Source organism: Anastrepha obliqua, chromosome 1 (assembly GCF_027943255.1).
Source record: "Anastrepha obliqua isolate idAnaObli1 chromosome 1, idAnaObli1_1.0, whole genome shotgun sequence".
Lineage (NCBI taxonomy): Eukaryota > Metazoa > Arthropoda > Insecta > Diptera > Tephritidae > Anastrepha > Anastrepha obliqua.
In genome coordinates this window covers 130,992,481-131,064,212 of record NC_072892.1, presented here as the reverse complement: position 1 = coordinate 131,064,212, position 71,732 = coordinate 130,992,481, and the positions used below count along the sequence as shown (strand labels likewise).

Here is a 71,732-nt window from a genome sequence, read left to right as displayed (position 1 = left end):
TATTTCACCCCAAAAGCCTAACTACAAATTTTGAAGGGCACATCAACTAACCTATAATATATATACATATATAATATATATATATGTAATATACCTGAGACTTTAAGAAGCTCTTCAGAAAAGAATAACGAGTTTATCAGCATGAAAAAGTGAACTATTATGCTAAAGGTTAGTTGAAAACCCCTGTATGTTTGGCCCAAGACCCATATGAGTACTATGAACTCTTCAAGTGGATTTTCCTTTGGAATAACAAAGTTGCATTAAATTTAATTACTAGGTTGTTCAATAAGTTTTGCGATTCGATAAGGGAGGGCGTTAGGTTAGGTTAGGTTGAAGCGATTGTCTTTTGGCACACAATCAGGCTCATAGCCCATTATTGACGTTGTATGAGGAACTTGTCCTTATCTCTCCTCAGTGTGTAATTTTAAAAGATCCCTGATTTGCGCAGAACTGAGATATTCCAATTCATTAAAAATTGGCACCGAAAATGGTTTACCTACGTCTGGATAGAGCAGGACTATGGCACAGAATGTGCAAGATCTTCTCTTTCTCTTCCATATATAGGTAGCTGCTGCAGAAGTCATGTGTTTGCACACCCATCCTCTCTTCGTGTCCACCTATTAAGCAGTGCCCCGTAAAAACTGAAATCAGTGTGCTAAGACTGTGCTTATTTTGGCTTAGCAGAGATTCTATGCGTTTAGCATTGAGAGTCGGCCTCAACTGACGTGCGATTTTGCAGGTGTTTTCATTACGCCATCTTTCGTTCGCTGTTCTTTCGAATAAGGATAAGTAGCTCATATGTTTGTAAGGGTACGCCTATATCATTGTCTATGTACTCAGAGAGGGCGTTGCTACTTTTTTTGTTATGGTCGTACACTCTTCATATGAACGCATGTGAAGTTTCGTTTCAATCTGTCAATTCATTATTCGGTTGCAAACCGACGTGTCTCAGTATTTTCTACAATGGAAAAAGTTAATTAGCGTGCAGTAATCGAATTTGTATTTTTGGAAGGTTTAAAAGCAAAGGAAATTTATGGACGAATGTTGAAAGTGTATAAAGACTATTCGCCATCATTTAGTACACTAGAAAGATGGGTTGCTGAATTTAAACGTGGTCGTACAAGCCTTGAAGACGATCCACGTCAAGAACATCCAAAAACAGTAACAACACCAGAAATCATAGAAAAAATATAGGGTATCGTATCGGGTGACTGAAACAGATTTGCGTCTTATTGGGCAGTGTAAGCAATATTTTGACTGAAGTATTGAGTTTTAGAAAGCTGTGTGCGCAATGGGTGCCGCATTTGCTATCAAAGGAACAAAAACACATTCGAATGCGACAGTGAGACTTTGTCAGCAACATTTAGAACGTTTTCTAAGGCATAAAGTGGATTTTGTGCATCGATTCATCAATATAGATAAGACTTGGGTCAATCACCACGGTCCTAAAGCAAAGCAAGTAGGAAACGTGTGATGTGAACCTGGTTCTTCGGCTCCGAAACGGCTTTGTGACCAGAAATCGGCCAAGAAGGTGTTATTTCAGTTTTTGGAATGCGAAAGGAATTTTGTTTGTGGATTTCTTGCAAACTGGTAAAACAACGAATTCTGAATATTATTGTAACCTTTTAGTCCAGCTAAAGGAAAATATTCGTGAAGAAAGACCCAGTTTACAAAAGAAAAAAAATATTTTTCATCATGACAATGCACCGTGTCGCAAGTGCATTTTGGCAATGGCTGAAATCCTTACATAAAACTTCGAATGGTTGGAGTATTCACCATATTTAGTCGCCGCTAGCGACGTCCATGAGTTTCCAGACCTACAAAAATGCATGCGTGAAAAGCATTTTACATCAAATGGTGAGGTCATAACAGCTGTGGAAGCGTATTTTGCAGCTCTTCCAGATTCTCACTTTAGGGATCTTAATCATAAATTGGAATCTCGTTGGAGTGAGTGTACTTTGTTTTTCTTATCGAACCGAAAAACTTATTGAACAACTAATAGTAGTGTAGTGCGGATATGCGTGCCGTAGAAACATAGTAATAGACAGATTTTTGCTTGCTTAATGTAGAATCCAGAAATCTATTTTATGCACTGGTTACGCATGCGTCAAACTCTAACGACCGCCAACTGTTTATTCTTGCTAGAATGCAGGCGGCCACCTGCGAATTGGCATCCAGAACATGCTTAAGTTATAGAAAGTTCTATTCACCATTCCTTGACCTCATTTCGATACCCGTACGAACGGACTGTGGGGAAGCGGTAAGGTGCATGCATTAGTTAAAAATATATAGACGAATAAATGCACTCCTGTTAGGATTTAAGTTATTAATCGAATAAAAGGTTGATCCTGTAATCTGCACCAACTATTGGATTTCCGATGATGAGAAAACCCCAAAAACGACTTGGTCAGATCCAGTTTAGGCAGCCATTCAAAGGAACTGCTGCTTAAGAATTCACGGAAATGAGACCTTTCAAAATATAGTAAAAATATTTGTTTTCTTTTTCGGCGCATTTATATGTCAATCTGTACGGTGATGCGTACAACTTTGAAATCAGGTAATAGGTTCGCGCGTGACCACCATTGGGGAGTGCGTAGTTTCGAATCTCCGTACATAAAACACTGATATGATAGAAAAAGTTTTTTCTAATAGCTGTCCCCCGTCGGCAGGCAATGGTAAACCTCTGCCATGAAAAAGTCCTCATAAAAAACATCTGCCGTTCGGAGTCGGCGTGCGAGAGAGTCTATTTGTGAGCCAACATGAAGACGCACTCCACAAATAGGAGGAGGAGTTTGGCCAAGCACCTAATTAAAGTGTACGCGCCAATTATTATTTTTATTTTTTCTTAGAAAGGTGGATGAATGGATGGATATCAATAGGCCGAGAGAGTATAAATGAAAATAAAAGAACTTCAGGATAGCTGCTCATTGTAGTATTTGGATATATTACAAGATTAACTCCAACTTTCTGACTCCTTAAAGAATTCAAGATATTTTATGATAGAAAATGTTGACACCCCAGTTCGTTGCGCTGAACAATACAATTTCACAGTTTCAGTATGTAGCGACAACTTAGGTAGTAGGTGAAAGGGTTGAAGTGCCAGTCTGGCACTCCTCAAATAGCACTGAAGCGCCATTCTGATACCATTATGAGACCTCCAACAGGCAGATATTTACAGCCAGCCAGAGCTATGGATATAAGAGAGAAGATTCATGTTAATTAGGCTGGCGCACTGCCTCAGGCTGTCGAAGAAAGGAGCACCCAGTGCCTTAATCGACTAGCTGGCAAACCTGGACATTTACAGAGAAAGTGGTCAACACTCTTCTTTTCTGAGGGGTGAGCCGATTGTTCAATGGCCGGTAAACACAGCTACGAGTTTACAAATTGAATGGCGTGGAGTCTCCAGGACTTTCTGAGTCCTCCGCATATTGTAATGAGGGCACAGGATTTTCGAAATAGGACATAAAGAAATGGAGCTCCCTCTTTTCTGCACTTTCCTCATAAATAATTTGTGTAGTTTCCCTTTAACAAAAGTTCGGGGGATGCTGATGCCCCGGTAGGAGGTCTCTGAGACTAATTCCGTCCCCTTCATCGCAAGCCCATCAACAAATTCATTTCCCTCTATGTTCCAATATCCTGGAACCCAGATCAGAGAAATGTCACCCAAGAGATTTGATCTCCTCCTTACAGGAGTTCACTAGTTTCGTTCTGCACCATAAGGTAGTCAGAGCATTGATGGCGGCTTGACTATCGGAGAAAATGTTAATATCTCCCTCGCTCCCGCATTCCCTAAGCATTTTACATGCCTGCAGGATCGCAAAGACTTCTGCTTGAAAAACACTAGCAGTATTCGGCAGTCTGGAGGAGATAGATTAATTGCCTGATTTAGAGAAAATCCCTGATCCAACTCCCGATTCCTTCTTCGAATCGTCAGTAAAGGCAGAGGTGCAAGCTTCGATGCAGATTTTCCCCTCGATCGAACACCAATATGACAGACAAAGTTTTTTCTAATATATAGCTGTCGCCTGTCGATAGGCAATGGCAAGCATCCGAGTGTATTTCTGCCATGAAGAAGCTTCTCATAAAAAATATCAGTAATTTGAAGTGGGCTTGAAACTGTAGGTCCCTCCATTTGTGGAACAACATCAAGGTGCTCCCCACACATAGGAGGAGGAGCTCGGCCAAACACCCAACAGAAGCGTAAGCGCCAATTCTTTTTTTTTTTTTTTAATTCGATCTACCGTTATATATTGTCTCTAAGCGTTTACAACGAATAACGTTATTTTCTAGCCTTAGAAATTAATTGTGGCACACGCAAAGAGAGAAGCGGCGATACCCCATTAGACATGCGTGACATAACAAGCAGGCACTTCAAGTTGTCCTAATTATTTCGGGAAAATTATTTGTGGTTATTTTTATCTTTTCTATATACAAATACACACAAAACGCATTAATATGACTCATATTTTTTAAGCCAAACTTGAATTTGGTAAATGAAGGCATACGTATGAAGGCATATGTATGTGTATATAAATATAGCATTAAATCATATACAGAGATAGCCATCGTTTTTGATAAAACAAAAAACTTCACACGAATGCCTGGAAAGTTTCTTTGTTATGCGCCCTCAAAGGTAAAGCTGTGAAGAACTGCTCTTTTTATTTATTTACGTACTCATTTACACTCTCTTGACGGCGTAGCCGACACGTCTCTCACACATTGAGTGTGAAAGCAAAAGAGTTACGGCACAAACTTAATGCTCATTGTTCACATGGAAATGAATAATGAAAAGTGTAGAAAAAACCACCAACGCCTGTACATATATAAGTTTTTACATACATACATACATAGGTTCAAGGCGGAAACACACATTTGCCTCAGTGCATATGAAAATGTGTTTCTTGTATAAATACATATTTGCTCATGCATTTGCTTTGGATTTAGTTTAATTCTAATTTCAAAATCCGGCCTAAATTTATTTTAATACTATTTGCAACGTCGTACGGCATTGGCAAATAAAAGTGGGCAGCATTGTTTGGTATTTTTCTTGTGCACATACATACATACACGCACATGTTTATCAAGCATCAAAACGTTTTTCGTTCCACGCCACCAGTTTCACAGGTTTTGCATTGAAAGTGAATTGGAATTTCGCTTCTGTTACAGTTACTTATCTTGCTTGGTTTCGTGTCTGCTAAGCACTGTCTAATTATTAGCAAAGAAATAAAGCTTGAAAGCGAAAACGGCTGAAGCAGTCGAAAAGAAATGCACAGAAGTTAACGCATACATATAGACATATTGTATATACAGTGCTGGACAAAAGTATACGTACACCCACAATTTTCGTTCGTTTGAAAGCCAAAACGGTTTATTGAAAATTGTGTTGATGCAGTTTTATTTGAAACATTTTTCGAATCACAATAAACTAAAACAATCAAATAATTTAATATAAAATAACGCAGTTATGAGGGAAATATGCCAAAATAGCGCTGACAAAATATAGTGGAAAAAATGTCCTTAATTCTAGATATTTTTGCTTTTTAGTATTTGGTTAGTCCACCGTTAACGTCAATTACCGCTAAAAGCCGACATGGCGTCGAGGCAATTAAATTTGTCGGCTCTGCAGGCTTCTATTACACGCTCTTTGAGTATTGATAATCCGGGCTTTACGGTGGTTTGTTTAAACTTCGGTAGACCCCCAGTGGGAGTGATGTCACCCCACAAAATATTTGACGGGTTATTAATTTCTAATATCTGGAAATATACCGTTAGCTGTACTTTAGCAACGTTAATTTTACTCTTCGTAATCATGTAGTAAGTCCTCAGTATTTAGTTGGTGCCCACCGTATTTGTTTATATACAAAATAAACAAAACAGAGCTAAAATTGAATGGCAGAAAATTGCATTGACGGTTTGGCCCGTTGCCACGAACTCCTTGTGGACGATTCTCTTGGAATCTTGATTGGATTTCTTAGAAACATGATTTTTGACTTTTCCAAACGCGACTTTTCGGGTGGTGACTCGTCTGAGGCCTTCCATTCGGCACTTTGACGCTTAGTTTCAGGTTAAAGTTGGAAACACCACGTTTCATCACCAGTTACAATGTTGTCAAGGAAGTTCTCGTCTTTTCTCGCCTCTTTAATGAGGTCTTACGAATGTTGAGTTTTGAGCAATTTTTGGTCCTCAGTGAACGTGTGCGGAATGAAATGTGCGCAGACCTTTCGTAAGCCCAAATGATCAGTAAGACAGCGATAAATCGATATTTTGGAGATACTCCAGTCTGATTCCATGAATTTCAACGAATTTCTGGAGGTTGCTTTGAAGCCGTGGGCAGACAAGCATTTTGGTGGAAGACCATGGGATCAACAAAACTCAACACCTTTTCGCAAAGGTCGAGTGAACCTTCACACACGTTCACACAATGGCTCTCAAATTCACCAGACGCGAATCCGATGAATTATTCTCTTTAGGCCATTTTGGAGACCAAGGTTCGAACTAAAAGATTCAACAGGCTCGAGGCGCTGAAAAGAGTCATTGTCCTCGAGTGGGCCAAAATACCTGCCAGTCACATTCGGGCAGGTTGCGATTCGTTTCTGAACTGTCTCAAGGCCATAGACAAGACAAAAGGTGGTCATATCGAGCAAAAGTAAATATAATTTATATTATTTTTACACATTTTTTACTTCGATTTGAATAAAAGGAATTTTCCAAACTAAATGTATGGCCTTTTTAATTGGTTACACTTCGAATGCCGGACCCTGCATATACTTTTCTGAAGTTTTTTATATTAGCTGATATCTTTGAATAAATTAAATTAAACAATTCATCTTGAATTTATTTTATCTAAAATAAAAGTGTAATTAAAAACTTTAGCTCTATTAATGGAAAACAGTTTATGAATTGGGGAGAAATTTACCGCACGGTGTCGTTTACGACAAAAAATGGGGGTGTCTACCTAAGGTTAACTGTCTTGATACCTGAAATTTGAAAGGTCGAGCTAAGAAGCACCGAGAGACTTGGCAACTCCTAAAACAGTCAGGCTAAAAAGACCATTGGATTTAAAGCTCTGGAAAGTGCCTTCCGTTACTGCCAAATATATTAAACTTTCACTCGAATACAACTTTTTACCAAAAATTCCATATCCTTTTCTTTACGTGCTTTGGTGAACTCCAAGCGAAGTTTCTTATTTTTATTTTTTTTTTTTAGTTATTTTTAGTTTTTTTTATGCTTTTTTTTTGTTCAGAAATTAGAAGCTTTTTGTGAGGTGTACTACTATGGAAGTAGTTATTGTTCAGATTTGTTCGAATCGTTCTGATGTATTCACTAGACTTTCGCCTAATTTTGAAGCATTAAATTTTAGATTTTCGTCTACTTCTTTGAGAATCAAACTGAAACGTCTACTTCTTTGAGAATCAAACGCTGGCATAGTTTCAACGCGCGGCCACTGCGCGGCTTATTTTCGGTGGAATCAGTATTTTTAAGGTTTTTTTTTTACAATGGTCTTTACTATTTCACCACATAACTTTTTTTCCTTTCTGTGTTCTACGAGGGTCGTTTAAAAAGTCCGTGCAAAAATTAAACTTTTCTTATTTTTCGACATTGTCTCATTTTAGGCTTACACACTTCGTCCAACGCTGTTCTAGTTTATTGATCCCTTCCGAATTGTCCAGGTCTGAAAAATAGCCATTCGCTTCTGCAATCAGCTCCTCGTTTGAATAAACTATTATATTTTTTCGCGCCAGCCATTTCTTCATTTTGGGGAACAATCAGTAGTCCGAGAAATCCCAGGATGGAACAATGAGTTTAGTAAAGGGAACATTTATTTATTTTTTTTTTTTTTTTTTTGTTGAAAGGCCTCATCGAATCACCTTTAACACAGAAACCTCATCGAAATAGTAGTCACTTTTATACGCGTGTTCTCTTATACCGCGCTCTCTGTTTCTAACGCTTAAGGTCAGAGCACACTCTGAGGGACTCTGTTCCTCGTGTGATACCGAGATTAAGTCTTCGGTTAGATCTTGTATCCGAAGACACTACCAGTTGAGCTTCCATACTGCTCAGTGAATGGTCACCCTAGTCGCTTACCTTAGTCGCCTTTTACGACAGGCAAACCTTATCTCGGGCAAATTCTAACCTCTGACCCGCTGGGGTCACTAAACTTAACCCCGATTTGCTCCAGTAGGTGCATCTCTCTGAATTTGCACAGACTTTTCAAACGATTCTCGTATAACCAAACTTCTTACGTCAACTGATATTATTTTTCGTGGAGCCATTTTTCATGCTTAGGTGTCCAAAACACGACTGAATTCAATATTAATGATGCTGCAATACTAAATACAGTGTTAATAATAAAAGGAATGAAAAAGGTGCTTACTTTACCCGCCCTATCACAGCATATATGCTTTTGGCAACGCTGGTCTTGTGTTTTCCATCCCATAACTTTGTATGTTGCGTAATTTAAAGAAAGAATTAAGGAATGGATGTTTTTAGTCTATTGAGATTCGCAAAAGGTTTGAAATAAAACTGAATCAACACAATTTTCAATAAATTGTTTCGGCTTTCAAACGAACGAAAATAGTGGGTGTATGTAGACTTTTGCCCATCACTGTATGTACATATTTTCATTGAAACATGCATGCGTACACAGACACTTACACTCGTACATATCCAGAGTAATTTACTAATGCTGTAGGTACTTACGGCCAAATTGGAGTAAACATGCCACCAGTAGTAGGAGTGTGAGCAAAATTTTCTCGCATAATTGCTGATTCCCATAGAAATTTCTTGCATGGCCGCCATAAGCTTTGCAATTGCGTGGCCTCGCCAGTTTGCAGTCGTCACAATTTCCGTTTTTGCGCGCTTTCAATGAAGACATATCACCAGCGTATCAAATCACTGTGTATTTGTATATTTGTATTGAGCCAAATAGTTTCGAAAACTATTGCGATTTTTATATAAAAATACAATATACTAAAATATATACATAAATATTTTTCTAAATGGTTATACTATTTCACTTTTTCGGTTTCTACACATTTTTGCATACATTTTAAAGAAATGAATCACTTTCACATACAAACTTATATGTATGGCGTACACTACAAGAGCAAAATTAGCCAACAAACAGCGCAAAGAAAACGAGCTCTATGGTCGTCGCCGAAAGCAACACTCTACCATTGCTGTTGTCCGCACAACCGCCCTACGCAACACATACGAACATGTGCATGCCTATGTGTGCGAGTACAGAGTAAGATCAGCGGCGCATGCGCGTATGTCTCTATATTGGCTGTGTGTATGTACGCGCGCGTGGATGTGTATGTATGCCCCACCACAAATCGTATCAGCAACAATACCGTTAACACACAACCTCGTCAAAGTTTCCGCAACGACTGAGTGACCACTCTTTGGGCTTTTTCATTTCAACCTGTTGATTGCGTTGGCTATGAGCGAAGGCAGCAACTGAGCTGCTTTGTGTTCGGCACTTTACAGAGCGAATTTTTATAAAAACAACAAAAATAACGTTGCTTAACAGCTAGACGTGCGTGAGTATTTTTTGAGCCATAGCCAATGGTCATAGATGCAAAAGGTGAAAGAGATAAAAGAGAATTGTTTTTAACAAATTTAGTTATCATAACAAAACAAAACTTGATAAACAAAACCAGCGACAACGAAAGAGTATCCGGAAGTAACTCTATTTATTTAATAGACTATTGTCTTAAACTATATATTTAAGGGCTGAAGAAAAGTGTATGGGTGGCCGCTATAGCCGAATGGGTTGGTGCGTGACTACCATTCGGGAGTGCGAAGGTTCAAATATCGGTGCATGAACATCAAATAATAGCTAAAACAAGTTTTTTTCTAATAGCGATCGCACCTCGGTAGACAATGGCAAACCTCCGAGTGTATTTCTACCATGAAAAAGCTCTTCATAAAAAAAAAACAAAGCCGTTCGGAGTCGGCGTGATACTCCCTCCCTCCATTTGTCTAACAATATCAAGACGCACAGGACCACAAATAGGAGGAGCTTGGCCAAACACCTCACTTCGATTTTTATTTTTTTTTAGAAAGATGATTTAGATGAATGGATGAATATCAATAGGCCGAGAGAGCATAATTGAAAATAAAAGAACTTCAGCATTGCTGCTCATTGTAGTATTTGGATATATCAAAAAATTTACTCCAACTTTCTGACTCCTTAAAGAATTCAAGATATTTCATGATAGAAAATGTAGCCAATTAAACACCCAGTTCGTTGCGCTGAACAACACAATTTCACAGTTTACTTATCCACAGTTTACTTTATCCACTTCGCGTCAGAATGTAGCCACAAATTACACTTCTGTGTAATTTTTAAGTAGACTCATAAATGCAAAGCAACAGTCACTTGTAAAAGTCATTTGAAAAGTCCGTGCAAGGTCAGAGAGATCGCACTATTGACGCGTATCGAGGCTAGGTTTAGTTAGTAGCATTTCTTGGAAGTATACACACCAAGTTTCAGCCAGTTCGGTATATTTCTTTGTGTTTGGCATTTGTTTGAGGAATTCTAATTTTCCCATTTTCCCATTTAATTTGCGCAAATACCTTCGCCATTGCAGATTTTAAGGCTGGAACTCTCTTGATTTTAGCACCAGCACCTTTTTTCGACCTTGGAAGAGTTCGTAATATAATTTTTTAGTTTAAAAGCGATTCTGGATTTTTCCAATGCTCTCTCGAAGGCCGACTAACGATATACAGTTGCGAAGACGAAAATAACAGTACGAAAAATATATTAGATTTAAAAATAAAAAATGCTAATCTATAATGCCATTGGTAAAGTTTTTATTATTATTTTGAAATATTTCTCTATTCTTTGACTGAGCACATAATTAAATCGATTCTATAACGAAAAACAATATTTTTATAACAAAAGATAGAAATTCAGATTTAACATTAAAATAGCAGTGGTCATATAAACAACGCATTCTGACAAAGTTAATAAAAAAATTTAAGAAAAACTGCATTGACAGAGTTTTTATTTTTAAGGGGTTATATACAGTTAGAAGACCGAAAAAAGCGAATTTTTCGGAACTTTTTCTGAGAAAACTTTTAAATTTATTGATCCAAAAATTTGTACACAAATTTGTTACCTTTTAACTGTAATTTAAGACTTAGTCTTAGTAAAAATATTTATTTGGAAAGGAGCTACAGCTGATCTCTGGGAGCTCCTCTCAAAAAAGATGTTTTTCGGTGACTACTATATCTCTGATCTGGATCGTCTGAAGTTAAAAAACCAAACAGATTTCCTTAAAGTAAAGTTCAATCTAGTAATTAACCGAACGAATAAGCAAAATACATTTTTTTGACAAAATGGCGGTTTCTTAAGAAAAAAATCGACCAAAAAGTCGGCCTCAAATTGTTTATAAAAAACAAAATATTTATCGGTGAGAAAAAATCTTCGATTAATTACTAAAAATATATTTAGGAAGCTCGTACAAAAATTTGAGACTAATCGGTTGAGCCCTTTTCGAGTAATGTTGGTCACCGACGCACTCTGAAACGCCTTTTAAAATTTGCGTGTAATTTCGAAAATATTCACCGGAACGATACTAAATTGTCTGTGTGTATTCTTAAATATACATTAAGAATATAAAATTAAAAAAAAAATCGTTTTTTTTTTTTGAAAATTCTAACTGTATACAACCCCTTAATGGATTCAAACGGCCAATCTTCTGCGGCTATGAACCCAGGAATATTGTTTTTCAGCCACTGCTGTGTGGTTTTTGCTTTATGGGCTGGAACGGAATCTTGCTGACAGATCCAACGCTCTCCATTGAAGCGAGTACTGCTCAACTGCTTCACCACGCCCCCTAACATATCCTCCTGGTACACTTTTAACTCGGTCTTACTCATTTTTCGCAAAAATGAAGAGATGTAACGCCTTTACAAGACACTCCCCTCCAAACCATTACGGAGGTGTGGTGGCCACGCTGAACTCTTGGAACAACATTCTTTGCGTTTTTAGAAGTTTTAGCATAGATTTTGTCATTTTGCTTATTAAAAACTTCTTCAACAGTGAAACTTTTCTTATCTGTGAAAAGAATATTTTGATGGCGGTTGACCCCGTGCCACAGAAAAGCTGCCCTGTCTCATTTTCTTCAAGCGTGTTGTCAAAAGATGACAAGTTGAGCGACGGAAGGCTTTCATGTGGAGATCATCTCTAATTAGTCTTTCATTCATTTACCTGGACATGATTTGCTGCTTTCTAAGTAGATTTCAGTGAATTCTTTCCCGAACGGCATTTATGGCTGCACTAGCTCTAACCACGCGAGGATGACCACAAATTTTTCTGTCTGCCACTTCAGACGTTTGGAAAAAACGATTGATCCTGCGGTAAACAAACATTCTCGAAATATTAAGTTTTTTCAGCAACTCGTAAATCTCACTTGCACTTTTACCACACTTTTGTAATGCAATCCCCGCAATGCGGTCTTCCTTAGCTCCTCACTCCATTGTTAACAAGCGAAATTTGTGACGAAGCTGAGTATAATTTATGAGTAGACAATGCATACGAACCAAAGCAAACGTAACTTTTTTCTGCGAAATTCCTTCTCGGCGAATGCATTGTAAAATGAGTCGCAGAATTTATGGCAAGACTAATTGTGTATCTATTTCTGCAGTTTATTTTCATCAATAAGTTGTTATTGTTGTGTTGCTGGAGTTGCAGTTCTTGGCCGACTCGTGCCGATAGGATAGGCTCAACGGCCGTGGGGAAAGCCTCAATATAGTTAACAAAAACACTTTTTACATTAAGTTTTCTGTTAATTAGTTTCTGTTTATTAATACAATATTTATAACGGTGAGTTCAAATGAGAGTGTACGTAAGTGTTATTACTGCATATATGCAAATATGAACTACGATATTTTATTACCGCTACGTATGCTTGATCAATTGGGATGAATTTTAAATATTATATATATGTATGTATGTATGTATGTATGTATGTATATAATTATGTATATCCTTATGTATTGTACAATAGTACTGAAAATTTCAATCACCCACATTTAAATAGTGACTTCTAAAATTATCGTTATTTAACTTATTTGAAAATCTTAATTAATTTCATGTGTTTAAAAATTATGAAAATTACTGCCTTTTTACTCAATTCTAATGATTTATTATCTTTACTACCATTTACAAAGCATTCAAATTAAATTATATATCACTAGTCAGCTTTTTCTTTGCATTTTCATTCCTTTAAATCGCATACTACTTAGGTTTGTTCATGGACATATTAATTGCGTTCGAAACAAAAATTGTATCAGATATTTTGCTTTGGCATGTACGTATACTTTCAAGGCTCATGTTGTTTAACGAAATCTTCGAGCAATTTTGGTATTTGATTACGATACGGAATTTTGTATTTACTTATTATTGTAGCAGTTAGACACTTGAGATTCACATAGTTCATTAAGGGTATCGTATTGGCTGGATTGCTTACAATCAAATTAAATGGGCGCTCATCGGACTTATTGGGCTGGTCTAAATCTGCACCGTGTTCTAACAACAATAGTATAATCTGGTAAAGAAAACGAAATATGATTACTTTTCAACGCACATATGAAAAGCTAAACAGTCTCAAACTCACAGCATTGCTATAATTATACGGTTGCACAGCAACATGCAACGGCGTTGATTTAGCCTCATTTTTGGCATTCACATTCATACCGCAATCGAGTAGCAATTTAATCACATCTGCGTTTGGAAACACAATCTGCGATAAAAAAAAGTTAGAAGTAGTTTCACTACGACAAAAATTATCACTACGTTAACTTACCGTTAAATTGTTCTCATCGCTAAGGTAGCCACTCTTTATGACATTCAGTCGTGAAACGCATAGATGCAGCAAAGTGTCGGATGTGCATGCACTACGCACAGTCGCTCGCACCAAATCACGCACAGCACAGAACACAGACTTTTTTTGCTCATGCGTATTCGCCGTGCTTATTAACAAGTAAATTAGATGCGCTATGCACTTCAAAATGCGATCAAAATTTTCTTGCTGTTTTCGATAGACTGGTCGCACTTGCAGCAGTTCTTGTGAGTCAGCGATGGTTTCAGTTAGCAGGCGAAATACGCCGAATACATCTTCGAATAGCGGTATGTGATCTTCCTTTATTTCATCGATATTGTCCTCGTCGTCGTCCAGTGCGGCGGGGCCCTCTGCGTTAGCTCGTTGATTCCTGTTGCGTTCGTGCAAGTCAATCATTAAGCGTACCAATGCTTGAGCGGCATAACAAGTATCGAAATGTAGTATTGAAAAATGCGTTACTCGCACTTCCAGCAATAGGCGCCACAAATCGATGCAACGCTGCAGTTGCAGTGAGTCGGCATATGAAGCGCCACGAAAAGTTAAGCGGAAGAGCGTATCTTTGTGCGTTATGCCGAGTATGCGCTCACAAATCATCAAACTTTGAATACGCATTGCATCCATATCTGTTGCTATGTTGTCGAGCTCATCGAGTGTGGAAAATTCAACGGCATTGCCATAGGCAGGGCGCAGTGGTACCCTGGGTTCTTTTTCTGCATGCCAGATAAGGAAAGAAGGAAGAGAAAAATACATCAGATTAGTTTTGTAAGATATTAGCAAGCCGTGACACTGGTACAGTGTGACGCGATATCTGGAGACGATTTTTACATTTTCACTGATAGCCAGACGGCGATGGGATCTCTCACAAAGCAGTCGACAACCTCCAAGGCAGCCAGGAAATGTCGCACATCTCTTAACGAGATGGCTGAGTCAATTCACCTAAATGTAACATGGGTTCCTGGCCATTGTGGCATTGAGGGAAACTGTAAAGCCGATGAACTAGCGAGACTCGGCACCAAATTGGCCGATGAGTACACAGACAATGACATAGGCATACCCTTGCAGACATGTAAGCCTTTTATCAATGTGGAAATTGTAAAAGCAGCAAATGAAAGACGGCGTAATGAAACCACCTGCAATATCTCCCGTCAATTGAGGCCGATTCTCAACGCTAAACACACAGAATCTCTGCTGAGCCAAAATAAGTACATTCTTAGCACACTGATTTCAGTTTTTACATGACTCTTGCAGAAACTGTCTAGATATGGAAGAGGAAGAAAAGATCTTGCACCTTCTGTGCCATTGTCTGTCCATCCAGACGTAGGTAAACCATTTTAGGTACCAATTTTTAATGAATTGAAAGATCTCAGTCCTGCGCAAAATCAGGGATTTTCTAAAATTTTCGAAAATTATGTTCTGGTTTTAAAAGAGATAAGGACAAGTTCCTCATACAACATCACAATGGGCTATGAGTCTGAGTATATCCCACAGGACAATCGCTTCAACCTAACCCAACCTAGTAAGCGCTTCTATATTACACTCTACCAGCTTCAGATTGAAGTGGTCAATCAGATAAATTGAAATGTACCATGGTGAGGTAGGGGTTTTCGTAGTAGAGGCTTTGTTTTTGTTGTAACAGCATGAAACATTCGCCATAAATGTTTGCGGAATGTTGCTGGGCCGACAGCGGTTGGCCGGACATACATCCGGGTACTACCGGTAATTTGGAGCCAACTACCTATCAAGTAGAGGCCCTATCTAGACCTGTCAGTCCATTAATTGCCACTCTCGTCGGTGTAATCCAACAATACGACCCAGGGGCGTTGCCAAGACAATCGGTTCTATGTAACCGGGACGACCCAGATTTATTTTTTTCACTGTAGCGCGGAAAAATGAGAACGAGTTGTCCATTTGTTGTTGTTGTTGGATATATACATATATGTATATATATATATATATATATAGATAACTGGCACGTACACTCTTTTTAGGTTATTGCCCGAGCTCCTCCTCGTATTTGTGGAGTGCATCTTGAAGTTGTTCCACAAACGAAGGGACCCACAGTCTTAAGCTGACTCCGAACGTCAGATATTTTTATGAGGTGCTTTTTCATGGCGGTGTGGTGTGCGATGTGATGCTGGACAAATATTTAGTATATCGGCATTGATTCTGGATGAGTAGGAGTTTAACCTAGTACAATATCCAGAACGCAATCGGGCCAAAATTACGCGGGTCTCGCGAGGCAGCTGAAGCTCTTCGTATGCAATAGGTGGTGGTTGGACTACGATAACGACATTCGGGGTTCGGGAGTTAGGAAGGTGGTAAGGGTCTCCCGATTAATGTCGTTTAATATTTGTCTGTATACCGTCTGGTATAGTAGTTGTAATTGAGTTTTGACCTGGATCTCCTTAAAATAGTTGAAGAGATTTCTCCTAAAGTGCCTGGGGGATGGCTCAGACTCTAACAAATGTCTGCAGGGGTGATACCGTCGGTAGCAGCCTAGAAGAATTAGCTTGTTGAGCATTTTGTTGTACTTCTTAACTGGTGCTTCATGTGGCGTTCCCACGACAGTGGGTTCTTTGTAACCGGAACGACCCGGATTTATATCCGGCCAAGGACGGCCACTTCAGCAGCATTCCCCGTATATGTATGGGGAATGGTTATGCTACTACAAGAAAAAAAAAACATGCTTCATGTGGAGGTGTTGTAGAGAGGACACCAGGAGACATCCCGTAGCTGATTGCAGTATTCCGACATATCTGGAGCTTTGTCTACTGCGTATCACAGGTGCCAGGCGACCAGACAGACGCTGCATAATTCAGTTAAATTAATTCAGGCCAATTGCCTAATATGTCGCCAGCAACATTTGTTTGTCTTTGCCCCAAGTGCTGATGCACAGAATTTTGGAGTATATAACATCAGTGAAACTTCCCCACCAGTTCACCAGTTCAATTGTGGCGGGGGAAAGAGCACAAGCAATTGATTAAACCTTTTAAGTTCAGAAATTTTATATCGAAAAGTTATCTACGATTGTGGATTACACAGATTTTGGCCACAGATAACCCCTTGAAATTAATAGAGTACTTTTTTCGAAAACATTTAGTTCCGACTTGAAGTTTGATCATAGAAACAAGTTTCCTCAATTGAATTATGACACCACTCCTGTCATGGAGGTAAAAAAAGTAGGAAACTACTTATACTCAACTAAATTCTTATATTAAAACTGTCTAAAAACGTCTGAATTATAATTGTTTAAAGACTTACCTAAGTAGGGTGTGAAAGAAGCGCGTATAAGATGGGCTAAACGCCAATGACGTACCGCCAGTCTACTTTCATTATGTTCATCCAGAAAAGTTGAACCTAAATTTAGACCAAAAAAGTTTTTCTCAGCTGTAATAAGAGGAAATCTGTTTAACTTATTACCGATTAACTCATTAGCCTCGATCATCATCTGGGGTGAGTATGAAACATGTGATTTCAAATAATCATAGATTTGTTTTGCTCCTCTAACGCAGGCTGTTCGCAGGGCGTCATCGCCATAACGACTCTTCATATAAGGATCGGCGCCATGCTCCAATAATAGCTTGGTAGTTTCTAATCTATGTAAATAATAATAATATATGAAATAGTATATATTTACTGCTTAAAACACACAACAAATGTGCATAACGGAAGTGTTCTTGTATATCCAATGTCAAGCAGTTGTTCCGTATTCAATCTCACTTACAACAACAATGCAATGTCGTAATGATTTATGCATATAAAAATTTACATTCTTGTTGACTTCAAACTGAAGTCGAAAATCGACAAAATAAATAAAATTAATATTAAAAACCTAAATTGTGTATTTAATCTAAATTCTGGTCTTGAGTTCAACTTAATGTTAAGAATACTGATTAAATATAATTAAATTGCTTTAATAACCTATGTTCCTGTATGGCGTAATGTAGGGCAGTCTTTTCTTGTATGTCCTTGGCGTTGACATCAGCGCCTTTTTGAATTAAATATAAACACAGTGTCACCGATTGCACAGAATTTATCAAACAAGTGCCACCATTCATGTTGGGCTTTTTGATATCGGCACCAGCTTCAACCAAATATTGTACTGAAATATAAAGCATATTAAACTCAAATACCGCAAACACATTAAAGCATAAATATGTACGCTTACCGATTTCAAGATGTGTCATAAAACAGGCACTACGCACTGGAGTTGACCCTGAATCCGAGGTGGCATTTATATCACAGCCAATGCGGACTAAATATTTCACCATTGGCAACTTGCCAGAGACAACAGCGCACCAGAGTGGAGTGACGTAATGAAATGTGCGATCTTCAGGTACCTCATAGAGGCCACGCTGTTCGATATCGGCCTCGCAGACGGTAACCAAGTACTCAGCTATAGGTACGCAGCCCCGTTTACATGCAATGAAGAGTGGTGCGCAGCCATTCCGCATCTTTTTAACAATTTCACGGCGTATGTCACGACTGCAGCTAAAAGATGTATAAAAAAAATAATTTTAATAGTTCTTAAAAACCAATTTATGTAAACGATGAACTAAATCAGAACTGTAACAAACGAACTGTAATAAATTTATTTCAAAATCAAATGAAAGTACACACAAATGGTCAATAACTTCGTTCACCTCGAAAAGAAACATAAAACTGAAATCCCGTTCAAAAAAAAAAAAAACACAAAATAAATTTTACTAAAACGTGCCATAGCTGCCAAAGGACATTATGCATATTCAATGACACTCTCCCTCCCACTGGGACTAAAGACTAAAGAACAATATTTCAATAATATTTCGAGATCAATCTAGGGGTGTCGCAACGTCGTGTCCTTTCCCCTTGTTTTTATATCTGCCCAAGGGCTGCCCCTCCAACTGCATTCTCCGTACATATATCTTTTTCTTGATTAGCGCGATAACCGCTTAAGCAATTTTGGTCGTTTATTTCTCGTACTAACCGGCGCCAGTTGGACGCACCAAATGAATCCAAGTCCTTCTCCATCTGATCTTTCCAACGCAAAGGAGGCCTTCCCTTTCCTCTAATACCACCAGCTATTTTCAGAACCGGAAAATTTGTATTCATTCGGACGGCATGACCCAACAAACAAAACCGCTGGATCTTTATTTGATGTAATTGTTCACCAACGTGCAAAGATCAAAAAACCTTCCGCAATATCTGTCACTCAAACACTCCAAGTGACGGCTCATCGGATATTGTCGAAGCCTCTGCACCATATGTCAGGACGGGCATGATGAGAGTCTTGTAGAGTGTTAGTTTAGTTCGTCGAGAGAGGACTTTACTGCTCAGTTGCCTACTTAGTCCAAAGTAGCACTTGTTGGCAAGAGAGATTCTACGTAGGATTTCCAGGCTGACATTGTTATCGGTGTTAATGCTGGTTCCCAAATACACGAAGTCTTTTACAACCTCAAAATTATAACTGTCAACAGTGACGTGGGTGCCGATACGCGAGTGCGCCGACTGTTTGTTTGAAGACAGGAGGTACTTCCTTTTGTCCTCGTTCACCAATAGACCCACTCGCTTTGCCTCTTTATCCAGTTTGTAGAAGGCAGAACTAACAGCGCGGTTGTAAAGGCGATGATGTCGATATCATCGGCATACGCCAACAATTGTACGCTCTTACAAAAAATTGTACCTGTGCGATTAAGTTCTGCGGCTCGTACGATCCTCTCAAACATCAGGTTAAAGAAATCACACTACAGCGAGTCACCCTGTCTGAAACTTCGTTTGGTATAAAACGGCGAGAGGTCCTTCCCAATTCTGACGGCGCTGGTTGAGCGACGTCATCTTGAATAGCCGTATTAGTTTTGCGGGGATACCAAATTCAGACATCGCGGCATGCAGGAAACTCCTTTTCATACTGTCGAATGCAGCTTTGAAGTCGACGAAAAGATGGTGTGTGTCGATTCTCCTTTCATGGGTTTTTTCCAAGATTTGGCGTATTGTGAATATTTGGTCGATGGTAGACTTTCCAGGTCTAAAGCCACACTGATAAGGTCCAATCAGTTGGTTGACGGTATTTAACGATATTTAGAAGACTAATCCCGCGGTAATTGGCACAGATTGCAGGATCGGCCTTCTTATGGATTGGGCAGAGCACACTTAAATTCCAATTAACAGGTATGTTTTCATCCGACCATATTTTGCAAAGCAGCTGATGCATGCACCTTTACCAGTGTTTGAATAGCTCAGCCGGCAGCCCCTCGGCTCGGCGGCTCTGTTGTTCTTTAGCCGTAATACCTCCTCATGGCCGGGTAGCGAAACGACAGTCCCGTCGTCAACGATGGGATCTTCACATTCATTCTCTGTACTATACAGCAGGTTTGAGAAGTGTTCCCTTCATATTTCTTTTCTATTTGCTTTCCGGATCCGAATCATCATTGACTATTCCAGTAAATTTGGAAAGAGCTCTGTCGTAATTGGCAAGTTTACTATTACCAGCAGTGTGTGGCCAATTTGCGTAATGGGTAATGTTTTATGGGGACTACAGGGAAGGCTAGACAGGGGTTTGGATGCCCGCAAAGATGTATATACATACATATTTTTATCTGGGAGCAACATATTTTACAGTTGATGTAAATGTATCTACATTTATAAAAAAAATATGATTTTTCTAATAGCGGTCTCCCCTAAACTGCCAATGGCAATGCAACGAGTGCTTTTCTGCCATGAAAAAAATCCTCCTTACACCAAAAATTGGAGGTGAAGCGTGGCCAAACACTCAACAAAAAATATACAAATATAAGAGCAAGAAAAATTTCGAATGTTTGAAGGTTTGGTTGACCTACTGTCATCCCATTCGAGGGTACTTATTCAAATTTATAAGTACATATGTTTGTACTTACAACAAAAATTTGTCCGCAAGCATATTTATACATACATATGTATATGTATGAACACCTTTAGCGGGCAGTGCAAATAATATCAACCTAGGTGGTGCGCTCATAGTTGTGGCCATTTTCTACATGGACAGACGCTCTTATGCAATTGTTAAAAATTAACAAAAACGAACACACGCTAAAGACAAAGACGGCACTTGTAATAAGGTAAGTATATCGCAACCTGGTAAATACAAAGAATTACAAAGTTTTGTTTTTTTTTTGCTTACCTTTCCAATTCGTCACATGTCGTTTTGGATAAAATTGAGTCTTCCGTACACCGTTTACATTCCTCTACCAACTCATGATTAAGTTTTGTAATTTTTCTTTGCATGCTAGGCACAATATATGACAGCCATCCATTATCTCTGCTCCCATTATCACCATCACTTTTCCAATTTTGTCCTGTTGCGCCATGTTCAGAACTAGCATTTCTACTATTCATTGTGCCGTCTGGTGTAGGGCAAGATGACTTGATGTAATTTTGGTTTTTTTCTTTGTCTGTAGATGTATACCCTTTCCACCTCAAACAGAATTTGCTTAGCCTATAGCTCGCACCACGTTGAGTGCTTAAAGAAATTATGTATTTATTTATTTTATTTACTCGGTAGCTTTGTCAATTTACTGAAATTTCTCTCGTTTTTTCTAAATTATCTCTTTACACAGTAGCTTTGTAAATTTACTGAAATTTCTTTCGTTTTCAAACTTTCCCTTTATTTCCCATATTTTTTTCACTCTATTTTAACATACAATTCATTTTTAATGTTAAAGTTGGATGCACCCGCATAGCTACAATCTATTGCACTATTTTTATATGCTATTCTTGCAACTCACTTCAATACTTTTAAATTTATATTGTAAACAAAAATCGGACAATTAAAAATATTTTGGCAAAACTATCTGTTTTGTTTTATCTCTCAAAGTATAAACACATTGGCGACAGCGAGGACAAGTAACTGCTGTCAAATATTACAATACACACGTTCCACGATACTGTCAGTGTCAAAAGAAAACGTACACCACATATTGACAAGTTTTGCCTATTCATTTATTTAGTTTTAGTGATTTTTCAAAAATTTATTGGAATAATTTTTCACCTAATATATATTATCATTATTTTGTATAAGAATATAGTTCCTATTAAACAAAGTGAAATAAATATATGGATTTCAAATTTTCCATAAGCTTATTTGGCATGTACATATGTTGTCATTGACTTAACCCTTTGACTTTGTTTTTTAATCAAAAAATTCAAACTCGAAATTGGAAAAATTGTAAAAAGCCAAAAAAGCTATTGTTTGAAAAAATGAAATAAATAAATAAATAAAAATACTGCCGAGCACTTGTTGAAATAATTATAACGTTGGGGGGCCTGTTTTATTCGACACTGGCAGCCACTCCACGCTACTAGATGATATTCTAGTCGACCCTCCCGCCGGGACAGAAGAGGTGGTCCGCGAACAATTTGAGGGATCGGCATTCGTCAGCCATCTTTTAAGATCAAAACTCAAAACAGAGCAGGATAAATTAGAGAATGTAGAGAGAAATTTAATGCCCTAATTTAATGCAATCAAACGCTTTTAAAGTAATTATAGACTTCAAGGCACAAGTCTATAAATTGGTATAAATTGGTAAAAGATGGTATAACGCACAAGTCTATAATTACTTTAAAAATGTTTGATTGCATTAAGTCAGGGCATTAAATTTCTCTCTACATTCTCTAATTACTACTTTTGTTTTTTTTTCTAAATCCTTCTTTTCTTTTCCTACTGTTTCTTTTCTGTTTTTTACACCGGATTTACACACGGAGACATCTGGAAGGGAGACACTGGAAAATTTCTTTTCATGTCTCATTCGCGGACACACGGGCAAAAATGTTTTCGGCAACAATCGTTAGCAGTGCTGCCAGTCTATTACAATTGTAATAGATCTATTACATTTGTTCTCAGTTTATTACGCTATTACACTTCATATGAAATCTATTACAATTTCCAATTCTAAGAGGAAACAGGAAATTGTTCATGTTTTAAATTACAATTTCAGCCAAATTTTGAAAAAAATGTTTTATAAAAGAGTTGGGAAACCTTCTTTATCCATCGCTGCTTATGTAAGTCCCATTGTTAACGAGAGAGGGCGAGCAGCAGCCATAAAAGTAAACATGATGTATACTAAAAGGACATATGTCTGGAGATATTTTTGTTACATTCGCCCTTTTGACAATAATTTCTCCGCTACTGCACATCGTCAATTTTGAATATGTATAACAACACGATACAACACGTTGCAACTTGCAACGTGCGCATTGGCCATAAAGGCTTAAAATATTAAACCCGCTAATGTTGGAAGAATGTATGTTAATTAGTGATATCCTGTGTTACTGACTGTGTTATGACGTTTATTTGACTCTGCCTTTCTGAATGAGCTTTACTACTTTGTTAGAAGTTTATTCAGTTCGAGAATTGTCACTGTGATGAGCATGTCAGTGTGATAGTGAGTGTTTTGTTTTCGTTTTAGTCAATTAAATCCTGTTGATACATCAATATGGAAAGGTGAGTGTTTCTGAACATTTTCTCACGTGAAATAATTGCGGATTATTTTTTCAATGGACTATGAACAAGAATTTAATATAAAAGAATATCTACATGTATGTATAAGAAGGAATCCGTATTTTGTTTTGCAGATTTATTATTAATTAGAAAATTAGACTTCTGTTAGGTGTTTGGTCGAGCTCCTTTTCCTACAGCAATCTATTACTTTTTTGATCATCGATTTAGTACGCTGCTGCGATTGGTTCTGGCAACACTGATCGTTAGCATATTTTGACGTTTCTCTCATTGGTATCCGTTTGAATGTTTGTTTGAATTTTATATTGTGAAGAAATATATTAGTTTATTGCGAGTAAATATGGATTACGAAGAAAAATGTGAACTGATTAAAAGCATATGGCAATGCATTGGTGAGGCTGCGGAATTAGACTCTGACGACAGCGATAAAGAAGAAATACTTTTAGGTAAGCATCTACATGCTTGTAAAATGTGCACATTAAATTGTTAAAGTATACTCCAATTAGGATTAGCGAATTTGGGCGAGAAAGTTTCATCGTTGCCTATCAAGAGGTCAAAGCGGCAATGGATAAAAGAACGGCGAAAAAAGAAATGCGATCACGGCTCGCTCGCTTTTTTAAGCAAAGAGTTGCTGGTGCACGATGAGCAGAGCTATAAAAATTTTCTACGGATATCAGATGCTCAATTTCATTACTTGCTATCGCTAATTGCAGATGATATTCAACGTTCTGATACTTCAATGAGAAACGCGATTCCTGCAGCAGAAAAATTGGCAGTGACGCTGCGGTTTCTCAGCACTGGTGAGTTAAAGAGATGGTGATATATGTAGTACTAGCAAACCCGGCCCCCTTCGCTGGGCACACTAAAATAGAATAGATATGGTTTAGAACAGAAAATATATGGTTTTCATATTATTTATTTCTTTATTCAAGCGCTTTGGCATAAACAATATTTTTTATTTTTCTATTTGTTTTTGAGTAAATATAAAATATAAATTGAAAATCAGGAAAAAAGATTGTTTTTAAATTTCAAATCAACGCATATGAATAAACAATCGTCTTTTTTCCAGATCATCCATGAATTTTTCGTTTCAATTTATATGTTTTATTAAGGGGGGACCCTCATTTATCGGGTCAAAAAAATCGATTTTTTGGAAATAATTTTAATCTATTCTACAACTATTTAAGAATATACTTTCAAAATTTCAAGTCGATATCTGTATTTTTGTAGGAGTGACAAAATTTTTAACAGGACGCGACGGGTGGCCTGATCGCCTGTATCCAAAACTTTAAACGCGTTTTTCTCGAAACATCATTTTTCGATTTTGTGTACACAATTGAGAACGCTGTATTGAACCAATCAGGCTTTACAATAGCTCATTTTAAAGATAATTAAATTGTTTTCAATGTGACATTAAGTGTTTTTTAAAAAAAAAAGATTTTCATATTTTTTTGTAATTTTAAAGTCAATTTTTATGCATGAAAAATCACTTTTAACATAAAACTGGGTAAAAAATATCAATTTCGACATTTTTTTTTAAATCAAAATGCCACATCGAAGGTATTATCCTAAAGTTTTAAAAAAAATTTGTTTTTTTTATTTCAGAAAAAAATTCAGAGCGCTAGAATGTACACAGATAGAATGAGGTGCCATGGACGAGGTGTATATTTCCATACTTAAAATGTTTTTTTTCTTCTCCGAAAATTTTTGTAGACAGTCAAGACATTTATTAAAGTACTTTATGAATTACAAAACGTTTGAAGTTATTTTACCTGAGAAAAAAATTCCCAAAAATGATGCATTTTTCGACCGTCTAAATGAGGGTCCCCCCTTAAGCATTGGAGCTTTTTTAACCATTATCTATTTCTATTTTTCAAAAAAAACGAAAATAAATTGTTTTTTCCACGAACTCATAATTTCATTCGGATTTCACATTAAATTCTCAAATCTCGTAAGAAATTATTCACTGTTCCAAAATCCACTCCAAAAAAATTCACAAACAATTTTTACATGTTGCACTTACGTTTGTTCCTTATGGCATCCAAATCAGACAGAAATATTGACACATTGTAACTCACACTGTCAATTGGACAGTTCAGTTCCGCCCCAAGCGTTAAAAAAGTAAGCGACATTATGGCTGGCTCAAAAGAACGCTGTACCCGTTGCCACTGCTCCGAATTACAACCAAACTTTACGAAACCCATTTTCAATACTTACTTAACAATGTGCATAAGTTTGGTTTAATTCGGTGCAAAGACACGGTGGGTCCACGTTTTGGCATACCATATATTTCGAGACATATAAGGCATTCACCAACAGCTTCAATTTGATATCCATATTGTACAAACACATTCTAGGGTCCACGTTTTGGTCTCTATCTCGAGACCCTAGTCACGGAGCGGCATGAAAAATACTCTGAACTAAAGCATTCACCAACAGCTTCCATTTGATACTCATATTGTATATACACATCCGAAGGTTACCCGGGTCCACGTTTTGACCTATATCTCGAGCCCTATCCACCAATACGTATCCAAACTATACGGAAACCATCTTCAATACCTTCTTAACAATGTTTGTAAGTTTGGTTTAATTCGGTGCAGACACGGCCGGTTAGCGAACACACACAAAAAGTTGACTTTATTTTATACATAAGATTTTTTTCAGTTTGTGTCCGAAAAATCCAAATATCTTACGGAACCCTATTTTTTTTCCAAAATAAAATGTAATCCATGTTACTCTTGGATAATGTAGTTTTCGAATGGTGAAAGAATTTTTAAAATCGGTCCAGTAGTTTTTGAGCCTATTCGTTACAAACAAACAAACAAACAAAGTTTTCCTCTTTATAATATTAGTATAGATTGTTATAAGCAGTTATTTATTTTCAGGGGAGTCTTACGTCAGTTTGGATAACCATACGCGAATATCCAAATCCTCAATTTGCAAGATAGTTCCCGAGGTATGCAGTGCGTTGTTTAACAAATTAAAATCGTCATATTTAAAGGTATGGATAGATTGTATAATATAATAAATATTTTGCAAGTATTAACAAATTTTTTCGCAGTTTCCGAGCAGCAAATCCGAATGGGAGGCTATAGCAACAGAATTCGCGTTTAAGTGGCAATTCCCCAATTGCATTGGCGCATTAGATGGAAAGCATATAACTTTCCGTCCCTCACGCACTGACAGAGCTTTTTACTATAATTACAAAGGCACTAACAGCATAATTTTATTAGCCCTGGTGGATGCTAATTGTAAATTTATTTTCGTTGACGTGGGTTGCAACGGTCGCAGTAATGATGCTGGAGTTTTTCTACAAAGCAAGCTAAGTACTGTTCTTCAAGATGAGAAAGAAATACCAAAAGCAACTTTAATTGGAAACAATCGAAGCGTTCCGTATGTTGTAGTCGGGGACGATGCATTTCCTCTGCAGGTGCATTTAATGAAGCCATATCCTTACCACACACAATGTCAAGAAAAACAAATTTTCAATCGAAGACTCTCCCGGGCAAGGCATGTAGTGGAACATGCATTTGGAATTTTGTCGAACCGATTTCGCGTTTTTCTTGCTCCTATAAATCTAGATGTGGCCACTGTAGAGAAAATTGTATTAACGTGCTGTACTTTACATAATTATCTAATTGAAAATGGCGCAACATACACTGATGGTAGCGGAAATGTAGAAACTGTAAACAATAACTGCCCAACTGGATCGAATATATTATATAATCAGAGAAAAGGTGAAGCGGAGAATGTTCGTCAAAAATTTCTTAAATATTTCAATGAAGAAGGCAAACTGGGTTGGTTAAATAATAAATAATTTCTTTTATTTTTAATAACGTAAATATATATATGTAAAATACATAAAAATTATGACTTAAAACACAGTCTCATATTTTTTAGATCCTTTGGTTTTTAAATATCTTCGACTTAACTTAAATATTATAGGAAACACAGTCTTATATTATATTTATTTATATATAACGAACCGTCACTCTCGAAAAGAGTGCGGGAATTTTTATGTATCACCCCGGGGGGGAAATGTCCCCCCGGGGAAAACGGTCTTGAAGCCCACTTTAATCTGTTCTTATCAGCTTAACATCTGATAGGTCCTCCATCGGAGGACAACAAATGTTAAACTGATTTTTGGAAATGGGCGGAGTGTTTTAGGGGCTTGCTCCACCTCTGCCACGGGTTGGCCCGGTATTGCAGTACCGCCGGGATTTCGGCCCAAATTATTGAATAAATACAAGAAATATACTAATACATTTAGCTTTGGTGGGAAGAGACATAAATTTTTATATGAATACAAGTAGACGAAAATTGAAGAAATTTGTAAGTCTGTTTCTTCGGTCCGTTTGGTTATTTTTTTTTTAACAACATCGAAGCCAAAGCATTTGTATCATATTTTATCTATCATAAGCCACTCGCATGATTCAATTATAGAAGGTTAGGTAAGTAAACAGCTTTCTCGCTCCCTCTTGACATATCGGCTCCCTTATTTGCATGATTCAATTATAATTGAATCATGGTCTTGTGTGACCCCAACTATTTCTGTATCCATTTTTTTTTTTGTATTTCCGCAAATGCCATCGCACAAACAAGCATTTTCTTGAATATACACTATTAGTTTTTCAATGTTTCCATTTCCATTCCACTTGTATTCCATTTTCAAAATCGGTTGATTACAGTATTAATAACAATTGAATCTGATTACAGTACTTTTTCACATAAAAGAAGAACACGAATGAAGCAACTGACAAAAATTGTTTTGCAGCCAACTTCACAATTGGAAATACGAATAAGAAGCACAAAGCGTGTCGCCAGTACAGGAGACAAATTCCCTTCTCTCTTCCCCGGCCGTCCTTCTCCCTGAACTAAAGGTTTCCCTTCCAAATGTTTCCGTGTGTAAATGGGCACATAAACATATTGGATTGATTTGTAAATGAACTGGTGTAAAATTTAGATTAAGAAACTTGTATGTTAAAAATATTCCAGTTATATACATATATTGTTGAAGTACTATTAAAAGACCTTAGTCTTACTATGTACTATTTATATAAACAAATAAATCCACAAATATATAAAATAAATAAACAAATAAAGCAAGATTTACTGAACGGTGGATTCCTTTCACCCTATCTTTTCAACTCCTACATCTCGAAACCCACCACCCAGCCACCAGAGGGAGTCTCACTGGTCTTATTCGCTGATGATTGTTCGATAATGGCGCCGGGCAATGACATAAATGGCTTGTGTTCCAAAGTGAACGTTTATCACGTCAGTCTTTCTCGCTTTTACAATCCAAGGAATCCCAAACTTCCCCCTATTAAATCCACGGCTATTTTCCTTACCATCTGGACGAAGGAGAACGAACTTCAGCTAAAGGGGAAAGTCGGTGACACACCAATATCGGCAATTAACAACCCCAAAATTTTGAGCGTCACCCTCGGTGGTTTGCTTTCCTTTTCAGATCGAAAACCGCGGCAAGGTCCTTAAATCGGTAGTCGATAACACCGGTCGCCAGACGAAGAGCTCCAAATACGTTCTGGATATTGTAATAGGTTAAACACCTACTTATCCAAAATAGACTCGGACATACTCAATATATGTCCAGTATATGAAGGCGGCCGCCCTAGCCGAATGGGTTGGTGCGTGACTACCATTCGGAATTCACAGAGAGAACGTCAGTTCGAATCTCGGTGAAAACACCAAAAATTAAGAAAACATTTTTCTAATAGCGGTCGCCCATCGGCAGGCAATGGCAAACCTCCGATCGTATTTCTGCCATGAAAAAGCTTCTCATAAAAATATCTGCTGTTCGGAGTCGGCTTGAAACTGTAGGTCCCTCCATTTGTCGAACAACATCAAGACGCACACCACAAATAGGAGGAGGAGCTCGGCCGAACACCCAAAAGGGGTGTACGCGCCAATTATCTATATATATAAATATATATATATATATATGAAGGCATACCGCACGACACTAACCACCTATTCACGAGTATGTATACCTATGTGCATGTGCAAAATTTAACAATTTGTTTCACATTCTCCGTGGGGACTAACTTTGATTTTGTATAAGGTGGTTTTACAGGTTCTAGTTCGATAAACACGGGAAATAACATTGAATTGATGCCCATAAAAATATACGAATTTTAAAATTATCCACATTTTATTACTACTATATTTTAAAAACATTACGCGTTTCCATTGGTCAGAGATTTTTGCTTTTTTGTTTTTAATTTTTCAATTTCTACACGCCCCTTTTGCAATTGTTCCTCTAATTCAGCGCATTTTTGCTCTATTTCATAATTTTTAGACACCAAAAGTACCCAATTGGCCTCTAAAGTTTTTAGCTTTTCTCCAGCTTGTGTCTGTGCTTGCTTTCGTTGCCAATTGATATCTTGTATTTGTTTTTTTGATTCTTGTAACTGTATTAGAGTTTTAGCTTGAAGCGCGGCTATCACTTCTAAGTATGCTTTCCACGATTCTATGCCATAGTCAAGCATTAACTCAAGATTCATTGCACGTACCCACTGATGTTCTAATTGAGCCATTGAATTTTCTATGGATTCCTGCCAAGCAGTCACTTCGGACAGTTTGCCAGACGGTGGCGGAGGCAATTCATAACGTTTCATACTTAGAGTTTCCATTGGTTTACGATTTTGTATGCGCTCAAATTCGCTAGCCATTAATTCGGTTTCGAAAGCATTTGCGTTTAATGGTGGCAAGTGATCGAGATAATTCTTTGTAGGCCTATAACGCCGGCATTCTTCTTCGACCATGGCAAGAGCCTAACGAGACGAATTACGAATTATTTAGTTTGACAATGCTTACATATGTATATTCTATATATAAATACCGATTCCCGAACTCCAGCGTCATCGTATCCTTGGTCTATGTATGGTAATGCATCTACAGTCACTTCTCCTGCCATATTATAATCGAACGTTTGTTTGCAATTGGGATTCACACAAATAAAACAAATTGCAATATTTGGTTCTTCCTCTTCTTTGATGTTAATTCACAGGGGAAGCAAACTTTTTTTTTGTATTATTTGTTAGACCGGAACTTTTGTTGCTCCAAGTGGTAACTTTTGGAAGAGGAGTAGACGAGGAAATAAGAAGGGGATTGAATTGCTTGTGCCCTCGTTCTTCTCAATTTTTGACGTGATAACGTCTTATAATTCGATTAACAAGCTGCACGCACGAAAAAATGTGTCGTTACCTTGCTCATTAGTGTTACCTTGCTCATTGCCGTTACCTTGCTCATTTGTCGTTAGCTTGCTCATTGCCGTTACCTTGAATGAACTGCAAGCGAAAGCGCGGAACGAACGACAAAGCAAACAAAGCAAACGAACGGCAACGTTCGACATCTTGCTCTCTCCTACTTAAGTGAGCGTATATATGTATGTATATGCGCATATGTACATATATAAATTCACGTATTTGTATTTGCATATGCCTTCTTATTGATTATTATTAATTTGATTTACTTGAAGAATTTAAAATAAAACCAAGTTTGTTAATAATACCTGTTGTTTTAATGTTGTTGGGGTACTTTCCCAACTCAGTCAAAGTCGAGACAGCCAAGATACTGGACTTTGTGCAGGGGCAGAATAAAGGCCTCAATGTTGATTCCTGGCGCCTGCTAAGAAGAGCCGAAAAAGGCTCCAACGTAACGCTAGTCGTAGCGGTAGACCAAAAATCAGCCGCCAGCCTGAAGGAGTACAATGGTAGGGTAAACTACCGCTTCATACAAGTGACCCTCAGGCTGAAATCTGAAAATATAACGACCGAAGAGTTAGTTGACCAAATGGAGGCAGTGGAGTTACAAGAAGAGGACGAAAGTCCTCCCAAAGACTCCGAAAACCAACCGGCGAAATGAGGTGCCTCCAGGCAAATCTTCACCATGCTAAGGCTGCCACCACTGAGCTTAGCAGAAGACTTGCCGGAGATATCAACATAGGGCTGATCCAAGAGCCCTGGATCTATAGAGGCCGTCCTCAAGGCCTCAATGTCCAAAACACACAGGTAATTTATGACAAAAGCGCTGTCAAACCTAGGGCTGCGATAATCATAGATACCAATATTAAATTCTTGCCATTCACAGAATTCATGGATGGCGACACATCAACAATACTGGTCGAAGCGGAGTCTGGCGGAAGCAAGAGAGAGGTCGTAATCGCCTCAGCTTATTTCCCCGGAGACGCCGACATAGTACCACCAGAAAAAATCAGAGGCCTAGTGGAGTATTGCCAAACCCACAATCTAACCCTCGTAATTGGATGCGACGCCAACTCCCACAATGTGGCATGGGGAAGCACGAATACAAACAACAGAGGTGAGTCACTCCTTGAATTTTTATTACTTAGTAATATAACAATAGTAAACAGGGGTAATAAACCCACTTTTGTAAACGCAATACGACAAGAGGTACTCGACTTAACTCTAATCACTAACAAATCTTTGAATATGATCAGTAACTGGAGAGTCTCGGATGAGGACTCAATGTCTGACCACAAACACATACTCTTTGACCTAAATGGGGTGGTAAAGTTCTCCACACTTTACAGGAGCCCAAAAACAGCAAACTGGAAAAGATACAATGAATGTCTTTCAGCTAAGCTTAATAACAGCGTAAGCAAAATAACATCAACAGAGGAACTAGAAGAGGCAGTAACAGAAATGACTGACTCAATCATGGCCTCATATCAAGACTGTTGTCCACTAAAAATCAAATCCTCCACGAAGAGGGTCCCCTGGTGGAACAACGAACTTGACAAACTTCGGAAAACAACGAGAAAACTATTCAACACTGCAAAGAAAACAAACAAATGGGACGAATATAGGAAATCCCTAACTAACTATAACAAAGAACTAAGGAAATCCAAACGAAACTCTTGGAAAAACTTCTGCGAGGATCTAAAAGATACTCCAGCAACAGCTAGAATCCAAAAATCACTTTCCAAAGGCGACTCAAGTCCCATAGGAACACTAAAAGGTCCAAACGGAACTATTACCAACACATTCGCAGAAACACTAGAGCTTCTTCTAAAGACTCACTTCCCAGATTGTAAAAGTCATGACTCATCAATCGACAATAGTCTAGACATGGTAACTCACCATCAACGGAGATCTACGGTCTCATTTGTCAACAAAATCATAAATTTCGAAAGGGTAGAGTGGGCAATTAACTCCTTTAAACCCTTTAAATCACCAGGGCCGGATGGTATATTCCCAGCACTTTTATCCAAAGGCACTGTGGAACTGATCCGAGTCATGGTGAAAATCTTCAGAGCTAGCCTAATATTGGAATACATTCCAAAGATATGGAGGAAAGTGAAGGTAATATTTATTCCTAAGGGAGGTAACAAACCCCCTGACTCTCCAAAATCTTACAGGCCAATCAGTCTATCATCGTTCATGCTAAAGACAATGGAAAAACTACTCGAATACCATCTAAGAGAAGAAGTAATCTTCAAAAAACCCCTTCATAAGCTGCAATTTGCTTACCAAAAAGGGAAATCCACAGTCACAGCACTGCACACACTCGTTGTCAATATAGAAAAGGCCCTAAATCAAAAAGAAATAGCCCTATGTTCCTTTATGGACATAGAGGGAGCCTTCGACAACGCAAATTACAAATCCATGGAAACAGCACTCGAAAAAAGAGGTGCAAACCCAATATTAACACACTGGATAAGCCAAATGCTTAATCAGAGGATTATTAAAGCCTCGTTAGGCCAAGCTGAACTCAATGTCACAACAGTAAAGGGATGTCCGCAAGGAGGAGTTCTCTCTCCACTGCTATGGTCCCTACTAGTTGATGACTTGGTGCAGCACCTAAACAACAAGGGATTCATAACCATTGGTTATGCAGATGATATATCTGTTATAATAAAAGGCAACCATGAAAGGACACTAACGGACTTAATGCAAAATGCCTTGAATGCAACATGGGAATGGTGTAAAAAGGAGGGGCTGTCGATCAACCCTAACAAAACCACAATAATCCCCTTCACAAGAAAAAGAAAGATAAAGTTTCCTGCATTGAAACTAAATGAAACAGTGATAGAACTAAAGGAAGAGGTCAAATATCTAGGTTTAACCTTAGATAAAAAACTCACTTGGGAACCACATATAAATAACATAACAAAAAAAGCCACGAAATCCTTGTGGACAACCAAACAATTACTAGGGAGATCCTGGGGCCTCAGCCCTAGTATGGCCCTCTGGATATACACCCAAATGGTTAGACCAATCATACTGTATGGGGCACTAGTATGGTGGGGCAAATCTATCCAACAAACAGCGATAACCAAACTGGGAAAAGTACAAAGGCTTGCTTGCCTATGCATCACAGGGGCTATGAAAACTACCCCAACAGCTGGCATGGAAGCACTCCTTAATCTCCCACCACTTCATATAGCAATCCAAGAGGAAGCAGCTACGCAAGCACTCATGCTACACATGAAAGTAAATTTCAAATTGGGCAACCTCACCGGTCACCTAAATATCCTAAACAAAATCAAAAACACCATAAGCATGGCTCAAGTTTCAGACCACATTGACCCAACCCTCTGTTTCACAAAAGGATACTCAGTTACCTTTCCAGAGAGGATAGAGTGGAAAACAAACCCGAAATGGATGAATGATGATTCACAAAAATGGTACACTGATGGATCAAAAACACCTTACGGTGTAGGAGCAGGTGTAGTGGGACCCAGAATCCACAAATCATACACTCTCACCAGGGACACCACTATATTCCAAGCGGAACTATACGCAATAATGGAAGCAGTAAACATCATGCAACGCAGGAACCACAAGAGAGTAAGGATTAAAATACTCTCGGACAGCCAATCAGTCCTAAAAGCTCTAGATAGCTATACATACAACTCTAAAACCCTCTTAGAATGCCACAAGGCACTCAATAATCTGGCATCCAAAAATAATGTTTCATTAATTTGGGTACCGGGACATGAGGGATACTACGGCAACGAAAAGGCAGACGCTCAAGCCAAAAAAGGGGCAGATGAAAACTTCATCGGACCTAGCCCTATGTTCGGATTCAACAAAAACAACCTAAAACAAAAAATAAAATACTGGGCCAAAACTCTATTAAATCAGCATTGGAACAATGTAGAGGGTCTTAGACACTCCAAAAAGTTCCTAAGTTTCAACGCTAAAAGAGCCAACATGGCCCTCACGTTAAACAAAAAGAGCATTCGCACTCTCACAGGCGCCCTCACGGGTCACTTCACCTGCAACAAACACTTACATAAATTAGGCATAACTAACACCAGCACCTGCAGATTCTGCTGCGAAGATGAGGAGTCTATGGAACATCTCATTATCGAATGTCCGGGGTTGACGCATAGAAGGAAAAGGTTTTTAAACAAGTTCATGCTTACAGATGAAGACCTTCAATCACTCCCTCAGAAGGAGCTGGTACAATTCATAAGCATACTTAACAGTCAATAGACAGCATAGGGTGCACAATAGATCAATATGGTCGCAGTGCTAAAGGGCTACTCCTTAACCCTTTACAACCATTAACCATTAACCATTAATGTTATTATTATTTTTTGACGTGATAACGTCTTATAATTCTATGTAGCCGGCTGCAAGCACCAAAATATGCGTCGTTACCTTGCTTGAACAGCATGTTATGTTATGTTATGTTATGTTATGTTATGTTATGTTATGTTATGTTATGTTATGTTAAAGTATATTATGTTATTTTAATGTTAACTCATTATCTATATCGATACAAAATATCTATCAAACAAATAAAATTAAAATTTTCGTTTGAAAAATGCAACCATTCAATCAGTATTTTCTTATGACGTTATCACGTTAAACTATCGTCAGTAAACCGACTTTACAGACAACCTCTTTTTTTTTGTTGGATGTAGACTAAAACCAAAACCATTGCAAACAACGGAGTTGCCATGGTAGGCAACACTAACAGAGAATTCACAAGATTCAAGCAACAAAAGTTTTGCATTTAAACGCAGTCTTGTTTCGCCAAGCGTTAACAAGTGACGAATATATGAAGCAACTGGTATAAATGAACATAAATGTTGGCAACGCGGGGATATAGTCGCCTTAAATGACATGTGTTTGTAAAAGGAGGCATAACTATGCTCACTAACGGCGAATCTAACTCGATAACTTTGTTGTTGCTTTCGCATGCAAATTTTTCGTCAAGCATAAAGATAGCCAACGGCAAAATTGCGAATAGAAGAGGCTTATAACGAAACTTCCTAACGGCGAATCTCACGTGATAACTTTGTTGTTGCTTTCGCATATCTACATATTTTTTGTTAAGTTAATCGTGCATAAAGTAAGCGAGCGGGGAAATAGCGAGTAGAAGAGCGCTATAGACAGTTTGAACACAATTTCCATCAGCAAACCATAAAAAGTATGCAATTACCTCTCTAGAACTAATGGCCGCTATGATAGTTATTGAATTAATAAAACAGTGTACAAAAATTTTATAATTGTTATTATTTATTAACAAATTAAAGAAATTAACAAATTTATATAACTTAAAGCCATTCGTTGCTAGAGTCATCAGGTCGACAAATTTACAAATGTGCTTTATTAGAAAAAGGAAATATTTGAGGCATCAAAGTCCTTCAAGCTTAATTCTTCAATATAATTTTGAACAAACTACTTCTCAGAAAATGTGCCTCAGTGCCTCCTTTTTCTTTTATTTCTACTCCGGTGGAGAATAAAAATAAATTCCTCTTCATCGCTCGACATATTGACAACTCGTACTTGTACGATAGCTATGTAGCTGCATTGTGTGCGGACAAGCAAGCGAATCGCAATCGTCGTTACAATAAAAAATAATGTAGAGCCGCTGACGATACGAACCGTGTGCGGAGGCCCTTAGCTAACCGAAACAAAGTTTCTATTGTGAACAGTTGTTTAAGGAATTTATTGGTTTGGATAACTTGATTGGCTTTAAAGGATTCGTTCCCATCTATGGAGGATTAGTTTATAACGCTTGGTTAAGTAAGTACATTTTTCAAAGCTATAGAGGTAAATTGCGCTGATTTGTAATACTAATGTGTGTTGGTGGCTTGCAATACTTTAGTCATAAACTTTTTGAAATGAGCTTTTTTAAATTTTAATTTTCTGTTGTGATTTGTACTGCGCAGTATAAATACGTTTATCTTTAACAATTCAACAATTTACCTTTGTTGTAGAAGTATTATTGATTTGGAAGTTGTTCGTATAAAGTTATTGTTATTCAAATAAAACGACGTTGTTCGAGTATTCAACGGCTATGTCTCGGAGGAAGTTTGCGAAAAACATTTTGGCAGGTGCAGCTAGCACATCATTTAGCAGCGACTCGACCCTGTCACTGAATGTGCTGCAAGGGTTTGCCGCCCCCAAAAAACGCTGTCTTTCGTCGCACGTGGGGGAAGATTCTACCATAACAATTAAGGAATCTCAAGAAGGATCGTCGCACTCCATAATAAGCCCCACTGAAGTTCCGGATAAAGAGCTATCGTTTTGGAATCGGTTTTACGTATTGGAATGTCAGCTGAATAACACTTTGCAAGACATTGTACGACCAGTTAGTATTACTCATGTGTACAATCCTGTGGAATATGCTTCGGGTTTGCATTGCGCCTACTTGCAAAAGTTCTTGGATGGTCCGAAACGTGTAATGTTTGTTGGTATGAATCCAGGCCCTAATGGGATGGGTCAAACTGGAGTAAGTCTTCATAATTCTGTTGCAAAATTAAAGCAAATCTATTGAGTAATATATTTTTCAGGTGCCGTTTGGTAATATATTAACTGTTCGGAATGAAATGAGCCTTTCGGGTTCAGTACAGCAACCTCCTTCGGTACATGTAAAGCGACCTGTACGGGGATTTGAGTGTAGCATAGAAGAACCTAGTGGTGTACGCATTTGGAGTTTATTCAAAAAGTTAGCAGGCGGATCATTGAATACGTTTGGGCGACAGTGTTTTGTACATAACTTTTGCCCGTTAATTTTTTACGACAACGCTGGACGAAATATTACACCCAGTGAATTGAAGGTAAATTATTTTAAATTGTTTTTCGTAAATATTTCAAATAAGATGTATTCTTTTTTTTAAATACAGGGTGATTATAAGGAAAAGATCGGTAAAGAGTGCCTTGATGTACTTGATTTAGAGTTAGACTTGGTAAAACCGGAAATATTGGTGGCTGTCGGGTTGTACATGTACGGAATGGTCAGTCGTTCGCGCCATGCAAAAGATTTGAAAATATATAAGCTTCCTCATCCGAGTCCTCGCTCTTTGAATAACCAGAATTGGCCAGAAAAAGCTGAACAACTTCTCCTCGAACTTGATCTTGTAAAGTATATTCGCGATGAAGTGTAGTATGCAAGTGATTCTAATGAAGTATTACTTTTTCCAAAAAGTTATAAGCTTTAATTTTAATTTTCCAAATTTTGAAGTAGAAATGATTTTCTTTCAGTCTTTCTAAGGCACCTCGTACCTGTACGTATGTAATATAAGCAAATATTTAAGTTTAAAGACGAAGTTTAATGTATTATAAATTAATTTGCAATTTTTTATTCTATGGTTGTTCGTATAGTAGCACTACTTTTCAAGTGGCTGGAACTGCGAAGTTTGTTTTTTCACGGAGGCCATACAAAAAAAGTATTTTTCCAAACATTGAAGTTGTAATAGAGTTTTTTTATAATTGTACGGTGTCTAATTGCATATAAAAGGCACAAAGTAAATATATTTTAAAAATAATATCTTGGGATGATTTTTTATTACATTAACGTCGGAATAACAGTTTTTAAGGTATCATTAAAAAGGTAGCCCGTATTGTATAGCATGATTCAATTATACAAGGTTAAGTAAAGTTTGACAACTGATTTCGGATGCTACTTAATCCATTGATGCAATTTGGAAGCAAGGGAAAAAAGGGAATAAGTTTATCCCCTTTCTGAAAATGTAGTAAAAAATTGAAAAATATCGTTGTAAGCCATAGAATAATTTTATGTTATTTTATAACTGGTACTTAATTATTTATATTTTTAACTTAACTATTCCCATGGATTTGTGTCATATATATATGTATTTTGACCATGCATCGGATTGGAATCTATATGTGCCACTTGTAAACCTACACTGAAGTAATAAATAAAACAAATAGTGGAAACTCTTAACAAGGAAAAACCACTTTTATTTCGTCACGTCCGCTAATCATACATTTGATTTTTTAACGAGATTACCTGCAAAGTTACAAGTATAAAATCTGTGTTAAAAAAAATAAATTTATATATACGCAGTAACACAAGTAGACGCCCAAACAATAAAAGCGTAAAAATGTTTTAACTACTTTGCAATTGTTTCTACATGAAGTCGCTCGTGTAAGTAATTGCGATCATTTTGAACCCAGAATTATTAAAATCGGTTCATTTTTGACTAAGTTATGGGCATTTAAAAAAATGTTTTTCTTATATTATATAATTAAAAAAAATCGAGTTTGAGCCGAAAAACAAAATTGCCGATAACTCTTGAAAAGAATTTTTTTCGGGCGAACAAAAAAATACGTGTCTCATTATTTTGAGCAGAGAGCAACATATTTCAGTTACATCGAAATCGAAGAACATGACCTGAATAGCCCGGTTGAATTGAAATGGAAAGCATCTGCTGTAATTATAACTGAAAAAAACGAGTATAGAGAGCATGGCAACTGCTAATATGTAAAAATAAAAACATTTATGCGTTATATTATTAATGTTATGTCTGCGTTAAATTTATTCTCTTATTTATCATTTATGTTTTTCAAACTCTTTGCTTTGCATTGTAATCATTTTTATTTTAGTATCATTTCTATTTCGTTCATCTCATTGTTACTTTTCATGTTCTTGGCTTTACAATGTAATCTTTTTTATTTTGATCTCATTCCTATCTATCTCATTATCCTCTTGCTTTATTCAAACTCCTTCACCTTGCGTATACTCCCAACCATAAACTGTCAATGTGTAATGCAATAGCAAAACAAGTAGACAAAGAACATGCAAGAGGATTGCTTAAACTCATTTGTAATCGCTACAATGGGTTTAATGTCTGTCAGTTGAATGCGCGAAGTTTGAATGCTGAAAAAATTGACTATCTAAATTTTGTTTTTGATAATTTGAGCATTGACTTAATATGTATTACAGAGACATGGTTTAAAGACTATATTGATAATAATGTATATTCCCTGTGCGACTACACTATTATTAGATGTGATAGGACTACGAAGACTCGAGGAGGTGGCATTGCTTTATATTTTAAAAATAATTTTAAATGGAAAGAGATCTGTAGATCAGATCATTTTCAAGAAGTCGAATACATTTTTGTTGAATTTTATGATAACAATACCAAATGTCTTGTTGCATGCATTTACAACCCTAGCAATAGAAATGACCTCTCAGTGATATTTGATAAATTAGCGGAATTCCACATCTCCTATGAACATATTATTGTGTGTGGTGATTTAAATGTAGACCTTCTTTGTGATAATTTTTCTTGCTACTCGCTTTGCACCCCACTGCAAACCAAGTCTTTTGGATGTATTTTACGTCAGTGACAGAGATTACGTCAGTCATATTGATCAGCTTCCTATGGCTGGAGTTTCCGACCACGAGATGATATTCTTATCTTACAACATCCAGTTCAACAGACGCAATCAAGTAAAGTAGATATTTTTTAGAGACTTTAAGCTTATTCAGCATGATCTCTTAAATAAGGAGGCTGCCGAGCTTAATTGGAATATGTGTCGGTTATTCACAACAGTGGATGAAAAACTGCAACATTTCAATGCTTTAGTCAGCTATCTATTTGATAGGTTTGTTCCGATGCGTAAAGTTAAATTAAAACTTGTTAGATTACTCATTGTTCCTCATGTATCATACGCTGAATTAGTATATTGCAGGCTTGATAATAATTCGAAGCAAAAATTGCAAATCGCTTTAAATAATGCAGCGCGTTTCGTGTTTGAAAAAAAATCAAATAAATTGAAATTGAAATTGAAATTGAAAGATGCGAAAGTTTAAGCAAAATGGAATAGGCAAAACAGTATTGCCTGCTAACTTTTTCAGCAAAAGTTTTAATTTCTACGCTTTTGAGTACTTTTTCTTTAGAATTTGCTCTGAAATAAAAAGTAGCTTTTCCAAGTGGACAACACGGATTTATTAAGTAGCTTCAAGATGGCTAACACAGGGTGAAATTAGGCTACTTACATCACCTTTAATTATTGCTTCGTGTTGTATAGCTTTCGAAAAAGCGCGATGCCGTTACAGGGTCACCAAGGTAAAAAAAAATGTAAAAGCGTTAGGCGAATATTTCAATGCGATTGCCACATTTTACGTTTTGTTTTCTTTTTCTATTGTAACACCTGGAGCTTTTGGACTTCTTTGTCTTCTTGTCGCCCTGTTTATTTCATGTTTCGCGAATTACTCGAACGTCATCGATCAGCTGATTTATGTATTATTGTTGACAATCAAAAATCTGTGTACCAAGTTCCTGTCTGTATAAGAAGAAGAGAGACGTTGTACAACAAAGTAAGTATTACTTTTCCTATAGACATTTTATTAAATTAAACGCTTTTATTTTTAGTTGAATTTTAATGGAGCGATTCATGAGCGAAGCGTTTGAAGAAGCTAGAAGAGTGCTAATAGCTGGAGAGGTGCCCGTGGGTTGCGTGTTCGTTTTCCCTGTAGATGGTATTGACACAGTGATAGCACGAGCCGGAAACGATGTTAACGCAACAAAAAACGCTACTCGACATGCAGAATTTCTTTGCATAGACCAAACTTTGGAATATTGTAAACAGAATGGATTATCAGTCAGTGAAGTTTTTCCGCAAATCACAGTTGTGGTCACTGTGGAGCCTTGTATTATGTGTTCAGCTGCTTTACATGATTTAGATGTGAAAGAGGTTTTATATGGTTGTGCTAATGATCGTTTTGGCGGCAAAACTTTAGTGGATGTACCATTTGCTACAAACAAAAGTAATGGCAGGCCGCAAGTAAACGGTGGAATATGTGGTGAAGAAGCGATGGCATTGCTGAAAGATTTCTATAAAGGCGAAAATCCATCTGCGCCAATCACTAAAACTAAAAGATGACTTGAATTGGTGCAAATGTCGATATGTGTATAAGGAAGGCTCATTATCTGGAAAAAAACAGGCGTAGTCAGGCAAGGCGTATGACAAAGAAATATTTAGTAAAATGCAACACGCTTTGAAGAAAGGATGCAAAGGGGGCATAGAAGGGTGTATCTCCATCTTAAAACTGATAACCACATCCTCCGAAAGCTTATAGTTTTTAAGTAATTTATTGTTAAAGTTGTGTGATTTAGCGAAAAGTTGGTGTCGCCAGACGCCTCACTTAACGAAGTTCGTATGCAGAGACGTTCACGGGAAGGATCCTTTTTTGCTTTAGTTTCGAATTGAGAAACATTTTTGACATTTTTTACAAAAGGTTGAATTTAAGGGAGTGGAAAAAAATGTAATTCTTTTTGGTAAAAATGGTAGCAAAAAAGAATTTTTTTACTCAAATGGAAACAAGCCGCGAACGGTTAAAAATATATATTTTTAAATAATATTTGAATGTAAATAACGTAGTTTATTGTCAATGTAAATACAAATATTTCATATATGCCCATATTTATGTATATAAGTGGGTACAAATAGAAGTTATTAGCGGAAATTGCCGAGTCTGATTTAAAAAAAAAAATACCAGTCTAACGGTTAGACGCGATAGAAGTGAAACCTTCCGTAAAACAAACTGAGAGAGAATAAGACGAAAGCAGCATTAGGAGCAAGATAATTATAGGTTCATTATAATATTGCTATAAAGTTCATATTTTATTTTCTTCATTTTATTATTATTCATCCTCAATGTTTTCAATTGCAACAAATGATACGAGTGGCTTATGATAGCTAAAATATGATACAAATGCTTTGGTTTCGATGTTGTCAACATATCTTTGAAATACCGCGTCAATTGTTGTTTTTGATCGTATTGTCGATTCAGTGCGATTGTTACACATTTTTAAATTGAATGTTGTATTGAGAACGTCAATTAAAGGAACCGCTGTGTCCAATGCAAAATTTACGTTAAAATCGCCACTTAAAATCATTGGAACTTTATTGTAATCTTTTCTAAGTATCCGCGATACTTCTGGTGTATACTTTATTAAATTTTCGTGAATGAATTCCGTGATGCTATTTATTGATTTTTTTTTTCTGTCGATACTCACGACACTTTTCTGTATTATTTTCCGGCATAATTGCGGTAAATATTTAAAAATGAAAATATTTACGAATATAAAAATACACACGCGGTTGCTATTATGAGCGTCCCCAGCAAAACCTGCGTGACCGAAACTCTAACACAATTACATTTTTTTGAATGTTACAAACACATATGCACGCAGGTTTTGCTGGGGCGTGACCGAAACTCTAACACAATTACACATATGCACTCGTATTTGTTTGAAAATCGACTTTTTTTTTTGGTTCTCCGTCACCTTTGGAAAATGTGGAAACAGTAAGCAAACTTTATTCATATATTTTTGTTGTTTGTTGTTGTTGTTTTTAACAGCGTAGTTAGCCCTGTCAGTGTAGGTATATCATCTGTCATCTTCGTCTAGCTCATCTAGGGGTAGGCCCAGGAAACATGCTGTTTCGACAGGTTGGGTCCAGAGGGAGAGGGGGGTTAGATGAGTCTGATTGAGGGGGCATGTGAAGAGGTGGTTAGTGTCGTGCGGGGTCCCTTCACATGCCGGACATGTGTTTGGTATGTCGGGGTCGATTCTGGATAGGTAGGAGTTTAACCTGCTACAATATCCAGAACGTAATTGTGCCAATGTTACACGAGTCTCACGGGGAAGCTGGAGCTTCATATATTTTTCCTCATTTTTGCATCAGTAAAATTAAACAAACGCCGTAGCCGAATGGGTTGGTGCGTGACTACTATTCAGAATTCACAGAGAGAACGTCAGTTCGAATCTCGGTGAAAACACCAAAATTAAGGAAAACTATTTTTCTAATAGCGCTCACCCCTCAGCAGGCAATGGCAAAACACCGAGTGTGTTTCTGCCATGAAAAAAAGCTCCTCATAAACATATCATAAAATAAAATAAAATAACTGTATAAAAAATTTTTTTTTCTTGTGATTCGAACCAAGAATTTTAGATCGGAAGCTCACATTGCTAGCCGCTCGGCTATCGCGCCATGCTGTCGGCGCTGGCCTAAAAGTTATTTAGTTCGTCGCTACGTTTATATGTAATATTCGTAGCCAAGAGTGTCGCTTTTTTCGTTTCACTTTTTCTCAAATCACTCCCAACGATTCTAAAGAAGTTTTCACTTCAAAAAAGAGGTTGTCTGTAAAGTCGGTTTACTGACGATAGTTTAACGTGATAACGTCATAAGAAAATACTAATTGAATGGTTGCATTTTTCAAAAGAAAATTTTAATTTTATTTGTTTGATAGATATTTTGTATGGATATAGAGAATGAGTCAACATTAACATAACATAATATACTTTAACATAATTAACATAACAAAACATAACATAACATAACATAACATAGCATAACATAACATAACATAATATAGCATAACATAACATAACATGCGTTTCAAGCAAGGTAACGACGCATGAGCAAGGTAACGACGCATTTTTTAGTGCGTGCAGCCGGCTACATAGAATTATAAGACGTTATCACGTCAAAAAATAATAATAACATTAAAACAACAGGTATTATTAACAACTTGGTTTTATTTTAAATTCTTCAAGTAAATCAAATTAATAATAATCAATAAGAAGGCATATGCAAATACAAATACGTGAATTTATATATGTACATATGCGCATATACATACGCATATACACTCACTTAAGTAGGAGAGAGCAAGATGTCGAACGTTGCCGTTCGTTTGCTTTGTCGTTCGTTCCGTTCATTCAAGGTAACGGCAATGAGCAAGGTAACGACACATGAGCAAGGTAACGGCAATGAGCAAGGTAACACTAATGAGCAAGGTAACGACACATTTTTTCGTGCGTGCAGCCTGTTAAATCGAATTATAAGACGTTATCACGTCAAAATGTTTCACTTAATCCAATATTACACCCAGAGCAATATCACTTTATTTCTGTATTTGATGAACATGTCACGTATTTGAGAAACTACTGTGATAAAATTGTATACGTTACTGACTGCTTTCAAGCAGGAAAAGCTATCGGAACACACGACCAACCTCCCTTGGTTTTTAATAGCATATTCAATAGCTTTGTAAATTGCGAATCCTTCAGCACTAAACACGGACGAGTAACCGTAGAATTCCGCCGAATATTGGTTTTCCAGGCTCACTAACGACTGCAAATGATGTATTATTTCGTTTTGAGCCGTCTGTGTATATCGCTGGTAGGTGTAGAATGCAGATACAGTGTACCATTTATCCAAAATAGCGTGCCTAAATGTAAGGTATTTTTAAAGGAAGTTTTATGGGAACTTGATGAAAGCAGATTCAAGAAGATTACACATGTGACTTGGAAAACGTTCGATGTTATTTTAAATTTAATAAAAGATTTAGAATTTAACTGAAAGAATATTTAAAGTGCTATTAAAACACAAAGATGAATAAGGTCATCATAAAATGGACAAGTATTTTTGTTGTATTCTTCTACACTGGTTACATCTCCATTCTCAAGCAATCCTGCGCCCGTTTGGATTTTCCACTTGACCGCGGCCAAAAAACTTGTTTTAAGGTGTCGAATTTTGCTTAATGCGATCATAAAATTTTTGAGCAGTTGGTTTCTAAAATAAGTTTGTAAAATGTAAACAAGCTAGTAATGGAAAATGTAAGAGCATTACCTCAAATTGTTCCGGATTAGCCTTCACATTGTCAGAGACAATCGTAAGCAAATCTCTGGTTTGCTGTTCACTCCACCGAAAAGTGCCATTAATGCGTAATCGCTTTTTCTATAAATATATAAATAAACCAATTGATTTTTAAATATTAACAAAATAATATTACAAATGTGTTTACTTACGTCTTCCATTTCAAAGCAAATAGCGAATCGCGCGTTTATGCTTAACAGCTGATAATGATTTGCGACAAATTGCCAAGGATGCCACTGAAAATAGTCTAGCAAAGTTGCCATTATATCGCAAACCTAATTGCATCTAAAAATGAACAGATGATTTGCGACTTTGCCACTTTGCGCAGTTTGCAATAAATGCCATATGTTTGCAACATTACATGAGTACCACTATTTATTTATAAGCTTTTGTGAATTAATTTTTAAATTTAAAACCGATCGCGAAGTCGGCGATGTAGTCTTTGTGATCAGCGGCGAGATATCCGTCGACCCCATGGCTCGGGAACGAATGGAGGCGAGGAACTCCAAGAAGAAACACGTCATCACTAGCATCGCGGAACAACAAAAAAAAAATTATCGCTCTCGAAGTTGCGAAGATTCGCCTAAGCAAAATATGGTCAAAATTAATATTTTCATAGAAGAAATGGACTTATTACACATTTAATTGACTAAAAACCAACTTTGAAGATATCTTATTTTACTACACATTTCCCACGTAAGTTTTGATCTCCACGTCACGATTATTTTTACATTACTAACTTTACTTTATACATTTAACTGCATTCTTATCATATTAGTCTTTTTCAATATTTCTTTAACTTTACTCAGAAAGCTAGTACTGTGCCTTGCTAAGCCTCCTCTTGATACTTCATCCACAAATGTGAAGATAGGCTTTTTGGAAATAAGTTCCATCAATGCCAACATTCTTATAATGAAGGTTGCAATGTTATCGATCGCATCGGGATTATCGAATTATTCTCCCTGTTGTAACTCTTTGGGAATTGCTAGTTCTTTGGAAAACTTTAATTCATCATAAGAAATAAAGCTTTTTAAATTCTCCATTAATGCATCTATTACACATATCTTGGATATGTGACATATGTATCTATGCCATGTATTCCATGCCATACTTGCACGTACCAATACAAACTCTTTAGTGAGTTGTTATGGTTGAAAATAAAATGTTTTTCTACAAATTTTACTTTTTCTCCACCATTACTCAAAATATCTAGTGCTAGCAACCCAGCGTCTTGCTAAGGGAGCCGAATTCTTAAAAAGGAACGAGAAAGCTGCTTAGTGAGCAAACCTTTTATTATTGAATTATGATATAAACATTGTTTTTTATGGAAAAAAAAAAATTGGAATAAAAAACGCGCGATTGTCTGTATTATGCTATACGCGTATATAACTCATCGAAACTTAAAAAGTATGATATAAAAGGTATCACAAAAAATAATAAAGTATTATAATTAAAAACCAAAAAGCAACGTTGATAATTATTCGATACGCTTGACAAAAGACTCCTTTTGGTTTTTTTGAAGTGAAACTTCTTAGGCGTCGATGGACGAGCGAGATTGGAGAGTAAATTTCAAGACCATGCAACGGTTTGGGCATTTTCGTTCCGCAAGAGAGAAAACATATATAACATCGAGGAAAAGGAGAGAGAGAACTATACCTTATATTTGTATATCTTAGATCAGTGCTGTCCAAAATGAAAAATGTGAGTGTATAAGTGAGAACGAGAGAATGGGAGCAGCCCAGTGGGAAATTTAAACCAAAATAAATAAATATTGGATTGGAGTAGAAAATTTTTGTGGGAGGAATCGAAATGCCTTTTGATATTACATCTATAGCTTCCTTTGAACGACTTGTAACATAAAAGGCATTGCAAGTCGCCAAAGGCATTTTCTAGCATAAAAAAGTTCTCACAGGGCATTGTATTGCATACATTAAGTGTCGCGGACAAACGTGGTGTTTATTCGTTGCTGGTTTGCTAACGACTGAACGATGGAGAGTAAGAATACGTGTCATTAATTGATGTATGGGATGGACAGCACTGTCTTAGATACACTTTAGGCTATTTTTCCTGAGTTTTCACTTGTGGTTGCTAATTTCTAGTGAGAAATAACACTGCCTACTTTTTGGTGCTTGTTTGTTGGTGCAAACCTGTGGGAAATATATTTTTGGTGTCTACTTTTTGGCGTTATATGGTATATCTTTGGTGTCTATTGTTTGGGGCGTTTTTTGGTCCCAATTTTTTGGCGTTTTTTTTGGTGCCTACTTTTTGGCGCTTATTTACGTTTCCTGGCTAGTGCGTATACCTACACCGGTCGACCCTTCTCCGTTTTTTTTAATTTCGTCTATTTGTATTCTCTGCAAATGTTGTGAATTTATTTAGATATATATTCTTTCTCCCTCTCTCTCTCTCTCTCTCATTCTCTCTCGGCTCTCTCCCACTTTCATTGTCTGCATTGAAAGTTTCACTTCTGTTATGTGTACTACGCTACACGCACTTTTTTTTTTTGCATGGAACTCTTTTTCGCGTGAGCCAGGCTTCAAAAAAATACCCCTCATCAGTCCAACTTCGGTAACGCCTTCTACAGTATTTTTGTGTAGAACTGCTTTCGACGTATGAGGCCCTCGGCATCAGCTGAACTCCGACTAGGCCATTAACAGTATTTTTGCGTAGAACTACTTTTTGCATGGACGGCCTTCGGACGCGTTTAAAAAAAATAACACTCATCCTTTCCACGTTAAAACCATTAAACAAAAATTAAAACGTCATATGCGTGTGGGTAGTACGGATGCACAATAGTCCCCATCCCCAACACTGAACATAGTCCCCATCCCCAACACTGAACACTGAACAACAACTGAACTGAAATACTTCATTTTTGTTCATATTTTTACTTTCATTTGCAGGCATCCGGCAACACTAGCTGTTGTCAATTCCAATGAATTGTTATTCTCGTTTAAAATTGGAAAGTGATGATATTGAAAAATGCATTTGCATTTAATTTTCATTGAAATGTTTCGAATACAAGAACTAAAACAAGTAAAACACGCGTATGAGTGTATATTTTGTGTTATTTAAGTGAAGTTTAAAAAAATATATAAGGTTGGCAAAAAAGTCTTGCGGTATTTCCGTGCTAACACGTGTTTGATTAATTGTTGTTTGCTTTTAGTCGTTCGTGAGCTATAGCGTCGCAAACATGGAGCAAAATAAAGAGAAAATACGGCATATTTTACAGTACTACTACGATAAAGGCAAAAATGCATCTCCTGCTGCCAATAAAATTTGTGCAGTTTATGGACCCGATACACTTTCCATTTCCACCGGACAACGATGGTTTCAACGTTTTCGTTCTGGTGCAGAGGTGATCGAAGATGCGCCACGGTCCGGAAAGCCTGTCGTCAAAAATTGCGATAAAATCGCTGAATTGATCGAAAGAGACCGGCATAGTAGCAGCCGTAGCATCGGCCAAGAGCTGGGCATGAGTCATCAAACCGTTATAAACCATTTGAAAAAGCTTGGATTCAAAAAAAAGCTCGATGTATGGGTGCCACACGACTTGACGCAAGAAAACATTTTTGTCCGTATGGATGCATGCGAATCGCTTTTGAATCGCAACAAAATCGATCCATTTTTGAAGCCGATGGTGACTGGCGATGAAAAGTGGGTCACTTACGAGAACGTGAAGCGCAAACAGTCGTGGTCGAAAAGCGGTGAAGCTGCCCAGACGGTGGCCAAGCCTGGATTGACGGCCAGGAAGGTTCTTCTGTGTGTTTGGTGGGATTGGCAGGGAATCATCCACTATGAGCTGCTCCCCTATGGCCAAAAGCTCAATTCGGACCTGTACTGCCAACAACTGGACCGCTTGAATGCAGCACTCATGCAGAAGAGGCCATATTTGATCAACAGAGGCCGAATTGTCTTCCATCAGGACAACGCCAGGCCACACACATCTTTGGTGACGCGCCAGAAGCTCCGGGAGCTCGGATGGGAGGTTTTTTTGCATCCACCGTATAGTCCGGATCTCGCACCAAGTGATTACCACCTATTTCTGTCCATGGCGAACGAGCTTGGTAGTCGGAAGTTGTCCTCAAGAGAGTCCTGTGAAAATTGGTTCTCCGAGTTTTTTGACAATAGGGAAGCGAGCTTCTATAAGAGGGGCATTATGAAGTTGGCATCTCGTTGGGAACTCGTCATCGAAGAAAACGGCGCATATTTGACTTAAATCGCATTATTATAACCAATTTTATGAACAATTGAAAATTCAATAAAAATACCGCAAGCCTTTTTTGACAACCTTATATATTTAATTGCAAACTATAGGAAAGCTCCCGGGGGCCCTTTGAAGGCAAATAATTACAATTTTTTGTTAGTTACAAAGGTCGTTCCTGAATCACTCCCTAATATCTCCACCAAGTTTCATTAAATAAGTCTTCATATTTTGCCTAAAATTGCCCATGTCACATTATACTAAACTCAACACGATTTCTGGGTCTCAAGTTTCAAATTTAGTTTTTTAGTGAAGAGTTTAAAGACGCTTGATTTTTGGCAAGCTTTTTTTGAGTACGATATAAACAAATTTCTTCGATATAAAATACTTTCGTTGGTAAGGCTTGATTTATAATAAGAAAAGCTGGAGAAATTTATAATTATTGATTGGCTGTTTGTGCATTGCGACCTGAATAGATCTCTTGTGCAGCCATGTAGCCTACTCTAACAGTTTTACCATAGGCTATTAACAAATCCTAAAACTGCTGTAGGCCTAATTTCTGCCAGGAGGTTTGGATTTATAGCCTTATATCAGGTAATTTAGTCTGCGTTGTGGCATTGCTGGGAAGTCGCACAGAACGTATTCTGCTGTTTTTTGTGCCTCTTTGCAGAGTCTATAAGAATCGTTGTCTATCACACCTATCTTTTCATGTGATAATTAAGTTTGCAGTGCCCTGTTAATAGTTCACTGTAAAGTTATATGTCCTTTCTGCTTAGGTTAAGGATTGCTTCTGCCTTTATCCGTTCTGGATCTATGAGTTTTTTCGTTTGCAGCATGACCGATTGGGCTCTCCAGTAATCGATCAGGCCTCGTTGTTCCTGCTCACGTAGAAAGACAGTTTTGAAGCTGTTATTTACCCGCAGAAAACTTCAGGATCTATGAAGGGATTGTTTGCCCCCTTTAGTAATAGTAGAGAATATAGAGAGAAATTTAATGCTCTAATTCAATGCAATCAAACACTTTTAAGGTAAGATTTGTGCCCTGTAGTTAAATCTGTTAAGTCCAGCCTTCACAGTGTCGGGTAATAAGTTCCACACTTTAACAGCATTAATGAAAAATAATCTAGATGATGCTAGGTAATTCAATGTTGGAACGATGAATTTGTTGTGTCTGCGAGACCTTACTGGTATCAACTTCTCTGTCAGGTAGGGAGGTGATTTGAATAATGTAAGTTTGCACATAAATATGCAATTTTTAGCAGACAAATACATAACTGTTAAGGCAACATCCCAGTACCATTGTTCGCCAGACAGAGATATGATCATATCTACCAATCCCATATATAGGGTGGGCCATGTAAAATTTGCTTTTTGAATCGGCTATAAAAAAAAAAAAACTAATCAATATTTTCATATATCGTTCAAATGGCTGCCACGACTGGCTTTACAGTAGGTCATTCGAGCAACCCAATTTTTAAGCACATGTTCGATTGTTTGGGCTCCAATTTCATGAATGGCCACTTCGATTTCGTGTTTTAAAGCATCAATCTTCTCTGGATGGTTCGCATAGCATTTGTCCTTAACGGCACCCCACAAAAAATAGTCCAACGGGCTTAAATCACAGCTCCGAGGCGGCCAACTGATATCGGAATTCGAAAACGGTAGCCAAAAGTTCGAGTGTAACTTTGGCAGTGTGACAAGTTGCACCGTCCTGTTGAAACCAAATGTCGTCCGTGTCATCCTCTTCAATTTTTGGAAACAAAAACTCGTTGAGCATGTCACGGTAACGCTTGCCATTGGCTGTAACCGCGGAAGAAGAAGAAGACTCACCACTTTGGAAATAGGTTTTCAATATTTCCCAATCATGTTCAAGCATATAGAGTCCCATTTCGTAAATGTCAAACCTTTAAGTAAATTATGAACACCATTCTCAAAAGAATAGGTGGTGCAAAAAGCAAACGCTATATGGCCCACCCTGTATGTACTATACTACGTTATATCTATTTATATTGGAACAAGAACCCTCTAGCATTCAGTCCAAGTTTAACGGCACTATCAAGCAAATTATTCTTCAAAATGTTTAAATACAGATGTTTGTCCATTTCATCATCAATAAAAACCATTTTCCTACTGCAATTATGCACCCCCAAACCATTGCATTCCCTCCTCCATGCTTAACGATAGGAATACGAATTTTTCATTTAGTTCTGCATATTCTTTTCGTCAAACTTTTGGAGACCCATCTGATCCAGAAACATTAAATTTCGACTCATCACTAAATATGACGTTTTCCCAAAAAGAATCTGGCTCATTTATACATACATAAGTATATCATTTGGCGCACTCCAATCTCTTCTTTCCGTTAATATCTGAAATTATTAGCGTTAAGCAGACAATTACGGACTGTTTATGGGCTTACTTTTTTATGCAAAGATCCCTGAATATTTTGGCATAGTATCGTGGAGATTATTTTGGGATTTTACGCGACTGATGCTACTATGTTGCGTTCCGCACGTGAAGTCAATATGTTTCGCCTTCCGGCTTGTGGGTGATTAGCTTCTAATTTACCAGTATTAGCGTAATTAGCAATAACACTTTGCACCGTATAATGCGATTTGCCAATTTTTTGTCGATTTCGCGCAGAGACTTGTTTTCCAAGTATAATTTAACAACAATTTTACGCATTTCTAATGGTACCTCCGCAGTTCGTCCCATTTTGCTACTTTCAATCGAGATATTACGCGCAACTGAAACTGAATCAGCGAGAAAAACTAAAAAGAAACCTATATTATTTCGTTTTCAGCAATATTATCTAGTAAAAACACAAACGATTTTTATTGTTACTTTTGTAGCAACAATATCATGAACTGAAAGTGTACGAATAAATGCCAAATATACACCTCACGCAAAAATTATTAGACCAACTAAATTTCTTATATTTTTATTATCACTTTAGGATTAAGAATTAATATTTAAACTTTTAATGATAAATGTTTTAAAAGTATCTGGAACCTGCACCTATTTCACGAAACTTAAATTAATTATTAAAAAAATTAAAACTATAAACCGAAAAAAGTATAATTCCAAACTTATTATATTTAAAAGAAATAAACAGAGTTCTTAGGGTTAGATCATAATTTCTTTTGAATCCTCCTTTGATTGTAACTAGTTGAAGTAGTCGAGGCATCGATTTGATTAAGTTTTTTATAATATTTTGATGCACTTTTGACCATCCGACAATAATCGCACTTCTAAGGCTTTTAGCGCAATCAACTGTTTTCCATTTTTAAAAACCGATTGAGAAAGTATTGCCGATGCATTTTCGATTGGGTTAAGGTCAAGGTCAAGAAGGCACGCCATTCTAAAATTGGTATTGGAAGCATGAACGGCTGTGCTTTCAGGCTGACAAATCCACTGCTTATCGAAATTACAATATTATAAAAAAGGTAACAAGTACTCCGTCTAGAAGTTCTTTTATATACTTGACATCATTCATTTTTGTGGATATCAAACATATAGGCGTTTTGCTTTTGACACTAATGGCTGCCCAAACCATGACAGAATCCTCTCCGAAATTACAATCCATTCCCTTCTCCGTTTTCTTCCGTTTCTAATACATTTGGGAAATATTTGATTCGTCCAGATTGAATTTGTTTTTTTTCAACGGAAAAAATTACTCTTTCCCATTTATCTTCCCAAAATTGGTACTTTTCTGCAAATTTCCTTTTAGGCTTATACACTTCGCCCAATGCTGTTCTAGTTTGTTGATCGCTTCCGAATAATAGGACTTGTCAAAGTCTGAAAAATAGCCATTCGTTCCTGTAATCAACTCCACGTTTCAATAAAATCTTTTTCCCGCCAGCCATTTCCTCGAATTGGGGAACAAATAATAGGACGAGATATGAAACGACTATTTCCATTAATTTGGCGACCACAGCTGCTGAGGCGTGAGTTGGTGCGTTATCGTCATGGAAAAGGGAAATCACTTGTCCAAACAAAAAGAAATAGAGCGAATTGGCTGAAACTCGGTGTGTGTTCTTCCAAGAGATGGCTGACTTTGCACGAACTTTTCAAACGTCCCTCGTTTTTGGTATATCAATGCTGGAAATTATTGTAGTAAAATTTTTAAAGAAGCTGTCCAAGCTATTTGGTTAACAGAAACTCTGAAAATAAGGCTGCGAATCTTGTTAAAACTTTCAAAGTCCATTAAATTTATAAGTCCATTAAGCGTTCACACTGTGATACAAAAAAAAAGGCAAATCTGAAAATATCCTGTAGTTTGAGAGAACGAATTTTACTCAATCGCATGACATCCTGACCTAAAATTCGTAGCCTTGTTCTAGCAAAGGTAGGAATTCACAGAGAAAAGGCTGAGAGCTATCCGGTTTTTCTAAGCAAAACGGGTAAATCGGGTCCTCAATGATTCCAATGGTGGTCATATGCTGACCTCGGGGATTGTGTTCTGTAATATTACCATTCATCATCGCCATCAATCGAACGGATTTTCTACCTAGTTTTAAAAGAAAGTTCGACAGTTTTCTGTTCCGGCTTAGCACAAAACACTTTGCAGTTCTGCAGCGTCCTAGACGGGACTATCGTTAATTGCATACATAATCGCTTATCCAATTCATGATTGCTATAGAACTGATTCCGATTATTGGCTCTCTGTGGGGTTTTCGCTGATCCGCAGTTGGCCAGTTTAACGGCAACTCCATTTCCTAGCCGAATGGGTTGGTGTGTTACTCCTCCGGAAGTGCCCGGTTCGAATCTCCGGACATGAAACACCAATTTTTTTCATAACGGTTGACTCTAGGCAGACAATGGCAAACCTCTGAGTGTATTTCTGTGATAAAAAGCTCCTCATAAAATACTATTTGCCGTTCGGTGTCGGCTTAAAAACTTTCGGTCCCTCCATTTGTGGAACAACATCAAGGCGGACACTACAAATAGGGAAAGGAGCTTGGCCAAACACCCAATAAAGAGTGTTAACACCCAATAAAAGGTTTTACTGCAGCAAAGTTTATTTCCATACATAAATGTAAGAGTTGGAAGTGATGTCGGTACTATAATTCTTCCCGAGCTTGGAGTTCTCTCTACCTCTTCTTCACCCTTCATCGTTGCACTCAAATAAAAGAAGAAATGCAAAAACTAGGGCACAATAAAAATGCAAAACCGAACTGGAAAACTATTAGGCTTAGTATTAAACATCAAATTGGTTGACCATTGAAATTACAAACAACTTCATTGCTTTTGCACTTTCGTTCGCATCTCCTTTGCTTTCAACTGGACCATGTATTGTTGTTGTTAACCCATTTAACATGTCTTTGATTTGTTTTAATTTTGTGTTTGCTTTTCTATTTTTCTTAAGTTTATGCTGTTTTATTTATGTTTGTATGTGTGTGTACATATACATATATTGATTTCGTTTTTGTAGTTTTCCTTTGTTGGTATGCGGACAGCCGGAAGATATTTGCGCAGCCCGTCCGTATGTATGGAATAGTGTGTCGGTTGACTGGCGCGCTGGTTTACTGGTTGGCTAGCTGGTTGGTCGTCCAAATGTGGATTGATTCTTTCCGGTGAACATTTGCGCGAAAAAACGTGAGCAAAGCAATTAATTAGTCGAACACAGAAATCCTTTTTTTGGTGGCGGTGCTATGATGGTGCTGGTCCATGCCCAAGGTATTGGGTATATGTATTGCACATACATACATACATACACCGTAAAGCGATGCGGCGGGGAGTGACATGGTGTAGTTGCTGGATTTTGTAGAAAAATTTTAATTGGCAATTGTTGTGCGCTTTGTTTGGTCATAAAAATTCCGCCCTGCAAACTGCGCTCAAGCGTCTGTCCTCTTGAAAGCATGGCGCATACATACTAAAGTACATTCAGGTGTATGTACGTATGTATGTATGTATGTATGTATGTATGTATGTATGTATGTAGGACTGTACATCTGCAATTGGCTTGGTGTGTGTGTTTATATGTGTGTGTAGATGTATAAGTAAATATTTATATCCCAACAAACCAAAGTTATCTAAGTTCCATATCGATTCGGTTTCAAGTATGGGAAAGAGAAATTAGTGTATATTTTATGTCGAAATACTATCTTCAAGGAAGTAGTAGTGTGTCGTTACTAACCTGCAGACGCAATACAGTAATAAATGCATTCTCATTCTGAGTGACGTTCAAGCTGTGTTGCTATATTCTCGCGATATAAAATCCACATAAGTCTTTGTGTTCATATAAAGAATAAACTTCACCTTCAGCACCCATTAGACATTAACGAGAAGGAGGAAGCAGACAGATTGAGTAGAGGGTATACAACAACCACATCAATAGGACTTGAGCCCTTCCTGTTGGTGAGGAGGCACATAATTAACGAAGAGCTATGTATAGGAGCGCGAAAATTAAGTGGCACCTCGCTATGCGACTACGTTAAGCGTAGTTCTTACTGAGAGACTACCACCTTAAAACGTTTAAACATCATATAAACCTTCTAAAGAATATACTATAAATACTCACAGGCATTCTCGCTAAACATTCCTGATTGGGCTCGTGGATCTACTAGATATGAATTCATCCGCTTAATGAAGGCGATGCTATTTCGAGAAGAAGGGGCGAATCACATGCTTCAGGAAAGGCCAGAAGAATACAGCATACGTTCACTACCGCCTAATACATTAATATATAAGTATATTAGTTTGGGGAAAAAGAAATCCGTTATTTTTGCGTAAATACATAGTTTACAAATGTTTTATGGTCGATTTTTATTGCTGGACGGTGCTACGACTACTAACATGTCGGTCAACTTAGATTATTTCTGAGATTTTATTGATATTTTATTTTTATTTTAACATCAAAAACGCCTGAACGGAATCGACGAAACCAAAATTGCACATAATTATTTATTACAGTATCGGCATCATAAACACCATTTACAATTTCAGCGGCCTGGTTTGCATTTTTGCCTTTATGAAAAAAAACTGTAAAATGTACCGAATACTCTCTTTGCTGACTTCCACAATGGAAATACTGTAACCCACAACTGAATGGAACAAACAAAAAAAGAACAGAAAACAAATTATTTTAGTGTGAAATGTCAGCTTGGCAACGAGCCATCTATCGAGAAAATAATGAAACTATTTTTCTCTAAACTACACTAATAATATAGGGTTTTCCAATAAGCGGTGTTATTTTGATACTCAAAGAAAAATTCTGTTTTTTAATATAAATGATCGGATGTTTATTTCATTATAAAGAGGAAGGTATGCCGTTACTAGTGGAAAATAACATCAGGCAAATGACCACCACGACCACGCTTACAGGACAATATCCTTTTCATGAAATTTTCCATAACCGAATGGCAAAGTGGCTGCCCTATGTCCTCGATAGCCTCACGAATTCCATCTTTGAGGTCTTGAATCGACCCTGGGCTGTTGGCGTAGAACTCCTCTTTCACGTGGCCCCAGAGAAAATAGTCACAAGGTGTTAAATCTCGGTCTCGATCTCGGTGGCCAATTGTGATCACCTCTTTGAGAGATAATACGGTCCGAAAACTTTTCCCGTAAAAGATCAATCAATCATTTCATTGCTTGTGTGGCACGTAGCGCCGTCTTGTTGAAAATAAACGTTGTCCAGATCAATACAATCCAATTCCGGTCATAAAAAATCGTCAATCATCTCTCGACAGCGCAATCCATTCATCAATAACACCTGTTTAAAAATGAAAATATTTACGAATATAAAAATACACACGCGGTTGCTATCATGAGCGTCCCCAGCAAAACCTGCGTGACCGAAACTCTAACACAATTACATTTTTTTGAATGTTACAAACACAAATGCACGCAGGTTTTGCTGGGGCGTGACCGAAACTCTAACACAATTACACATAGCACTCGTATTTGTTTGAAAATCGATTTTTTTTTTTTGGTTCTCCGTCACCTTTGGAAAATGTGTAAACAGTAAGCAAACTTTATTCAAATATTTTCCCTCATTTTTGCATCAGTAAAATTAAACAAACGCCGTAGCCGAATGGGTTGGTGCGTGACTACTATTCAGAATTCACAGAGAGAACGTCAGTTCGAATCTCGGTGAAAACACCAAAATTAAGGAAAACTATTTTTCTAATAGCGCTCACCCCTCAGCTGGCAATGGCAAAACACCGAGTGTATTTCTGCCATGAAAAAAAGCTCCTCATAAACATATCATAAAATAAAATAAAATAACTGTATGAAAAATTTTTTTTTCTTGTGATTCGAATTCGAAGAATTTTGGATCTGAAGCTCACATTGCTAGCCGCTCGGCTATCGCGCCATGCTGTCGGAGCTGGCCTAAAAGTTATTTAGTTCGTCGCTACGTTTATATGTAATATTCGTAGCCAAGAGTGTCGCTTTTTTCGTTTCACTTTTTCTCAAATCACTCCCAACGATTCTAAAGAAGTTTTCACTTCAAAAATCGTTTCGGCTCCACTTTACAGTCACTCACACCTTGTTTGGTACAGATAAGTTTTAAATTTCATAATATTTTGCGAAAATGGAAAAACAGAGTATGCAGATATTTTATTGTTTTATTTCATTTTGCAATATAAAGTACAAAAATGTGTTTACTCATTTCATTATAAAGCAACAAAAAAAAAAAAAGCTTGCAGACAATTCACAGCTAAAATGATACAGTTTAAAAAGAGCTATTTATTTCTAATTTTTAACATTTTAAGGTATTTAGTACTTTATTGGGTATCCTTTATTATCAATTACAGCTTGAAGTCTGCGTGGCATGGCGTCAACCAATTTTTTTGTGTTTTCGGACTAATTTGGTTCCACTCTTCAAGTATAGCCATTTTAAAGCCAGATTTGTTATGGATGTCATATTTTCTTATATTTGTCTTGAACACCGACCATAAAATTTCGATGACGTTCAAATACGGTGACTGTGCAGGAGTTTCAACTGCCAAGTTTTCATTATTTGTCACTTGTGATTGAACTCGTTATTTTGACAAAAGCGAAATTCATCTGCGTTTTCAATCAAATTCTCTTGCAGAAGTTTTAAATAAACTAATTTATTCATTGCTACTTCCATAACGGTCAAATTCCAACTCCGTTTGATGATATGGGTGCCCAAACCATAATGAAAGGATTATTACGGACTATTCTGCCATTTAAATTTGCTTCTCTCAGTACTTGTCGAACAGTTTCTGGATAACAAGTCTTACCTAGATCCTTTTTGGCCATTTAAGTTAACTCTGAAGCGCTTGTTTCTGCATTTTTCTTCACATGGCGCACTAACTACTGATTCTCTTTCCCTGTGAAAGTTTTATTTGAAGCCTGTCGTCCCTTATTTATCAACACGATTTTCATGCATAAGGCTATAAGACTATTATTTTTCTTCTTAATTGGCGCAATAATCCCTTACGCGATTTTGGTCGAGTTTAACAAAGCGCGCCAGTCGTTTCTTTCTCATGGAAACCGGCGCCAATTGGACACACCAAGTGAAACCAAGTTCTTCTCCACCTGATTTTTCCAACGCAGAAAATGTCTTCCTCTTCATCTTCTACCACCAGCTGCAACCGCATCGAATACTTTCAGAGCCGTATCGTTTGTTCCAATGACTTGACTCAGCCAACGTAGCCTCTGCGATATGTGTCGCCGTCACCAACGTGCAATGGTCCAAAAATCTTCCACGGAATCTTTCTCTAAAACACTCTAAGGGACGCCTCATCGGATGTTGTCATCGTCCAAGCTTCTGCGCCATACAATAGGACGGGCGTCATGAGATTCTTGTAGAGTGTTAGTTTTGTTCGTCGAGAGAGGACTTTACTGCTGACAAGAGGGGTACTTTTGCCCTTGTTCGCCATCAGACCCATTCGCTTTGCTTCTTTATCCAGTTTGGAAGAGGCAGAACTAACAGCGCGGTTGTTAAGGCCGATTAACTATTGATGAACTTAAATGTACAATTTCAGCTATTTTACGATGCGACATTCCTCTTTTTGAAATGCTTCAAAACTAACTCATGCTTTTTAAAAAAAAACAATCGTACATAAGACTTGGGCTGAAAAGTTCTGGGCCTAACACATAGAGTTAAAATCTCATGATATTCTATTTATTAGTTCGTGAGTGAGTGATGCCTTGTGCTAAGAGTGACGCTACTTTTGTTATTTTCAAAACAATGGATCAAATGGAATTTCGTGTTTTAATTTTACATTGCTTCTTGATGGCGGAAAAACCGTTTAATCGAAGCAATGGCTTGAAAAGTGTTATGGGGGCTCCGCTCGATCAGAAACTACGATAAAGCGATAGTTTGCTGACTTTAAATGTGGACGTAGAGACACCGATGAGGCACAACGCAGTGGACGTCCAAATGAGGCGGTAACATCAGACACCAGAAAACATCAAAAAATCCACAACATCGTTTTTAATGATTGAAAAGTGAAGTGGTGTGAGTTAGCTGACATCGTAAAGACATCAAAATAGCGAGCTGGCTTTATATTGACTATGAGAAAGCTCTGCTCAAAGTGGGTGCCGCCTTTGCTCACTGTTGACTAAAAAGAAGAAAGTGCTGGTGATGGCAAAATTACATGAATTGAACTTCGAATCGCTCCCACATCCACCGTATACGCCAAATTTGGCCCCCAGCGACTACCGCTGCGGCGGCGCTGGAATGGTGCGTTGTTCTTGATGGAAATTACGTTGATGAATAAAGTAATTTTGAACAAACAAAAAACGTGTGCTCTTTGTTAGGCCCGTGACTTATCAGCCCATGTGTTAAAATTTAAAAGCGCTTTAAGTCAAGTTCACTCTACAAACTCAAGGATGATCGAATACCAGGTTGCGTCTTCCGATTTTGCTGTGTTGTTACAGCCCATGAATAAACAAACAAGAAAGAGCAGGCAAAAGCAATAGAAACTGCCGAACACGCACACATACTTTCTTGTCGCGGCGTCCTCCGCATAAAAACGCAATATTTGCATTTGGAGGCTTTACATTCATTTGTGCTTTCAAAATTTAACACGCGGTACTTTGTTTTAATTAGTTGGTTAAGGTTAAGTGTCATCAAATCACAATATTACCAAGCCATTTTGTTCGTTTGTTTTTCATTGGTATGGGACCTGACGTCAGACTTATCAAAATCTCGTCAAATCTGTTTTAGGAAGACGCCACCTATAGTACTCAGTTCGCCATGGCTTACATCTATACTGGCCAGCTCTTCGAGGTTTTCAAAAAGCGATTTGCCGAGGGTTAAGATCCTCGCCTTGTGTCTGCCAATGGTATCTGTTTTCAAGGATATTTATAGGCAACTGCTTTCGATAACGAAAAACATCTTAATTTTATCAACAAAAAAAAACTGGGATTGATAATCATTTTGAAAAAGATTGTCAACCTCAAAGGTAAGACAGTAAATAAGGAGTATTCGGGGGGTGTTATTTATGAGGATTTTTTTACAACTATTTGTTTTATTACAACTTTTCATAAGCGATTATTAATCGTTTATCGCACCATTACTCGTTACAATAATACTTGTAACATCGCGAAACGTCATGGAGGTGGTCATCAAAAGACTGCAACGTCACGTTAAATGGTTCAAAATGAGAAGAAGCGACTTGAGCAAAATCCCCGACGAAGTGTCAATTAAATGGAAAGAACTGAAAATATGTGACCGTAGCATCTGCCGCATACTTAAATATGATCCCAAAGTTACCCCATACAAGATTCAAAAGGCACATGATCTCACACCAAAGCAGCAACAAGTCAGACTTGAGAGAGCAAAGGAGTTGCTTCGCTTGGCTGAAACCGGTCAATTTCCGAACATTGTGTTTTCTGACGAGAAAAGTTTTTCAAATTGAGGAATTCGTAAACTCCCAAAACGTTTGGGTTTATTTGACCTACCTGTCGTACGAGAATTTGAGTAATCGATTGGGCACCAGGATACAGCACCCGCTACAGGCAATGGTTTGGGCCTTTGTAACCGCAAAACGGACGCTCTCCAGTCGTTTTCATCGAGCCTGGCGTCAAGATAAGTACGAAATATTATTGGGAAAGTATTCTGGAGGTTACTTTGAAACCGTGGGCAGACAAATATTTCGATGGCAGACCATGGACGTTTCAACAGGACACGGCACCGTCTCACAAAACTCGAGTGAACCAAGAATGGCTAAAAAACAACGTCCCGAACTTCATAACGTCCACAAAATGGCTCTCAAATACACCAGACGCGAATCTGACGGATTATTTTCTTTGGGCCATTTTGGAGAGCAAATTTCCAACTAAAAGATTCACCAGTCTCGAGGCGCTGAAAAAAGCCATTGTCCGCGAGTGGGCCAAAATACCTGGAAGTCATATTCGGGCAACTTGCGATTCGTTTCTGGACCATCTCAAGGTCAAAAGGTGGTCATCTTGAACAAAAGTAAATTGATTCTTAATTTTGTATTATTTTCACACGTTTTTTACTTTAAATAGAATAAAAGTAATTTTCCAAACTAAATTTATGACCTCTTTAATTGGTTACACTTCGAGTGCCAGACCCTGTAGAGTCCGCGAATAAGGCCGATAGTCTCGGACTGGGGTGCTACACTTAGCTAGAAACCTTTTCACAGAAAATGCGGAATGAGTCGAAGCATTGCCCTGCTCTATTGTCACTCTTAATGTCGAGATAAAAAAAGAAACTATTGGAAACAAAAGTTCCGCCTAGCTAGGATTATTTACAGAAGCGAGAGATACTGCATTCGAAAGACAAAGCTTCACGCCGTTCAAGTGATGGTTGCTGGCGTTTGGGGCCAGCGGTTTTTTTTATTATTGCAGTGTGGCAGTTTTGGTTTTCGGACGTTTGCCATCGCCTGCCGAGGAGCGAGCGCTATGAGACAGACACTTTCTCTATCGATTGATGTTTCCTGTTCTCCTTGGGAGTTTGAAATTGCTTAGAGTTTTTAATTTCATTGGCTTCGGCCCCACTTTGGCGGCGAAAATTCAAACAGTTACAACGAAAGCAAAGCAATACCAAAAAAAAAAAAAAAAAGCGAACTGTGCTGTCGCTTTGCTGCGAAGATTGTTACAGCAAGAAAGGAAAGCGTAAAGCGTGAAAGTGATTTAGTGGCTATTGCTGTCGTATTGCTTTCGTATTTGCCCTTTTACTGCTACAGCTGATGCCGCAACTGCTGTTGTCTTGTTTTTGAGCTCTGCTGCGCTGTGCTGCCATTTTTCCGCAACTAAAGGCAAAGTATATTCGTACGGGTTAAAATTTTAAACTTTGCTATGGCTGAGTACAGCGCAGCTAAATAAAAAGTGCTGTGCTGTAGCCTCTGCTGTTGAGATGTGCGCAGCTTAGGAAAGCCAAAATTGTATTTCGCAAAATTATTGCTTTCTCAGCACAGCCACGTCATATTTTTTATTGCTGTTGCTGTTATGCTGGCAGTTTTTGAAACATTGTCGGGACCCTCCAAATGACAGTCACTCATGTATGTATTTAAAATTCGTTAAATTACATACCTACACACATACATATGTATGTAGCTGTAAAATTATAAATTGGTCTTTCCGTGGGCTCGTGAATCAATCAAAACACTAAGCCTGATATTTGAAAAAAGAGAAATCTTCAACGCTTAAGTTCACCTTTATTATAAATAACATTTTGTTTTGTCAAGTTTTTTGTTTTTTTTTTTGTTTTGGTGTCGGCCTCTCAAAAATGCGCAACACCATAAAATTCAGACGGCTTGTTAAAATTCCTTAACTTAACGATTTTTTCTGATCGCAATAATTACAAAAGCAGATAAAACAAAAAAGTAAGAGAAGAACAAAAAAGCTCGCTATGCGGTAGTTATGGGATAACTGAGCATTCAGTGCGTACATTGGATGACGAGATAGATAGCCTGGGCAATGTGACAGCTTCAATGACATTTCCGCGTGCGGATTTTTTGTTCGAATGGCACCCGTTGAAACGAAACGACTGATGACCAACGCCCGCCGCCAATTAAAGAAATGACAAATTATGGCATAAGCGAAAGCCAACCTTTCGAAACATATGTATGTACGTATGCAAGGAGGAGAGGCTGAAAAATTTCTGCGAAATGGATTTTATTTTATACCCAAACAATAAAAGTATTTAGGTATAATTTTTGGCGACAAAATTGAAAAGCATAATTTGTGAGTTGGTTTAATTCCACTTTCCATCACAAGATCACCTGAAATATATTGCACCAATAGTGTTCAGCTTCACAGAGAAAAAGTTTTAATAACTTCACGGCTTAATTCATTTTTTTATATCCTTGTTCACTCCGCTCGGGAGCATAGGGCCTCGACAAGACTCTTCCATCGTACACGTTTCTGGGCTATTGTTTTTGAGCCATCTCATGTAATGTCGGCATTAACTAGTTCGCGACACATCGACCTTCTCCAAGTAATCTATGGCCGACCACGAACTTAGCTCCCTTGCGGGTTCCAGTCCAGTGTTATTCTCGTGATGCTATCTGCTGGTTTTCTAAGCGTGTGACCTATTCATCGCCACTTTCTGCGTTTGATTGGCCAAGGATGGTGCCCTCATTCGTTGATCTCCTCAGCGAGTCGGTTTTGATGGTGCTCGGCCAGAATATTCTACTGATCATGCGGAGGCATTTGTTGACGAAAGATTTTGGCCTCTGTGTGATGGTGTTGAATACCAGCCATGCTTCACTTCCATACAACAATACTGACTTCACACATGAGGTGCACATCTATTATACAAATATTTTTCTTAATTCCTCCCACGAACGTACATACAGAGGTAAGCATGAAGTATAGTATACAATTAAAACTTCATATTGAGAAAATATTAATACTAATGATCTAGAGAGTTTCTGCCCGGAATTTCCTCTCTGAGTATTTAAATGTGAATTATTTATATTACAGTTTGGGGTCTTCTTTCGTGATATTTATCGAAGCTTCCACATCTTTTCCTGAGCAAAAAATTCGAATATAGCAAAGATGTAGCCAGGAATACATAAAGCGGCTAAATCACTTAGCCGCTAAGGCTTTGTATTGGAAATAATATTTTTCTTTCTGTCATTAATGAGAGAAAAGATGGTGCCCTAAAAGGTGGAAGGGACAAAAATAACACCTTATAAGGCTCTTATCCCGCCCGTCCTGTATGAAGCAGAAGCTTGGACGATGAGGCGTTCCTTGGAGTATTTGAGAGAAAGATTCTGCGGAAGATTTTTGGACCTTTACACATTGACGACGGCGAGCATCGCAAGCGATGGAACAATGAACTGTGTGAGCTTTACGACGACATAGACATAGTGCAGCTAATGAAGATCCAGCTGCTTCGTTGGCTGAATCATGTCGTTGGAATGAAATAATTCGATGCGGTACCAACAGGTGGTAGCAGATGAAGAGGAAGACTTCCTCTGCGTTGGAAAGATCAGGTGGAGAAGGACTTGCCCTCTCTCGGTTAGCACGAGGAAGAAACGACCGACGTGTTAAACTCGGCCAGAATCTTTTCAGCGGTTATCGGGCCAATCAAGAAGAAGAAGAAGACAAGTGTTGTATGTACTTTGTACTAATGTGGGAAGCGGAATCGTGTAAATTGCACTAAGACAGTATACTTTATGGGAGGAAAGCTGTGAGCTGAACGTAAATACTTCAAAAACCGAAATATTACAATATATTACTTTTAAATTAAATTGGAGGATGAGTTCGACTCATGCTAGACGGGGTTATAGTACTCTTAATTCTTGTAAGAAAACATCTCTGAAATATATAATGTTTCCAGAACTCCAAGATTGAATGTACAAGATGGCCGCTCATTTGATTATTTATTATGGTTCGGCCGTCTGATTGAAGGCTGTTAAAATATATCTGATGTATGATTAGCAGTCTTCAAAGGTCAGCTTGCCAAGTATTTACTGAGGTGATCAATTCAAATCCAACGGCCAACGAAAGCGAAAAGAGATCTGTAACATACCAGGGATAGATCTGTTAATCAGTAGTTCAGTAGTTCATTTACTTCTGAATGCATTCTGAGACCAATAGGTAAAGCTTGAGTTCCGGAAGGAGCCGACGATAAGAATGGACTACTTATAACAATATAGATATAGATGTGTTCTGATCCCTTTCTTTGACTTTGTAAATAATCTGATCTACTTATTCGATTGGGCGACCTACAGTTTTACGTCACTTCCGAACGTCAGATGGATTTTAAGAGGACATTTTTTATCGCAGAAATACACTAGGCTTGCCCCGTCTTGCCATGGAGCGATCGGTTTAGAAAAACCTTTTTCTAATATGACTATGAATAAGTTCGTGCGGTTTTTTTTCGAAATTTGAAACTTTATTGACGTAAAATGGTTACAAATTTAATATTCAAAGTATTGTCCATCGCTTACTACTACTTTTTCCCATCTTTCTGGCAATTCACGGATTCCCTTTGTGAAAAATTCGGTCGGTTTTGCCGCAATCCACGAATCGATCCATTTTTTGACTTCATCGTAATTACGGAAGTGCTGGTCAGCCAGGCCATGTTGCATCGATCGGAAGAGATAGTAATCGGATGGCGCAAGGTTTGGACTATACGGCGGGTGGGGTAGGACATCCCATTTGAGCGTTTCTAAGTATGTTTTGACCACTTGTGCAACATGTGGCCGAGCATTGTCATGTTGCAAAATAACTTTGTCGTGTCTATCGGCGTATTGCGGCCGTTTTTCTCGCAGTGCTCGGCTCAAACGCATCAATTGTCGTCGGTAGACATCCCCCGTAATCGTTTCATTCGGATTCAGTAGCTCATAATACACAACACCCAGCTGGTCCCACCAGATACACAGCATAACCTTCAGGCCATGAATATTCTGCGCCGACGTCGATGTTGAAGCATGGCCAGGGTATCCATACGTTGCCCGACGTTTTGGATTGTCGTAATGGACCCACTTTTCATCGCCAGTCACAATTCGATGCAAAAAACCCTTTCTTTTGTGCCGTTGAAGCAGTTGTTCGCATGCCATAAAACGGCGTTCAACGTCTCTTGGCTTCAATTCATACGGCACCCAATGGCCTACCTTTCGGATCATTCCCATGGCTTTTAAACGTTTGGAAATGGTTGATTGATCAACTCCCAAAGTTTTTGCAACCTCTTCTTGCGTTTGAGCCGGATCTTGATCGAGCAATTCCTCCAATTCGGTATCCATGAACTTTGGCGGCGCACCCTCGCGTTCTTCGTCTTCCAAGCCAAAATCACCACTTTTAAAGCGTGCAAACCACTTCTGGCACGTTCGCTCAGCTAGAGCATGCTCACCATAAACTTCCACCAAGATACGATGACTTTCGGCTGCTTTTTTCTTCATATTAAAAAATTCCCCGCAAAAACACATTATTTGGCACGAAATTCGACATTTTCAAGTGTGGTAAAAATATTGTTGTTTACGCTTCAAATAAAAAACTTATACTGACGTTTGTGCCTTACGACAGTAGCTCTCCAATGAATGTTTGGAAATGTGGATCGATGGAATAATAATCAAGTTACGCCATCTGTTGTAAAACCGCACGAACTTATTCATAGTCCTATTATTATTTGATGTTTCATGCCCGAGGTTTCGAACTCAGGCACTACCAAATGTTAGGCACGCACCAGCTCATTCGGCTACGGTGTGGGGTAAAGAAATTGCCCGTGAACTAGTCCGGAACGGCTCACCGAATGGTATATTCGAAGAGTATTTAAAAACTTGCAACAACAAGAAATCACACACGTACAACAACATACATAAAAACTTATGAAGAAATAAAAAGAAAAAGTTTGCAAAACATCAGCAATCAATTGTGACAATACAACAACAATTTGATAGCAAATCAGCAGGAAATTACCGCAATTGGTTGTTTTGATCGAATATCGGCGACAATCAATCGATCAATCAAACAAATGCTGAGCCAAGCTTGAAGTTCGGCAGCTTGCAATGCAATAGCCACATACACACATACACACATACACACAGAGACACACATCGGCAGACGCGAAATGCGAATAATGAAAGATAAGCGAACTAAGAAGTGGCCCTAGGCGCAAATAAAAAGAAAGCTTCCGATGTTGGTTCTCTTTTGTTGTTTACTGCCGCTGGTGTCTGCTGCAGCAATTGAGCCACTCGATTGGCCCCGTAGCTTTGCCAGCCGCAGTCGCCGCCATGAATGGTGAATGGTGGTGGCTGTTGATGTGGATCAAAATGATGAGCAAGCGACCGATGGCGCAAAGGATGTGCCATTGGTGGTTATGCCGTTAATGTTTGTTGGTGAAGTTGTTGTTGATGCTACTGCATTCTGAAATGACGAAACAGTTAAAAAATAATTAATTGCTTTGCCATTTATGGTTTGGAGCTGACTTTTTATTACATTTTCCCTCTTCGGGTTTTTTCAATGGACGTGCACGTCTGCATGTAGACACCCGCTGGTGTCTCCAACACACTCGTAACAACAATTTACTCGTTGACATGTGTGTACGACCATTTTTGCAGTTATGTATTTCGTTTTTGTTTTTTGTTTTTGTCGTTGTAGTTTCTTTTAATTTTTTTTCAACTACACTTTCGCTTCACAGCGAATAGTTAAATGTTCGCTCCCGCTGGGAATGTGACCTCACATGGGTGTTACCTTCACTAATGGCACATTTTTGTTGTATTATTGATATTGCTGGTGTTTTTCTTCTCATGAGCGATCCTAGCAGTACTTGGGAATGATGACAGTCGAACATATGGCGCGGTGTTTTTAGAACACAATTTTGCACTACAAATCCTGAATATACACACGCAGCCCCTGTCAATCCTATTAGCTTGGGGAAAGTGTGGGAGAATGGGGTGAACCGAGGATAGCGATGGTGCTAATTGAACTTTATAGCTCGTAAGGTCTCACACTGAAAGGTGTGCCACTTGGTCTTTCCGATGAAGTTAAATATCTTGGAGTAACTGAAGGTGAGTCGCGCATGAAGGATTTTTCAGCAATGCCGCAGAGCCTCTGGTAAAACCTGGGGTCTGAAACCTGCTGTGGTCCTATGGGCAGTATCCACTGTTTTTGGCACATAAAGCCGACCTGATACCCAAGTTTCATTTGGAAGGAAATTTGATACTATGAGCAATGGAGCAATCAAAAATGCATTCAGGGAGGTTTGACGGATATTTTCTTTACAGATGGGTCCAAGAATGAAATAGGGTCTGGAGCCAGATGGTACTTAAACGATAGTAATAAGTATTCCTATGGAGATGGAGCGGGAAACAGATTGGAGTTTTCAGTGACAGTCAGGCTGCGCTGAAGGCCCTGGATAACGCGAAGCAAACCTCGAAGACTGTTCAAGAATGTAAGAATAAGCTCAATTCTGTGTCAAGACCGAGCAGGTTTGTACTTATATGGGTTCCAAGACACTCCGGTGTTCAAGGAAACGATATTACCGATAAATTGACCAACCGTGGATCAGCGGTTTCCCACAAGGGCCAGGGCCAATAATCGGAATCAGTTCTGCAGGAATCATGAATTGGATCAGCTATTATGTATGCAATCTACATAAAGAGCGATGGTGCGGTCTCGAACGTTGCAGAACTGCAACGTGTTTTGTGACAAGTCCGAACAAAAAACTGTCAAACTTTCTACTAAAACTTGGAAGGAAAGACGTTCGGTTGATGGAATCATTGAAGACCTGATGTGCTGGTGACGCTTGGAGGAGGCGGATAGCACTGAGCACTTTATCTGTGAGTGTCCTGCCTTTGCTAGAGCAAGGCTATGAGTTTTGGGTACCGTTGTCGTTCTCTAAAACTGGAGGATATTTACAGATTTGCCAAAGAAACAGGAAAGTTCTCACTGGACTAACTACCTTTACCTCTGTCTGTATGCTTTCTTTCTCTGATACTTTTCTCCTTCTCTCCTTGACTATCTACGCTTTAGTGTTTTAGGAGCCACGAAATCTCCTGGTGCTCCTTGGCCCGACCTATTCAAATTTCAAGGTCTTTTATTTACTAATCGAATTATTTTCGGTATTCAGCATTTGGATCCAAGTTACCTCGCTGGCGAAACAGCTATTATTTTATTATTATATGCTTTTCCTTAATCGTGAGAGACCATTGAGGGTGAATTGTCTACTGTGCCGCTTTTTGGATTGACTTTCAAGGCTCACAAATTTTAATAACTTAACTTTATAGTTGAGGTGACTTTGTCGCTTTTTGTTTGGGCGAAAATTGAGGATATGTATTGCACGATCTTTGTTGTTGTTGTTGAAGTGGTTGAGTATTTCTACTGAAATAATCTTAATTAGCGACCAGCACCGTTTTACTACCACTGTTATCGTTGATATCAGGTTTTTTTTTCAGATCCATTTCGAGAGATCTAAGTATAAGAGTAAATTTTTCATCTCTACATATGTCCGAGATTTCATTAATTTGCTGTAGGAAAGGTTTACCGAAAGAGCGAAGTCTTGTTCTGGCTAAATCTGGACATTCGCATAAATCGTGGGAAAGATTTTCTTCACCCCTTCCACCTGACAGCTTCTTCAGATGGAATTGAAAGGAAGGTTGAGTCTGACTGCATGATCCCCTACCTTTCAGTGACGTGTAAAGGTTCCAGTAACACGCGAGAGCCCCTAATAGGTAATTCGTCCTCTGGATGTTGTACGACGGCCATGTTTTTCTTGTTGTAGTGCATGTAATTAATTGCTTTCATATAGGAGTATATTCGAACCCATATCAGAGTAATTTAAAGTCAATGACCATGCAATTTTAGTTCCTCGCTACACTGCAATGCTAGTTTGGATGAAATGGAATTGGATTCTTAGGTCGTGATAACTGCTTGACTCTCTGAAAAGATAGCTACTTTTGTAGTGTTTCAGCGATTTGCAAGCTTCCCTGATTGTTAATAGTTCTGCATGGCGAAACGGTGGCGTAGTCAGGAAGTCGAGCTGATTTGGATAAGTTGAGCGGTTCCGAATAAAGCCCAGCTTATACACCGTCAGTGTAGATTTCGACATCAAATATACGAATAACTTTCCCTTTCCTTCATTTGGCTCTCAATAGAAAACGTACCATAAAGTTTTTCTTGAAGTTGAGTTCAGGGATTGTGAAGTCTGATTTGTTTTTGAGCAGTACGGGTCCCTGTAGGAGGATCTTGCTGTGACCGTACAATATTGTTGTCTAGCTTCCTATATCTCTGAGTTCACCGCATTGCATGTGGCGATTGTTTTTATTTGTAAGTCTAATGGTAACAGATGTGTGGTTAAGATACATGTTGATCCTTGTATCTTGCTTAGCGTGGTTTAGTTGTATTGCACGATCTTTACTTTTAGCAAAACTGAGCACCATGTAGCATGGTGGAGAGAATAATGAAGTAGAGCCTATTATAGTAGCAGCTGATTTTCAGCTAATTTGACAATATCAGCTGATTTCCTTGACATCACATTACCCCAATTGGCGATTAGTGTGACCAGATTACTATTTTCGTAACTTGATTTAGCATTTTTTTGTTCTCAAGTCTCGGAGTTCTAGTTCTTTCTTCCTGACATTTTTCTAGCCTCTTCTAATTAAAATGCGATGTTTATAATTATGTAAAATATAAATTTTTAATTAATTAAATCACAAATCAGGTATAATTATTATTATTTTTTTGTTATCTGGTCACATTGTCGGTGATTGCGATTATTATTGGTGTTGGTGATTACGAGGGGTGCCTTTTATATTTCGGGATTTGGCAACCCTGGTGTTGCAATCTGGCAACTGACAGCTGTATCGCAAAGTTTGACATTTTTTGGCTTTTACGTACTCAGAACGTTTTGAAATACCAGCGCTATTTGTGTTATTTACAGTAACTTAAAAGATTCATCTCGGCCCAAAAATGGAATTAAATCGTGAACATTTTCGTCCGATTATTTTTTACAACTTTCGACGTGGATTAACTCAGCAACATTGCATAGATGAACTTAATTCATTTTTTGGCGATGAAGCTCCATCAAGGACCAGTGTTTATCGATGGTATGGTGAATTCAATCGTGGTCGTAGTTCACTCCAAGACGAATTTCGTGAAGGTCGTCCAATATCAGTTGTTGTTCCGAAAGCCATTTATGCTGTGCGCGAACTGATATTGCAAGATCGTCATGTGACCTATCGTGAGATTGAGACAATCTTAGGCATTAGCGGGATCAGCATACATTCAATATTGCATAAACATTTGACTGTCAATAAAATTTGTTCGCGTTGGATCCCACGCAATTTGTCAATCGCTCAAAAAAAGGCTCGTGTCGATTGGTCGAAGGAAATGCTCAAAAAATACGATCGCGGGGCTTCGAAACACGTCAATGACATCGTG

At 37.9% G+C, this 71,732-nt stretch overlaps 6 protein-coding genes and 1 pseudogene across 6 annotated transcripts in view; 4 read left to right on the top strand and 3 right to left on the bottom strand.

Moving 5' to 3' along the window:
* LOC129250355 (protein Skeletor, isoforms B/C) overlaps positions 1–8,938 on the bottom strand; it is a 20,976-nt gene extending 12,038 nt beyond the window's left edge. The window contains exon 1 of the mRNA XM_054889987.1: positions 8,701–8,938. Coding sequence (XP_054745962.1) covers positions 8,701–8,875 — 175 coding nt within the window. The 5' untranslated portion in view covers positions 8,876–8,938. The remainder of the gene's footprint in view (positions 1–8,700) is intronic.
* Positions 8,939–13,134: 4,196 nt separating this feature from the next.
* On the bottom strand, positions 13,135–21,811 carry LOC129236120 (protein fem-1 homolog A). Its single transcript, XM_054870335.1, has 8 exons — positions 20,989–21,811; positions 18,022–18,344; positions 17,775–17,955; positions 17,274–17,449; positions 17,115–17,210; positions 13,818–14,563; positions 13,629–13,754; positions 13,135–13,559 (listed from the first exon to the last, which is right to left on the bottom strand). The coding sequence occupies exons 1-8, from the start codon at positions 21,201–21,203 to the stop codon at positions 13,335–13,337; spliced, it is 2,088 nt and encodes a 695-aa protein (XP_054726310.1). The 5' UTR covers positions 21,204–21,811; the 3' UTR covers positions 13,135–13,334.
* Positions 21,812–23,602: 1,791 nt separating this feature from the next.
* On the top strand, positions 23,603–27,157 carry LOC129250345 (uncharacterized). The gene is made up of 4 exons (XM_054889979.1): positions 23,603–23,768; positions 23,829–24,122; positions 26,211–26,326; positions 26,387–27,157. Exons 1-4 carry the CDS (start codon positions 23,663–23,665, stop codon positions 27,140–27,142), a joined length of 1,272 nt encoding a protein of 423 aa, XP_054745954.1. The 5' UTR covers positions 23,603–23,662; the 3' UTR covers positions 27,143–27,157.
* Positions 27,158–27,379: 222 nt separating this feature from the next.
* On the top strand, positions 27,380–27,561 carry LOC129236650 (U2 spliceosomal RNA; annotated as a pseudogene).
* Positions 27,562–29,472: 1,911 nt separating this feature from the next.
* On the bottom strand, positions 29,473–30,403 carry LOC129250312 (pre-mRNA-splicing factor SPF27). Its single transcript, XM_054889947.1, has 2 exons — positions 30,188–30,403; positions 29,473–30,119 (listed from the first exon to the last, which is right to left on the bottom strand). Exons 1-2 carry the CDS (start codon positions 30,260–30,262, stop codon positions 29,523–29,525), a joined length of 672 nt encoding a protein of 223 aa, XP_054745922.1. The 5' UTR covers positions 30,263–30,403; the 3' UTR covers positions 29,473–29,522.
* A 5,812-nt stretch (positions 30,404–36,215) lies between these two features.
* Positions 36,216–38,100, top strand: LOC129250305 (single-strand selective monofunctional uracil DNA glycosylase). The gene is made up of 4 exons (XM_054889942.1): positions 36,216–36,353; positions 36,548–37,062; positions 37,124–37,390; positions 37,457–38,100. Exons 2-4 carry the CDS (start codon positions 36,628–36,630, stop codon positions 37,715–37,717), a joined length of 963 nt encoding a protein of 320 aa, XP_054745917.1. The 5' UTR covers positions 36,216–36,353; positions 36,548–36,627; the 3' UTR covers positions 37,718–38,100.
* Positions 38,101–40,857: 2,757 nt separating this feature from the next.
* LOC129250295 (tRNA-specific adenosine deaminase 2) lies at positions 40,858–41,859 on the top strand. The gene is made up of 2 exons (XM_054889932.1): positions 40,858–40,902; positions 40,958–41,859. Exon 2 carries the CDS (start codon positions 40,968–40,970, stop codon positions 41,466–41,468), a length of 501 nt encoding a protein of 166 aa, XP_054745907.1. The 5' UTR covers positions 40,858–40,902; positions 40,958–40,967; the 3' UTR covers positions 41,469–41,859.
* The last annotated feature ends 29,873 nt before the right edge of the window (positions 41,860–71,732 follow it).

Coding starts and splice junctions, on each gene's coding strand:
- LOC129250312 (XM_054889947.1), bottom strand. CDS start 30,262: ATGGCAGGAGAAGTGACTGTAGATGCATTACCATACATAGACCAAGGA. Junction 30,120..30,187: donor ACGCTGGAGTTCGGGAATCG/GTATTTATATAT, acceptor TCGTCTCGTTAG/GCTCTTGCCATGGTCGAAGA.
- LOC129250345 (XM_054889979.1), top strand. CDS start 23,663: ATGGATTACGAAGAAAAATGTGAACTGATTAAAAGCATATGGCAATGC. Junction 23,769..23,828: donor TAAAGAAGAAATACTTTTAG/GTAAGCATCTAC, acceptor TACTCCAATTAG/GATTAGCGAATTTGGGCGAG. Junction 24,123..26,210: donor GCTGCGGTTTCTCAGCACTG/GTGAGTTAAAGA, acceptor ATTTATTTTCAG/GGGAGTCTTACGTCAGTTTG.
- LOC129236120 (XM_054870335.1), bottom strand. CDS start 21,203: ATGAATAGTAGAAATGCTAGTTCTGAACATGGCGCAACAGGACAAAAT. Junction 17,211..17,273: donor CGAGGCTAATGAGTTAATCG/GTAATAAGTTAA, acceptor GTCTAAATTTAG/GTTCAACTTTTCTGGATGAA. Junction 13,560..13,628: donor CGTATAATTATAGCAATGCT/GTGAGTTTGAGA, acceptor TTTCTTTACCAG/ATTATACTATTGTTGTTAGA.
- LOC129250305 (XM_054889942.1), top strand. CDS start 36,628: ATGTCTCGGAGGAAGTTTGCGAAAAACATTTTGGCAGGTGCAGCTAGC. Junction 37,063..37,123: donor ATGGGATGGGTCAAACTGGA/GTAAGTCTTCAT, acceptor TATATTTTTCAG/GTGCCGTTTGGTAATATATT. Junction 37,391..37,456: donor TTACACCCAGTGAATTGAAG/GTAAATTATTTT, acceptor TTTTAAATACAG/GGTGATTATAAGGAAAAGAT.
- LOC129250295 (XM_054889932.1), top strand. CDS start 40,968: ATGGAGCGATTCATGAGCGAAGCGTTTGAAGAAGCTAGAAGAGTGCTA.